We start from the raw sequence: 71,677 nt of genomic DNA on the forward strand, positions 1-71,677 counted from the left end.
TAAATGCTGTTAAAATTTATTTTAATTCAAAGTGAAAGTTATATTATCAATAAAAGCAATTTAAATTAATTCCTATAATTTTTAAAGATTTTTTGGAAATTTACTGTGCAAAGAACGACTACTCCCTTCGAAAACTGGTTCCCGGCCCCGTAATCTAGACGCTAATGGACGAGTTTACCATGTTAAATCCCCGTAGACTTTGAATTTGCCGCCGTGTGTGTACACTGGTTGACCTCGAAGGTTCGGATAAATGGAGGAAGGTTGGAAAAAAAATGATCTACCGATCGGAACTGGGTTGAAGGCTAAGGTATTTATATATTTTGAGATATTATGCGAAAAGTGCTTACAGTAACATGGTGGGACAGAGTATAGTAGGTAGAATAAGCTACTTAAAATACAAATAGGTTTGAATACCTAGGTAGCTATCAAAAGCTACATCATTATATAACATGGTTAGAAATAGTTAATGGACTAGACATCGTCACAAACCACGGCTAAAATGTACGATCCTCTCCCATTTCGGCTGTGGTTGAATAAGAAGAGACTATTTTGTTCTTCATTAAAATATTGACCAATGCGAGTAAAGCATAGTCGGAAAATGAACTTTGTCGCGACCTTTCAATACCCAATTGCAGTTTACGAAATGTTTTTCTGTACTGATCATGCTGATGATGTAAATGTTGATTTCAATTGAGACGGAAACAAATATTGTCATTTGCTTAACATGACGTCACAGAACAGAAGCGTAAATACAGTTTATGTGATCAAGCAGCCAAGGGTAGGGGAGAGCAATATGTGGACTCCGAACTGTGGCTTGAGACAATGTGGACTAGATTGCCATAGATTATGTCTTAGCAAAGAAAAATTGAAAAATACAAGGCTGAACATTAAAAATTATCTTGTTTTTTGTAGATAAAACTTAGTTGTAAACATGGCAATGAGAAATCTGGTTGAAGGGGAGTGTGGTGGGACCAATTCCCTGATGAAACTGACATCTCACTACACCCAAGACAAAGCAAGGAGACAGGTAGAACAGCAGCCTTTTTAGGCATTCAAGATTTATGTTGTTAATACTTAAAAAGAATAGATAGATAAACAATTATGCTATCGTCATAATTTGTAAAACACCAACTCTTGTTTTTGCAGATGAACCAGGCCCACAAAATTAATTGACTTTTAAAAGATTTTACTCATAATATGATAGGCCATGGTAGATATCCATAAATAAAGAATTTAACAAATGTGTATTTTCACCAAAACAATGAAATTTGCTTCCCGTTTAATTGAATGAAACCATAGTATAATTATTACATGTATCTGATACATGTGTAATGATGAATGATATGTTAATTTAAAAATGTGAATTCCTCACCGAGAACAAAGGTAACTTAAACAGTTCTTCTAATTTTGTGTCTAAAACTACTTCATGCAGCCTTGTGTGTTTCTGATGTTGAGCACTTAAATCACTCTATATTGCGTTAGCCGTTTCCATCTAACACTACAGTGGTCTAATGCCTTCTTTTTGTAGGAAGGATTTCTTCATGGACAAAGACAGAATCAAGGTCTTGTGGTAAGATTTAGGATCACTTTGGATTCAAGAAATAAACTGAAAATTTTATTACAATTGTTCATTTTTACAGTTTTAAGATCAATTAAAAAAAAAATTAAACTGATATTCTTGTATAAAAGTTATCTCATTGAATTCAGATAGTGTGTAAACTTACATTGACCGAATTAATACACATTGTTTTTAATGATTGTTTTAGCATGGGCGACCAATTCAAGAGGCTACTGAACGAGAGGTGTGTATTTCTTTATGAAGGGTACAACAGAAAAGTTCAATTTTTCTGGAATGATTTCTTAAAAGGCAATGAAAATGTACATTTACAAATAATTTAATGTAATATTTTTCTAAGAAATTAAAAATAAGGTTTAAAAGAAACAAAGCACAATCTTGACTCTGATTGAAATATATTAGTTAATTATTGGTTAAGAAAAGAAAACATACACATTTGTGCTCAATGGGCTTTATGTAATGAGATGTCAAGTCATACCAGGCATCATCTTAAATCATTTTAAAATGAATCCAATAAATGCTGTTACAGTTAGTGGATGAGTTTCTGACAGGACAGAGGATAAACATGGCACCACAGACGTTCCACATGGGGAGCCTGTTACAGGAGATGAGAGAGATAGAGGAACAGGAATACAGGCACGCTCCACAGAGAGGTGAATGCTGTGTTAATAAAGACACAGATTTAGAATTTTATATTTAACATTAAATACAGGCATGTTCCATTCAGGTTTATTTTAATGACAGTATTGGTTTATAGTTAAAACAGACAAGAAATGAGGAAATTTACCTGATAAGTGCACATGGTTAGATGGACGAAAAGTTAAAAATTAAAATTGAATCAAAACAAATATACTCAAAATATACTTGCTGTCCAATAGTATCTGTGGTATTCTAAAATCTCATATGTACTGAAAGTTATGATATACGAATGGTATGCAAAGTTGGCCATTTCCCCCATACCTTTATACTGTTTTTATACTGTTTTTAGCTCACCTTTTGTCCGGCGTCTGTCTGTCTGTCCGTCTGTCTGTAAACTTTTCACATTTTCGACTTCTTCTCAAGAACCGCAGGGCCAATTTCAACCAAACTTGCCACAAGGCCTCCTTAGGTGAAGGGGATTCAAGTTTGTTCAAATGAAGGGCCACGTCCTTTTCCAAGGGGAGATAATTGGGAATTAATGAAAATTTGGTGGTATATTTTCAAAATCTTCTTCTCAAGAACCACTGTGCCAGGAAAGATGAAACTTATGGAGAAACATCCTCAGGTAGTGTAGATTTAAGTTTGTTCAAATCATGACCCCTGGGGGTAGGGCGGGGCCACAATGGCCGACCAAAATTTTACATAGAAATATATAGGAAAATTCTTTAAAAATCTTCTTCTCAAGAATAACAAAGCCATAATTGATCATATTTATATGGAAGCATCCTCAGGTAGTGTAGATTCAAGTTTGTTCAAATCATGAACCCCGTGGGTAGGGCCGACCAAAGTTTTACATAGAAATATATACAGGGTTGCAAATAACCACTCGCCCACTCGCAAATGCGAGTAAATTTTCCTGTGGGCGACCAGCTTTTGAGAATGTTATCACCCACATGGCGAGTAAGAATTTACAGGACCTTTTCCAGAATCAGATCGTAGTTTGGTTCTACTATTCAATGTACTTTCGTTTTCATATCCTAGACGGATTTTTCTGTGTTTGATCATTCAGCTGATTCCATTTTTCAACAAATATTAATTGTAGCTTTATTTGAGATATAAAATAATAACCTAGTCAACATTTACCTTAAATTTAAAGAGTATTAATTATTGTAACAAGAATTCCCCCAACAACTTTTTGAAGTTCGTTTTCTGCTGCTGGACAGCCATTTTTGGTGTCCACTGTAAATACAACACCTGCTCAATTCAGTCCAGGGATGTTTGGCCGTATCATTTATAAACTAAAAAAACCTGACATACCGACCCTTGGTTTTTATGGAATCAAACATTTTTTTAAGCCTAATTCAAAATACATGCCCCGAAACAACTGAAATCAAAAGAAGTAAATTTGAATTGAATGATAACATGGAATTTCATACATTTAGTAGTGTCAAAGTCTGCAGGAAAAATTTGAAAATAAATAATGAAATACTATGGACAATAAAGTTTTTTTCTAATATTTTAATATGAAAAGATTTTTTTAAAAAGTGAAAAAAAAAAAATTGTGGGCCCCATAATATCAATGTGGGCTAGTAAAATTTGTGAAGTTGGGGGCCCACATGGCCCCTAAGGTTTAAATGTTATTTGCAACCCTGATATAGGAAAATTCTTTAAAAATCTTCTTCTCAAGAATAACAAAGCCATCATTGATCATATTTATATGGAAGCATCCTCAGGTAGTGTAGATTCAAATTTGTTCAAATCATGACCCCTGGGGTTAGGGTGGGGCCACAATGGCGGACCAAAGCTTTACGTAGAAATATATAGGATAATTCTTTAAAAATCTTCTTCTCAAGAATAACAAAGCCACAATTGATCATATTTATATGGAAGCATCCTCAGGTAGTTGTGATTCAAGTTTGTTCAAATCATGACCCCCAGGGGTAGGGTGGGGCCACAATGGCCGACCAAAGTTTTACATAGAAATATATAGGAAAATTCTTTAAAAATCATCTTCTCAAGAATAGCAAAACCATAACAGTTCAAAGGTTTACTTTTGGATTTAAACTTTTCAATAATAAACCAATTTCAACTTTTTCCTAGCCACAGTGCTCAGGTGAGTGATGTGGCCCATGGGCCTCTTGTTTTGTATGAGGTGAGGTTCAATCTAAATTGCATATTCCCTATGTCCCTTTATTGTAAGTATAGCAGACACTTCTCTGATATATGTGAATTTTACTTATTGCCTGTATTCTTTTTGAAGGAAAATTGAAAAAAAAAATTCAACATGTATCATATTTACAATTTTAATAAATTTGTCTATTTTCAACAGCTCCAGGAATTCTAGAACTGGCATCCAATGAAAAATGGGCTGACGAGTTCTTATCGAGTAACAAAGAGCCCATGGGGCCAGATTGGTCGGGGGAATTCCTAGACCAGAAATCACAGCAGGTGCTCCCCCACCCAGCCGGGGATCTAAAGTGGGCCGAGGAGTACCTCGATCACACAGAACACAGACCCTGGTCAGTTCTCAGTGTCATACAAAAGATGCAATATATGTGTTGTGTATTCTTTGCTCCTCTTAATTGAAATTGGAAAATTTAAGCTAATTCCCAAAGTATGATAAAGATGTGCAAATTTTAAGTGTCCAATTGGTGTAAAAGTGTAATTTTTATACAATAATGTATGTGTAAGTTATCATTTTAATTGTTCACAGGACAGAAGAATATGAGAAAGAGGTGTTAGATGATACTAAATGGATAGATGAATATTCTGCTCAAGATGATGATCTGGCAAAAACTGCTAAAGATCTCCTGAATAATGTGTCAGACCCTAAACTGGCCAACTCTGAGGTAACTATACACTGATAGTTACATATTGTAATATACATGTAGATGTCCCTCTGTGTCTTTCTCCCATCAGCTTTCTGTATCACAACTACTTTATGCTTGCATGAAACATGTCATATACCTGGTACAAGTATAATGAATGGTTCATTGCACATTTTGGAGTCCTCCATTAACATGTAGATTAAACTATAAGATCTTTTATATGAGAAACTGGTGTACCATACAGGGGTTAAAATTTGCAGATGTATAATTTCTAAAAGATATTTTTCTTTGGCAACTTATTATGAGTGTTAGAACTTATTCAAATATACTGTACATGTACATACGGTAAATTAGATTATTCAAAATTTAGAATAATCACAGGGTATGGATTAGTTGGTGTAATCAAGAATTAGCTCAACACACATCTGTGTCATGTATGATTTATTAATGGTATTCATGCATTTAGTGCATTGTAGTATGTATCAAAGTCGCTAAATATAAAGGTTACATGTAATGGTCAGACTTCTCAAACACAGTAATTGAACTGAAGCTTTATTTTGTCAGTTCCTGAAGTTTGTGAAGAAAATTGGGGATGGGGAGATAGTAATCCGGGATAATGAAGTGATAGAGAAAAGTCCTGAGGATAGGGCCGAGGACTGGGCTCAGGAATTCTCCGCTAACCCCCAGGTATCACACCCCTCAATCCTCCTGTGGCTAGAAGTGTAGCACTGTATAGTGGATTAGCATAGCACCATGCACTAAATAGCATAGCACCAATTGTTGATCTGTTAGGAACCAGATAACATGAGTTAATCATCTTTTGAAGTAGTTCTAGAGAGAATACATGTAAATGTTTGTTATGTGATAAATTTTGAATATTTAGTACAATTGTATATGAAAAGCAAACTTAAAGCTATACATTGAAACTGAGATATAGCTATCTAATGCAGAATTAACATGGGGATTGTAAGTACAAGTTATTTTAAAAATTCAGTTGAGTTTTACTGTAAAGGATACTCTTTTGTATTGAATTTTACCCACTGGTTTTATATTTGATTTTTGTTTGGTATAAAATTGAAATTGTGAACCAGAGGTGTGATTTCTTCAGAGTGTGTGTTTAGCAAACAAGTTTTTCCACTGTTGAGCATTCAGGGCAATTTAAGTCGGGTGATATATTTCAGCACATCATATGAATTTTTTCGGATTTTTAGCTCTACTGGTCAGAGACCAGAAGAGCTTATGCGATAGTAATGCGTCTGTTGTCCGTCCGTCCGTCTGTCTGTCTGTCTGTAAACAATTTTTCAAAATGCTGCTACTCCTACAGTTTTGGTCCGATTTCAATATAACTTGGCACACAAGTAAACTACACTAAGATACATAATTCTGTGCATCGGTTTTTGATTTAGATGAACGGTGTTGCCGTGGTTACTAAAAATAGAAATTTCTGTGAAATTCTTTCAAAATGCTACTCCTCCTACAGTTTTGGTCCGATTTCAATATAACTTGGCACACAAGTAAACTATACTAAGATACATAATTCTGTGCATCGGTTTTTGATTTCGATGAACGGTGTTGCCGTGGTTACTAAAAATAGAAATTTGCTGTGAAATTCTTTCAAAATGCTACTCCTCCTACAGTTTTGGTCTGATTTCAGTATAACTTGGCACACAAGTAAACTACACTAAGATACATAATTCTGTGCATCAGTTTTTGAATTCGATGAACGGTGTTGCCATGGTTACTAAAAATATAAATTTCTGTGAAATTCTTTCAAAATGCTACTCCTCCTACAGTTTTGGTCCGATTTCAATATAACGGGGCACACAAGTAGACTACACTAAGATACATAATCCTGTGCATGGGTTTTTGATTTCGATGAACAGTGTTGCCATGGTTACTGAAAATAGAAATTTCTGTGAAATTCTTTCAAAATGCTACAGTTTTGTTCCGATTTCAATATAACTTAACACACAAGTAGAGTACACTAAGATACATAATTCTGTGCATCGGTTTTTGATTTTGATGAACGTTGTTGCCATGGTTACGAAGAATAGAAATTTGTGTGAAATTCTTTCAAAACGCTACTCCTCCTTCAGTTTTGTTCCGATTTCAATATAACTTGGCACACAAGTAGACTATACTAAGATACATAATACTGTGCATCGTTTTTTTTATTTTGATAAGCGGCAAGGATCATTTTTCTTTTTATTGCTGTTTTAAATTTTCAAGTCCCAACTGCTACATTTCTATTTCTTTGTATGAAGTATAAACCAGTAGAGCTACAGTCTCGACAGAGACTTCTGGTTTGTGCTTAATATTGAATTCCCTCTGCACTTTTTAACAAATTTTGATATGCTTGCTTTTTATTTGCTAAATTGTGATGAATATATTGATGGTGAACTAAATTTTATCATGTAAAAAATTTTAATGATAAAAGAATTGATACATATGATATATATGAAGAAGAAATTGGTCATCATATTGACCAGGGTTACATATATATTTTTAATTATGATTGACAGTTGGAGCCTGGACACTCATTGGTTGATCAGTGGGAGGAGGAGTTTGCAGAGATGACAGGAAACAGAGAAACATCTGATGAGGACTTCTGGGAAAAATTACAGAAACACTGGGAGGAAGTTGACAAGTGAGTTATGAATTGATAAAACCAGTGATCGTTGCATAATACTTCAGTATGCACAAATAGTACTCTTTGAGACATTTAAGTCTTTAATTGAAATTTAAAACATATTTTGGTTGAAGCTTGCATATACTAGTACATATTTTTTTAGAACCACAGATGATGGGCATCCTTGGTTGACAGAATTTGAGGAATCAGATCCTTATAAGGTACCAAAGTCTCTTTTCAGATATACATATGTACAAAGATCTTATCAAAATAACAGAGTAATATTTTCACAGTGTTATTGTACATGCCAACTTTCTTGATTTAGGTGTGATCTTTCTAATTTTATCCTTTGACTCTTCTATCCTACTCAGGAAAGCAAAATGGCCATAAAATACATTTTGAAAAACCCAACTTTTCAATTTTCAGAGTTTCTTGACAAACATTTTTTGTCTATCAGGATAAGAAAATCAGATTTGTTTATTCAGAACACACAGATAAGGTGTGTTTAAATTTGATTTGCTACTAGGTTGTACGAGTTTAACTTTTTACTATGGTTTACAAGTTTAACTTGTTTCTAAGATTTACAAGTTTAACTTGTTACAAAGGTTTACAAGTTTGTTACTAAGGTTTATTTGTAACTGCAGTTTTTGATGGAATATTGTACTTGTGGTTAGGATTTAAATTTGTTACTAAGGTGTATGAGTTTTAATCTTTGAGTAAAACTTACAAATTTAATTTTGAAGTAAGGATTATAATTTTTTTTTCTTTACCATGATTTATGAGTTTTATTTGTTACTATTAGATTTACAAGTTTTATTCTTTACTAAGGTTTATTAGTTTTATTCTTTACTAAGGTTTATGAGTTTATTCATTACTATGGTTTACAAGTTTTATTCTTTACTAAGGTTTATGAGTTTTATTTTTTACTAAGGTTTACAAGTTTTATTCTTTACCAAGGTTCACGAATTTAATTCTTTACTAAGGTTTACTTGTACATGTATTATTCTCTACTAAGGTTTACAAGTTTTATTCTTTACTAAGGTTTATGAGTTTGAAGACGAGAATCCATTAATTGATCATCCTGACCCATTCCAAGCTGGTCTGGAGAAGTTAAAAGAAGGAGACATTCCAAATGCTGTCTTACTGTTTGAAGCCGCTGTACAGAAAGACAACCAGAATGCTCTGGTATTTTATGATACATGCATTAAAATTGTCAAAAGACATAACTTGTGAAATTATACACATGATAAAATATTTGATCCTTTTAGAGAGATTTTTTTTCTTGTTGAAGGCTTGGCAGTATTTAGGGACAACACAGGCAGAAAATGAGCAGGAACCAGCTGCCATTGCTGCACTTAAAAAGTAAGACATACCCCAGTATATCTTGTATAGAGCACACCTCTGAATCCTTACTAAATGTAAAACATACATAGCAGAATTAACTTCAAAAAAGAATATATTTATGTTACAGGTAATATATTGCATATTTACTGGCAAATTATCAGCCTTGTAAATAATGAAGACATTGTTTGAATCTTCATGTACATGTATATAAATTGTGTACATAAATATTTAAAACAGGTGCTTGGAACTGGATGGTAACAATTTGACTGCTCTTATGGCTCTGGCCACCAGCTATACCAACGAATCCCTAGCTGCACATGCCTGTCACTCCCTGAAAACCTGGCTCAAGAAAAATCCAGCCTACTCCCACCTAGTCCCAGGAGAAGTGGACACAGCCCCCAAAATTACCTCATATATTTCAAGGTATGGGACATTTGTCACTGTAAATTTGGCAAGTTGTGGGGAAAAATGATTTAGTCTCTAGGTTTTAGGGACATGAATGAAGATGACAACATTTGAGCTCAAGTGTGAATTTATTGGTTTGTCTTCTTCACTCCTGTACATTAAGCAGTCAAAATATTGGCATGATTTGATCATTATTCCAAAATTTTGAAATTCAAAGCCCTAGGATCAGAGGTTCTGCAGTTAAGTCAAGGCTGTATTGATTATACATGTATAGTGAAAACATAAATTCTTTTAAATTTTTTTCTCTCCCCTATATATTTAGCAGACATACTAAGTGCATAGTTTTAAAGAGTAAGGATGCTTCTTCCAAGTTGTCAGATTCATGCCAAAGCACTATTGTATTGATTGGGAGGGGTTGGTGGGAATATAGATATATGTAATGTTTACATGTACAGATAATGAAATCTACTCTCCGTGTTGTTGTAGATCACCAATTACTATTTTGTAGATCCATGATCAACCTATTTATCATGTTTCTGAGTTACATATCTGTTCTATCAGTTTATTAAATAATTGTTCAATTGTCACTTGGACCTCTTCAATCTTGTTAATGAATAAATACATCATATTTTAATTTGTATACTGATTTTTAAAATGCATATGACTTGATGTTTCTTTATACTTCACATGTCTGTAGTAACACTTGTGCTTTGATAATTTTCAGTACTGAGCACAATGAAGTTAAAGATTTATTTATTGAGGCAGCCCGTCTGATGAAAAATGGAGAAATTGATGCAGATGTACAGGTACTGTATCAAATGTTTTGTCTAAAATGAAAATCAAAAGTTATTATCAGTATACTTGTCTATCCCAGTGTCTTTGTTTAACCTAAAGATAAAAAGAAGTAATTTTTGGTTAAGTCTCAATTCTTTGATTTTAGAGTGGCCTGGGAGTGTTGTTTAACCTTAGTGGGGAGTATGACAAAGCAGTGGACTGTTTCTCCGCAGCCCTGCAGGTCAGACCTGAGGTATGTACTAAACTTCTCTCTAGAGACCCACCGGAATTACTTTAAAGTTCTTCTTCTTTACATTTGCAATGCATTTTGAAATTCATGTTCAGTTGTACATGCATTTAATCATTTATCATTTGTCCATGATATGTACACTTTCACATCAATTGTATAGTGTCTTGCATGCTGAAATAATAAAGATTAAACTCTTGAGGAAAAAAATTATTTCAGGATGCCTTGCTTTGGAACAAGCTTGGTGCTACCCTGGCTAATGGTAATCGCAGTGAAGAGGCGGTGGAGGCCTATCACCATGCCTTACAGATCTCCCCAGGGTATATCCGATCACGCTATAACCTAGGCATTGCCTGTATTAACCTGGGGGTCCATACGTAAGTATAGATACATGTATATTGTGATCCTTACTTCAAATTGTAATGTTTATGTATTTTAAAAATAGACATCAAATAATGTGTAAATGTATTTAACATTTACTCTGTAGATTTTCTTTTTTTTGTTAAATGAAGTGTTGTATAATTTTCCTGTTTACAGTGAGGCAGTGGAGCATTTTTTAACAGCGCTTAACATGCAGAAGAAAAGTCAACATGGAATGAAGGACCCACAGGTCGTCATGTCTAAGAACATCTGGAGTACACTAAGAATGGCAGTCTCTCTGTTAGGGAGACCAGACCTATATGACGCTTGTGATAATCATGATTTAGACAGACTTAACTCCGAGTTTGGCATGAATTCTTGATATAGGGTAGCCTCATGGAGGAAGGAACACTTTCTGGAATCAGGAGGACATATTCCTCCTGTGTCTGTCAATCATTCCCTCACTGGCTGCAAGCCTAGCCCCCCTTTACCAACACCCTGTGATTTTGATGATGCTCTGCCTGGATGCCTGAGAATGATGTTGTTCAATTAGTGATTCATTATAAATGTTTACCTGATATTAACCAAACTGGGGTAGTTTGTTTATTTTTAAAAAGAAAGGAATTTTGAGATCAAAGTGTATTTTATAAAAATCCATTTTGAATATTGTATGCCTTTTATATTATCATGTTTGAAGGAAGAGTATATTAAGTAATATATACTGTGATATTATTTTTCATTTAAAAAAAAATCATGATTAAAAGAATGCAATTTTTATGTATTTTTCTTTTCTTTTTCTCAAAAGGAAGTTAATTGCAACACTGAGCAAAATTTGTTTTAACAATAGGTTTAATCCCTCACAGTGTCAGGGGTTCCAGAACTGACATTTTTTTAAATAATAAAAACATTCATGTAAAATAATACACTGTATTTATGTAGTGGTTTATAAGCTTGAAAACAATTTCTCAGACCCAATCTTACTCCTGTGTAAGACTAAGCATAAGCAAATGTGTTTGTGAATCAGTTTGCTCAATTTTAAGTGAACTTGTTTATCTCCATAGAATACATAGGAAACTAGAAGTACAGTAAGCATTGAGCTCAATGAATGATACCCCCTCCCCATATGGTTATAATGGCAAAGTCCAACGTTTTGTTCTGGGAGATCTGAAATAGGTGTCAGATCAAAAAGTAAAATAGGTCACAATGGCATGATGTAATAAAGAATCTGTGGAAGTACACTCAAATTTTATTCATTGATATGGAAGGAGTTGTAGATAAGAGATGGGTACCCTTCAATATTATAACAGAATGGTGTGTCCATGCTTTGCTTTGGGAATCTCAAAATACAAGTCCGATCAAAAAGTAAAATACAAGGTGCACAATGGCACTATATAACAAAGAGTCTTTGAAAGTCACATTAAATTTCATTAAGTGGTATAGGAAAAGTTGCCGATGAGAGATGGGTACCCCAAAGCGTAACATACAAAATATCATTGGGCACCTCCTAATTTACTTTTTGATCTGACACTTATTTCGGGTCTCCCACTGCAAAACATGGACTTTGCCATTATAACTATATGGGAGGCAGGGAATGTCTTTAGTGAGCTCATTTCTCACCGTACCTGTAGTTCAAAATATCTTAGTTTAATTTTCTACTTTGCTTTTTTAAAGTATAATTTTCAATTTTTTCAATAATACAAAACAATATTTCTACATTTAAAAGTATCAAGCGTAAAGTTTACTTGATGAAAGTGCAAGGATACGTGTCAAGGGGAGTCAAATACAGACAAAAAATTCATAAAAAGTTTTTATTAGAACCACTGCAGATCTATGGAAGCTCTCTGGTCTGAAAAAAATCATTGGATGGGCGGGGCCACAATGGGGAAGCAAAGTTTTATATAGAAATATATAGGAAAAATTTTGAAAATCTTCTTCTCAAGAAAAAAAAAGCTGAAACTTATGTGGAAGCATCCTGGTATAGTGTAGATTCTAAATTGTTCAAAACATGACCCCCGGGGGAAGGGCGGGGCCACAATGGGGAATCAAAGTTTTACATAGAAATATATGAAAAAATCTTTGAAAATGTTTTCAAGAACCACTGGGCCAGTAAAGCTGAAAAATATATGAAAGCATCCTGGGGTAGTCAAAAATTGTTAAAATAGGAGGGGCCACAATGGCAAAATTTTATATAAAATATATAGGAAAGTTTGAAAAATTTCAAAAACCAGTGGTATGAGAGGAGTTGGAAGCATCCTGGTATAGTGTAGATTCTAAATTTTTCAAATAATGACCCCCAGGGGAACGGGGCCACAATGGGGAATCAAAGTTTTATATAGAAATATATAGGAAAAATCTTTGAAAATCTTCTTATATACCACTGAAGCTTTTGGAAGCATTCTGGGGTAGTGTAAATTACCTAATTATAAGGTACGGGGGAAGTGGGTATAATTTTTTACATAGAAATATATAGGAAAAAAGAAAATCACGTCCAGAGCCAAAAAAAACTGAAACAGTATTATGGGGTAGTGTAGATTTCAAAAAAATTATATTTATTGCATTATGTATAACAAAAAGTAAAGAACTGTTTTCTCAGGTGAAGAGACTTGTTTAAAGTTTAATTTTCAATTTTTTCAATAATACAAAACAATATTTCTACATTTAAAAGTATCAAGCGTAAAGTTTACTTGATGAAAGTGCAAGGATACGTGTCAGTCAAATACATCCCAAAATTCATAGTTATACCCCCCGCTTAAAAAGCGGGAGGGTATATAGTAATCGGTATTTCCGTCCGTCTGTACGTCTGTCCGTCCGTCCGTCTGTCCGTCCGTCCGTCCTTCCGTCTGTCCGTCCGTCCGTCTGTTACGATTTTGGGTACCCATCTCTTATCCGCAACTCCTCTCATACCACTGAAGGAAATTTAATGAAACTTTCACAGAATCTTTATTACATATTGCCATTGTGCACCTCCTATTTTACTTTTTGATCTGACATATATTTTGGATTTTCAAAACAGAGCAATATACATATGGGACGGGGGGTATCATTTAGTGAGCTCATTGCTCACAATACCTCTAGTTTTTATTATATCCTGAAAAAAATTTGGATGGACGGCCAGAGCACAGGCACCTGACGTGACTTATTTTTCTTTTTAAGAAAAAACTAGAGGTACTGTGAGCAATGAGCTCACTAAATGACATATATTTTGGATTTTCCAGAGCAAAACATGGACACTGCCATTATATCCATATCTCTTTAGTGAGCTCATTGCTCACAGTACCTCTAGTTTCTCTTTTTATTTACGTCCCATTGGTTTTCTCGATTTATTTCTCTATTTATTTACGCCCCCATCTCAAAATTTTACCGTGTGATACTTGCATATTTTTATACCTCCCGCTTGAAAAAAGCGGGAGGCCGGAGGGTATACATGTCTAGTAATCGAGATGTCCGTCCGTCTGTTGCGCTTTGGGGTACCCATCTCTTATCCGTAACTCCTCTTATACCACTGAGTGAAATTAGATGAGACTGTCAGAGAATCTTTATTACATAATGCCATTGTGACCTCATATTTTACTCTTTGAAGCGACACATATTTTGGGTTTCCCATAGCAAAACATGACACTGCCATTATATATTCATATGAGAGACCATTATATTCATATGGCCGCCTTCCGTGGCCATATGAATATAATGGCAGTGGGTACCCCATGTAGTTCTTAAGGTCATACGCAACATACTAGTAGTTTGAACTTTATTGGGTTCTTCCATGGAGTTGAAGAGTTCCACTAATTGAAGGACCTGTGTGCAATACTTTTTATGTCTATATATGGATTTGTACACCTCTTCTCAAACAAATTTTGATGGAAAAATATCTGGAATTTATGTATTGTAATTTTTATAAATTTTTCTTTGAATAATGCTAAAATATTCATTATTTGATATCTTTTCAAAACCTCTGGTAACGCATGCAGATTTTTCGTCTAAGAACATGTAATGTTATTATAAGTTTAAATTTAAAATATCTTGAAAAATTATCAGTAGGTAAGGTACCTTGCGTATGTCCTTAATTATATGCTAAGTACTTATTAATTGAAATTACTATTTCTGATAATACTTAAACAATTTTTTTTGAATGACCATCTTCAATACTTAGGGTACAGGTTTGCCAGTCTGGCTGCGTAGAGGTATCATCCCCTGGTGCCCTTTGTATTCAAGATGCACTAGTTATATATCAGAGTACTGCCATTACTACAAAAAATTTTTTTTAATTACCTTATATCTATCATTTCTATTTAATTGTGTTTTCTTTTTATCATCCTATGGTTTTCTATGCTTTTGATCAAGTGTGATGATGCACTTCTCAATGTCAAACCTAATCACTAGTCATGTTACATTATACATCTACGAGGGTTGATCCAAAAGTTCGTGGAATTTTTTCATATTTTATATACCAGTGGAAGAAAATTACAAATGAAAATATAGACACTTGATGAAAATTTTAAATTGAAAAACAGTTAAAATATCTTTGATAGGAACTCTATGGCAGTTGCCATAGAAACGGTTATTTGGAAACCATGTGATTATTTTCATTTTAATTCTTAATACGTGAAATGAGGATTAAACCGCCTTATGTTGTATATAAAACGAAAATTGTGTCATTATTATGATTGCTTGATCTTTTATAAACCTTTGTGTGAAAGTTTCACTGATTTTACAGGATATTTAGTTTATTAATTGATTATTTATTGTTCATCTTTATTAGTTGTTGAAATGTCAAAGGTCAAATACGTTTTGTGATCACTCTATCTTAAACGCGTATATTATTGACAAAGGCTTGGGAAACATACATTAAATTACTGGTTTTTCGATGGCATAAGAAATTTAAGAAAATAGAACTGCCATGGACGTCGATTAAAGGTGTGGTCGCTTTTTGGAGGCTCTGTTTTAAGTATTTATCCCCCTACACAAGTTAAAAGCGTTAATGGACGTTGTCGGCTGCCGTACAGTTTTTGACATTGCTGCTGAAATTGGAACATCATTGGAACATCATATAGAAAGATGGGTAGTAATTTGAAATATGAGTGAAAAATGATAGTAGTTGGTGCAAGAGATACCCAGGCTTTTTTGAGGAAAAAAAAAATAGAGAAAAAGACAACATTTTGTAGAATTACGAATTCAAATTGGACATTAGGGCGAGTTGCATCTATAAGGTGACGTGACATATCTAACTTGACATTACAAGTCTCCGGGTTTCACAACTATTCATTTTCAAAAAGCTTGTGTGACCTCATTGGTAATTGGAAAATAGTGAAATTTTCCAATATTAATGCATTATGACTCTTTATTATGAATATGCCTGTTGTTTGCTTTCATCAAATCACGATAAAATTTTAGAAAGAAATTCCACGAACTTTTGGATCAACCCTCGTATAATATAGAATTGTAATCAATATTGTCATATTGTAATAATCTGTTCATGCCCCCCGTGGGCCCTTGATTGGTGAATAAACATATATATGTAGCCAAAACGTAACAGACGGACGTGCAGACAGACGGAAGGACATACAGCTAGACGGACGGAGGGACATCTCAATCACTATATATACCCTCCCACTTTTCAAGCGTTCTATAATAAATCGTCATTGCCAAACACTGGCGACCAAAACCACATTCCCTCCGGTGTCGAATTGTTCTACTTTTTAACCTTTTAAATGACCTTCAAGTTATAGCTGTAAATTTGACCGTCTAAGGAATGACAACATGCACCTGTCACATCACCTGAGAATCTTTGGGGGTACACTAGGAGTGGGAGTGGCCTTGTGGTTGACACAGAAAGAAAATGTTGTGTATGCAGCCTGGACGACGAACTTTGAACCAAGTGTGAAATGGGATCATAATTGGGACAGGTACATGTACATGTATATAAATGTATACAACAATTTAAAGAAATTATTGACAAGATTTAGTTACACTAAAGCTAACATCCTCTAGTTAGAACTAAAAAAAAAGGTCGGTTTGACTGTTTTGTTTGTCTGACTGTGATACAAAATAAAGTAATAATTGACAACTACATACATTAAAATTCTTTAAGAATTGTTTTCAAATTGCTGACTTTGGATTAAAAATTCAAAGTTCTATTATGAAGTTTAAAAGGACTTCTATATGCCCGTATTCAATATTTTGTAGGAGAGGGGTAGAAAACTTCTCTTCTCTTTCGCTGACTTCGGACTTCGTTGCTGACTTGGACACCTCGGGATACAGGAAACCTACAGCTACCCGCCACCTCCTCCTAATCCGACACGGGCAGACGACAATAGAAAAAGACGATACCAAGAGAGTGTTAACAAAGCTTGGTATATAATACATGTAATATTGATAAGATAATTGTAGTGAGCCTTTGCTTAAATAATCCAACTAATTCTAAAGATGACAAAGGTTCTCATGCTTGCTGCATGTACCAATTCCATTAGCTATCTACAGTGATCTATCTACGTTAAAAAAAAAGGGGGGGGGGGGGTCAACACTTAAAGCGCAATCCATCGGTAATGTTTAATGTATAGGCGATTCGAATAAGCTCGTTAGTGTGCCTTTTCCCGGTCCAATATTGGGCCCTCAGTTTTTCATTTTTGAGTTATGCTGCAGAGATGTTAGTTTCAAAAAGAGTACAGGAAATGTTTATTTAAATCGTTTGAAAAAAAAACAGTTTTTTTTTCTTTATAAGTAATTGTATCGATACAAGGAGCAGCTGGTTTTTAGTCAATGGCAAACATAAATATATATTAATTTTTTACTTTTTGAAATTTAAAAATAAATGAAAATATATAATAGGTCAAACTCAGGCTGAATTCTGTGGAAGGAGACTGAAGGCTCTAAACTTTCCAGTCACGACACTGACATCCTCTACACTGACCAGGGCGGTGAGGACGGCGGATATAATTCACCGGTACCTCCCGGGGGTACCGCGGCAGGAGGACCCGTTATTGTGTGAGGGACTTCCAATCCCACCAGAGCCGGCGATAGGGAAGTGGAGGCCGGAAAAGAAGGTGATTCAATATGTCCGACATAATTTATATTCGAATGCATTGATTCAGGATTGGGGGGGGGTGCTTATACATTTCATTTATATTTGTATATAACGGCAAAAACTATTCTTGAGCTAAAAAATATATATCTGTCAGTTGACGTAAACATTTTTTTTTGTTTTTTTAAAAGTTTTATGATGAAGGAATTCGCTTGGAGGCTGCGTTCAGGAAATATTTTTACCGAGCTGATCCCACACAAATGTCAGACAGTTACGAAATCCTCGTCTGTCACGCTAATATTATTCGTTACTTCGTCTGCAGGTAAGCAAAATCATTTTTGGTCAAATTTCCTATCAATATATTTTTTAATCTATACAACTTTTTGGACAAAAAAGTCTTTATAAATACGTGTTGAATTTTACAATTCTCTGAATTTTTTTCCAGAGCTGTACAGCTACCTCCGGAGGCGTGGCTTCGTTTGGGTCTGAATCACGCCAGCATCACGTGGGTCAGAATCCGACCCTCGGGACGGGTCACATTATTACAGTACGGAGACTCCGGGTTTATTCCCGCTGAACAAGTATCGTACATCTAAAAACAATCCACTCATTTATATAGAATACACAGGAAAAAACCTTGTGAATTTAGCGAAAACATATACAATGAAAAAGACGGGCCGGGGCGTATTTGGAGTGTAAACAAGGAAATGGTGTGTTCAAACGACACTGAAGCAGCGCATTTATGTTTATGAACCAAAACACATACAGCATCGAAAAATTTTTATTTCCAATAATACTGGAACTTAATATATCAACAGAAGGCTGGAATGTCAAGTTTTGGACCAACAGAATTTTCATTTTTCCTGCGCACTCAATTAGATTTTTCGCAATATACTAGCTATTGTTTTTGTTCTTCTTTGCTCATGTATATTATTGTAAATTGTAAACCTTTGTAAATAATTAAATATTGCATGGCTATTGAGATTTTATGTATGGGAGAGGACTATCCAAGTTTTTGGAACTTGTGTCCAATCCTTTTGATATATTGTCAATAAAATATGTTCAAAACATCCGCAGAATCCAAATCAAATGTAACCCCATTCTTTGTTTTTTTCCCGCAAAAATAAGAGTGCTATTCGAGTGGTAGGATATTCTAGCAGGAGTTAAGGACGTCACCAGGAAAACAAATAATGGTTTGATGAAAACTCTACGAAAAAGATTAATCAAAACTTCAGTAATAACAGAACACACTGCTATTTTAGATGAACTATTTCCTCCTTTTATATACTTTGTGTTTCTCAGATAAGTACTTATATTAACAGTAAGAAAACCCATTGGGCTCATTTTCGTAGATTAAAAAAAATAAATTTTTCGCGTTATAACGCGAACCTTTCGCGATACAACGCGTAACTTTCGCGAATAAACGCGAAACTTTGGCTGTTTAAAACGAAGACATTTGCATAAGTCTTAATTTTCTTTTGATTTTGTGATCTATTTATTCATTACAATGAAAAGCAAAAGGCTATTTTGATCCTGGACCATCACAAGCTATAATTTTAAGTTTTCTAGCTATTGAATCCATATTACTTCACATTTTGTCTGCTTGAGAAAAGTGTCAAGTGGAGATTTTCCTTAAATAAAATACTCAGTCTAAAGAATTTCTTGAATGTAACAACTGAAAAACATTTACAAGAAAGTAAAATTCATTTTCTTATAATTGGTAGGGTTTTGAAATAAAAAAAAATATCTAATGACTAATCCATCCTATTCTCGCATCATTTCTCCAGTACATCTTCTGAGGAAATGATATTTTATAAATAAATTCATGAGAGTTCCCGTCAGCGTTCATGTTCTTATCTGTCAGTGAAGATCAAGGTTCCTGAATAACATTACTATATAATTTTGCGAAAAAACGCGAAACTTTCGCGTTATAACGCGTAAGTTTCGCGTTTATTCGCTAAAGTTACGCGCTATAACGCAGAAGTTTCACGTTTATTCGCGAAAGTAACGAGTTATAGCGAAAGTTTCGCATTTATTCGCAAAAGTAACGCGTTATAACGTGAAAGTTACGCGCTGTTACTGAAAGTTTCGCGTTTATTCAGGAAAGTTACGCGTTATAACGCGAAAGTTTCCCATTATATCGCAAAAGTTATGCATTACAACGCCAAAGTTTCGCATTTACTCGCGAAATTCATGCGTTATAAGTTATAACGCGAAAGTTTTGCATTATAACGCGAAAGTTACGCGTTATATCGCGAAAGTTTTGCGTTATAAGGCGAAAATTATATTTTTTTCACCTACGAAAATGAGTCCAATGGGCTTTCATAGAACAGAGTTGCAATATGTAGAAAAAAAATACCAATAATGAATTTTATTCACTTATACACTGTATATTTTGTCAGTTTCCTCCAAAATCCCATCTCTCACCCTTCTCTTGGAAAAAAAGTAAAGGTTATGTTCATAGACCTATTGTTGAGAGAGTGTAACTATAACATAGTCATTATTTGCTATGATTCTCACAACCACATTTAACACTACACTGAAGTATGTTGTTATCCACATAAAACACTAGTATGCTGTTATCCATCAAATCCGCTGTCCCAGTCAGGTCCATCTTCAGGGTCTACCATATCCTACAATTAATCATAAAATGATAAAAATATTAAAACTAGGCATCAAACCAACGGCACAAATCATCAATACAGTCATTTTAATGATTATCTGACAATCCAATAACTGATCAACTGACAGTCCTATAACTATTAATCTAACTATTCATCTAACAAAGATCATCTGACAGACCAATGCATGTAACTGATCATCTGACAGTTCAATAACTGATCATCTGACAGTCCAATAACTGATCATCTAACAGTACAGTAACTGACCATCTGACAGTCCAATAACTGATTATCTAACAGTCCAATAACTGATCATCTGACAGTCCATCTGATGTAGGACATCCAAAAGTATGCCTGTGTTTTAAATTTCGTAGCTTTTCTTCAAAAAACAGAAAAGATACTGCGATTTTTGTTTCAGCCAATCAGAGCGGAGCACACGTGCATGCATGTTCATGACGACCATATCATCTTGTAGGAGTTCATTATGTCTGTCTTTGTTTTAAATCCCATCCTGTTTGGTTGAAAAACAAGGAAGTTATAGCCATTTAAAGTTTAAGCCAATCAGATTGCAGCGCACGTGCATGCGCATGTTTTCACGACAGTTGTTATATATCATATTGTAGGACATCCTAGTGCATGACTATGTTTAAAATTTCAAAGCATTTCGTCAAAAATTAAAAAAAAGGTTTTGCGATTTTTGTTTCAGCCAATCACAGCAAAGCACACGCGCACGCACGTGCATGCATGTGCATGACGACCATACCTCCTTGTAGGAGTCCATTATGTGTGTCTATGTTCTAAATCCCATACTGTTTGGTTGAAAAACAAGGGAGTTATAGCCATTTAAATTTTAAGCCAATCAGATTGCAGCGCACGTGCATGTGCATGTTTACATGACAATTGTTATATATCATATTGTAGGACATACTAAAGTATACATATATTTTAAATTTCATAGCATTTTGTCAAAAAACAGAAAAGATATTGAGATTTTTGTTTCAGCCAATCAGAGCGAAGCGCACGTGCATGCGCGTGAGTTCGTGCTAATTTGACAGTGTCATATTATCTACAGTATTAATATATCATTATATAATGAGTTTCAAATCATTTCATCAAAAAATGTAAAAGTAATAGCTATATTAAGTATATAAGTCAATTCACTCATCACGCGCACGCACGTGCATGCGTATGCGCGCAAAATGACCTTCGTTCCGCACACCTACACTACACACCTATTAACCCTAAAAAGGTTTTAGCTCAGTTGGGTGAACAGTTTCTGAGAACACTCGCGGACAAAAAAGTCCGGAGAAGAAATAAGAAGAAAAAAGAACTAGTGCTAATTGTAACGGGGACCGTTACAGATCTTCCCCAAACGCTCCCCAACTCCCTTTTGGCTTCATTAAATAAGACAAACTCTATGCATTTGAGACTTTAACAACGTTTACCCAGAAGTGTACCAATTTCATTCAAATTTTAGCATTGCACGCATGCGCTTGTGAATGCATGTGCGTAATGACCATATAATCTTGTCTTTACAATCTATAGATTTTAATATACTAAATATCAAAGTATTTAATCCAAACGTATTAAAAAATACGCTAATTCAAGTGTATTTTTGATTTTACTCATTTCACGTGCACGCACATGCTCACATGAGCATGGCAACCATACTTTCTTGTAGAAGTCTATTACATCTATCTATGTTCTAAATCCCACCCCGTTTGGTTGAAAACCAAGGGAGTTATAGCTGTTCAAAGTTTCAGCCAATCAGATTGCAGCACACGTACATGCACGTGTATGCATGTGCATGGTGACCATGTCTTTTTGTAGAAGTCCATTATATCTATCCATGTTCCAAATCCCATCCTGTTTGGTTGAAAACCAAGGGAGATATAGCTATTTAAAGCATAAGCCAATCAGATTGCAGCGCACGTGCATGCACGCGTTTTCAAAATAATTGCTTTATATCTTATTGTAGGATATCCTAATGCATGCCTATATTTAAAATTTTAAAGGATTTCGTCAAAAAACAAGAAAGATATTGAGACTTTAGTTTCAGCCAATCAGAGCGAAGCGCACGTGCATGCGCGTGAGATCTTGCTTTTTTGACCATGTCATCTTGTCTATGCTTCTAATATATACTTCTAATATGAGTTTTAAAGCATATCATCAATAATTTAAATAGTTACGTCTGTATCAATTATATTGGACATTTCTTGTGTTGCACGTGCGAGCTCTTGCAAGCACACGTGCATGCACATGCTTTCACGATATTTCTTTTATTACGGGCTGTAGATCTCCCTATTAAATGTATGACTATGTTCAAAATTTCAAATGATTTTATCAAAAAACAAGAAAGATATTGAGACTTTAGTTTCAGCCAATCAGAGCGAAGCGCACGTGCTTGCACGTGCGATCTTGCTATTTTGACCATTTCATCTTGTGCATACTACTCATATATCCTTACATTATGAGTTTCAAAACATTTCGTCTAAAAATAGAAAAGTTACGGTTATATCCATTATATATTGGTCATTTCAAATTTTGCACGTGCGCTCTTGCAAGCACGTGCGCGCAAAATGACCTTGATTCCACAAATCTACATAACATGCCTACTTACCCTAAAAAGGTTTCCCCTTAATCGGATGTGTACTTTACAAGATCATTCGCGGACAAAATTTTCCCGAGAAGAAAAATAATAATAACTAGAGCCGAGCTCGTTGCAAAGCAACGAGTAGGTCTTCCGTCCTGTTTGACCGGAAGTAACTTTCTTTTAAGAAAAAAAGACAAATGAAGTCCAAAAATGGTTTAATCCTCCAAATTTATGTTAATTATTGCAAAATTAAGCCATTTTTGGCAACTTCCGGTTGGACCGGAAGTACCGTCGACGGACGGAAAATTAAAATTTAAGCTTCCAGTGACATATGATATCCAAAAACCTGTCAAGAACAGCAAAATTATGCAATTTTTGACTACTTCCGGTTTGACCGGAAGTGACGTCGCCGGACGTATTTCGACGACCAAATTAGATAAAGCTTGACATTTTGTACAACTTTGCTTCTTTGACGTATTACAAATTCTCAATACTTTTTGAGATATAAAGGAAATACTTTCGGCCCCTCTAGGCCTTTCATTTTAGGGGCCAGCCCTTTTTTCGAGATATCATTTGAAAGATCGTGTAATTCTACACTTCTTTTGTTCTACATGTCTTAACAAAATATTTCTAGGTAAAAAGTTATCTTTGAAAAGGTGTCAAAAATTTTGAAATTCTTGATAGGACTATTTTCGCGCCATATCGAGCGTCGGCGCTTCGTACTTCCAGTAAAAATGATATACTGAATTCACTTCTCCAAAGGTTGCTCTATCATCACTGAAAATTTCATACTTCTATCTTCAACGGTTTTTGAGAACATTGCCGGACAAAGTGACCCTCTAAAAATGACAAAATTGCGAAAATCTCCGAACCGGAAGTGACGTCATCAAAATAAAAAATGTCATTTCTAGATTTTTTGATGTTCTATCAGACCTGAAAGTTTCATGAACATCCATTGAGCCGTTTCCGAGAACTCGCGTGCACAAAATCGGTAAGAAAAAAAATAATAACTAGAGCCGAGCTCGTTGCAAAGCAACGAGTAGGTCTTCCGTCCTGCTTGACCGGAAGTGCATGTGTAACTTTCATTTAAAAAAAAAAGAGTAATAAAGTTCAAAAATGGTTTAATCCTCCAAATCTAAATTAATAAATGCAATATTAAGCCATTTTTGGCTACTTCCGGTTTGACCGGAAGTGACGTCGACGGACGGTAAATTAAGATTTAAGCTTCCAATGACATATTTAACCCAAAAACCTGTCAAGAACGGCAAAAATATGCAATTTTTGACTACTTCCGGTTTGACCGGAAGTGACGTCGCCGGACGAATTTTGACGAGCCCATTAGATAGAGCTTAACATTTTTAACAACTTTGCTTCTTTGACGTATTACAAATTCTCAATACTTTTTGAGATATCAAAGAAAAACTTTTGGCCCTTTTTGGCCCTTTATTATAAGGGCCAGCCCCTTATCGTTGATATCTTTCGAAAGATTGTGACATTCTCAACAAGTTTGGTTCTATATGTCTTTACAAAATGTTTACATGTAAAAAGATATTGCAGAAAAGGTGTCAAAAATTTCTAAGTCCCTGATAGAACTTTTTACGAGCCGTAGCGAGCGCCACCGTGCGGCACTTCCGGAGAAAAAGAGTGGTGTGTGACAAAAGAGCACACATTGCTCTATCATCGCTGAAAATCTCATGTTTCTGTCTTAAGGCATTTTCGAGAAAAATGATGGACAATGAGACCCCCTGAAAATCACTAAATCGCTGAAATCTCAAAACCGGAAGTGACGTCATCAAAACAAAAAATTATATATCAGGATTGTTTGATGTTCTATCAGTCCTGAAAGTTTTATCAAAATCGAACCAGCCGTTTCCGAGAAATCGTGCACACAAAATCGGTAAGAAAAAAAACAATAATTAATAATAACTAGAGCAAAGCTCGTTGCAAAGCAACGAGTAGGTCTTCCGTCCTGTTTGACCGGAAGTAGCTTTCATATTTAACAAAAATGAGAAATAACGCACCAAAATGGTTTGAATCCTCTAAAGCTATGTTAATTAATGCAAAAATAATCAATTTTTTGGTACTTCCGGTTTGATCGAAAGTGACGACGACGGACGGAAAATTAATTTTTATGCTCCCAGAGTCATATGTACTAAAAAACTTGTCAAGAACGGCAAAAATACGCATTTTCCGACTACTTCCGGTTTGGCCGGAAGTGACGACGCCGGACGTTTTTTGATGACCCAATACATTAATCTTGACATTTTGAACAACTTTGCTTCTTTGACGTATTACAAATTCTCAATACGTTTTGAGATATAAGGAAAAAACTTTCGGCCCCTCTAGGCCCTTAATTTTAGGGGCCAACCCCTTATTGTTGATATCCGTTCAAAGATCGTGACATTCTTAACAACTTATGTTCTATATGTTTTGATAAAATATTTACAGGTAAAAAGATACTGTTGAAAAAGTGTTTAAATTTTTCAAATTCATGATAGACCATTTTTTGGACGATAGCGACCGCCGACGTACGGCGTTTCCGGAAAAAGCCAAATACGAAAGGCACATCTACAGACATAGGTCTATCATGCCTGAAAGTTTCATGTTTCTATCTCAACTCATTTTTCAGAAAAACTCTGGACAACACAACCCTTTAAAATTCATAAAATCGGCAATATCTCAGACCGGAAGTGACGTCATCAAAAAAGAAAAAAAACGCATAAGGTTCAAGTGATGATACATGGGTCCTGAAAGTTTCATGAAAATCCATCAAGCCGTTTTTGAGAAATCGCGTGCACAAAATCGGTAAGAAAAAAAACAATTATAAAAGTGAAAAAGAAACCTAAGAATAACAGAAAGGTCTTCCGCTGAAGACGGAAGACCTTAATAATAAAAATAGTGGAAAAGAAACCTAAGAATAACAAGAAGGTCTTCCGCTGAAGACGGAAGACCTTAATAAGAAAAATAGTGGAAAAGAAACCTAAGAAAAACAATAAGGTCTTCCGCTGAAGACGGAAGACCTTAACTAGAGCAAAGCTCGTTGCAAAGCAACGAGTAGGTCTTCCGTCCTGTTTTGACCGGAAGTGACATCAACAAAAGAAAGAAATGAGCTAGGCCGTCTCCTTTGTCTTTTTAATATCAACTTTGCGTCAAAACCTTCAAAAATAAGCTATTTTTGGCTACTTCCGGTTTGACCGGAAGTGCCACCGACGGATGGAAATTAGGTTTTAGGCTTCCAATGACATATGTTACCAAAAAACTTGTCAAGAATGGCAAAAATACGCGTTTTCCGACTACTTCCGGTTTGGCCGGAAGTGACGTCACCGGACCTATTTTGATGACCCCAGTAGATTGAACTTGACATTTTGAACAAGTTTGCTTCTTTGACGTATTACAAATTCTCAATACTTTTTGAGATATAAAAAAAAAACTTACGGCCCCTCTAAGCCCTTAATTTTAGGGGCCAGCCCTTTTTTCGAGATATCATTTGAAAGATCTTGGAATTCTACACTTTTGTTGTTTAATATGTTTTCTCAAAATATTTCCAGGTAAAAAGATCTCGTAGAAAAGGTGTTAAAAATTTTGAAATTCGTGATATGACAATTTTCGAGCCCTAGCGAGCGCCAACGTGCGGCACTTCCGATAAAAATAAAATACATTTTGCACATCTATAGACTTAGGACTATCATACCTGAAATTTTGACGTTTCTATCTATAGCCATTTCTTAGAACGTTCGCGGACAACCTGACTCTTCAAAAATAATAAAATCGCCAATATTTCCGGACCGGAAGTGACGTCATCAAAACGAAAAAAAATGAATCAAGTTCAAGTAATGTTACATGAGTCCTGAAAGTTTCATTAAAATCCATCGAGCCGTTTTCGAGAAATCGCGTGCACAAAATCGGTAAGAAAAAAAAGAATAATAATAGGTAAGAAAAAAAGTGAAAAAGAAACCGAAGAATAACAAGAAGGTCTTCCGCTGAAGACGGAAGACCTTAACTAAATGAGATCTCGTTGCGAGCAACGAGTAGGTCTTCCGTTGAATTTATCTATAAGATGAGATATGAATTTGACTGAGATATTTGTTAAAATAGAATGAAATTAAGTTTTCCTCCATTAATTTTAAAGTTTCTGTTTTTATCACGATATTCTGAACATCTTTTGTTCAATATGGCTTTTAAAAATACTCCCTCTTTTCAAAACGTAAAGCATAAAAAATATATCATTTTGGCATTGCAACCACCTACATGTATAACTTAGGATATGATCAAAATTTTATAATATATTGTTGCAAATCGTTAAGATAAATATCTTTGCTTCTCATAATGGATACTTATCAAAAGATATTTATCATGAAAGAGTTGAAGATGAAAGACTTTTCACCCCTCTAAGCCCCTAATTTAAGGAGTCAGCCCCATATTTTCTCGATATCAAATGAAAGGTCTTGTGATTTTAAAGACTTTTTGTTCAACACCTATTCAGAGATTTCTTTTCCTTGTGGAGATATGCTTCATATACATATTTAGGGGTCACCCTTACAAGTCCTTAATTGGACAGTTTTACAAATATTCAAAGTATGTATATTGTTCAAAACATTTTTCTGACAATCTTTTGTTCAATATTGCTTATCAAAATATCCCCCCTTTTCGAGATATAAAGTGTCAAAGATTTGATATTCTGGCCCCCTGTGACTCCTAATTACGTAACACACGATCAAAATTGTATCATATATTGTTGCAAATCGTTAAGATAAATACTTTTGCTTCAGTAATGTATAACAAAATATTGATCATTTGAGAGTTATAGATAAAAGACTTTTGGCCCCTCTGAGCCCCTATTTTGAGGGGTCAGCCCTATTTTCTTGATATCATTTGAAAAGTCTTGTGATTTTGAAGATTTTTTGTTCAACACTTATTCAGAGATTTCTATGCGTTGTGGAGATATGCTAAATGGAAATGTTTAGGGGCCGCTCCTACAAGTCCTTAATGGGGCCGTTTTACAAAAATTCGAAGTATGCATATTGTTTAGAATATTATTCTGACCATCTTTTGTTCAATATTGCTTATCAAAATATCCCCCCTTTTCGAGATATAAAGCGTCTAAGATTTGACATTCTGGCCCCTTGTGACCCCTAATTACGGAACATATGATCAAAATTGTATCATATATTGTTGCAAATCGTTAAGATAAATACTTTTGCTTCAGTAATGTATAACAAAATATTGATCATTAGAGAGTTATAGATAAAAGACTTTTGGCCCCTCTGAGCCCCTAATTTGAGGGGTCAGCCCCATTTTATTGACATCAAATGAAAGGTCTTGTGATTTTGAAGTTTTTTTGTTCAACACTTATTCAGAGATTTCTATGCGTTGTGGAGATATGCTAAATGGAAATATTTAGGGGCCACTCCTACAAGTCCTTAATGGGGCCATTTTACAAAAATTCGAAGTATGCATATTGTTTAGAACATTATTCTGATCATCTTTTGTTCAATATTGCTTATCAAAATATCCCCCCTTTTCGAGATATAAAGCGTCTAAGATTTGACATCCTGGCCCCCTGTGACTCCTAATTACGTAACATTATGATCAAAATTGTATCATATATTGTTGCAAATCGTTAAGGTAAATACTTTTGCTGCAGTAATGTATAACAAAATATTGATCATTAGAGAGTTATAGATAAAAGACTTTTGGCCCCTCTGAGCCCCTAATTTGAAGGGTCAGCCCTATTTTTTTGATATCAAATGAAAGGTCTTGCGATGTTGCACATTTTGTCTTCAATATGCTTTAACAAATTATGAACAGGTGTGAAGATACGAGACAAAATGCGTCAAATTTTGTGAGATATTTCTGAGATATTTTTTCGGCCCTACCGAACTCCGGTGCCTTTTGAGCTAGAAAGATTTGGAGACCCAATTACAACTCAACAGACCTTTCTCTATATTTCCTGAAAATCTTAAGTCCATATCTTCAGTCGTTTTGGAGGAGTTTCCCGGACAAGCCGACCCTCTGAAAATCAGAAAATCGTCCATATCTCACGACCGGAAGTGGGATAATCAAAAAGGAAAAAAACCTATCAAGATCAATTGAATATCTTTCAGATCTGAAAGTTTGATAGAAATCGGACGAGCCATCTCTGAGAAATCGCTTGCACAAAATCGGTTGGAAGAATAATAATAATAAATAGAGCAAAGCTCGTTGCAAAGCAACGAGAAGGTCTTCCGTCCGGTTTTGACCGGAAGTGACGTCAACATAAGAATGCAATGAGATAAGTAATCTCTAGCGACTTTATAATTTCAATTTTGCATCAAAACCTTCAAAATAAGCTATTTTTGGCTACTTCCGGTTTGACCGGAAGTGACGTCGACGGACGGAAAATTAAGATTTAAGCCTCCAGTGACATATGTTACCCCAAAACCTTTCAAGAAAGGCAAAAATATGCAATTTTTTACTACTTCCGGTTTGAGCGGAAGTGACGTCGCCGGACTTATTTTGACGACGCCATTAGATGAAGCTTGATTTTTTAAACAACTTTGCTTCTTTGACATGTTACAAATTCTCGATACTTTTTGAGATATTAAGGAAAAACTTTCGGCCCCTTTTGGCCCTTTATTATAGGGGCCAGTCCCTTTCTGTTGATATTTTTAGAAAGATCGTTACATTCTCTACAACTTTTGTTCTATATGTTTTAACAAAATATTTGTAGGTGAAAAGATATCGAAGAAAAAGTGTTAGAAATTTTAAAATTCTCCACATGCCCTTTTTCGGAACGTAGCAAGCGTCGGCCTGCAACACTTCCGATGAAAATGAAATACGTGTGTCACATCTACATATATTGCTCTATCATTGCCGAAAAATTCAAGTTTCTATCCTAAGCTGTTTTTGAGAAAACTCGCGGACAAAATGACCCCTTGAAAATCACTAAATCGCAAAAATCTCAAAACCGGAAGTGACGTCATCAAAACAAAAAATTATATATCAGGTTTGTTTGATGTTCTATCAGTCCTGAAAGTTTCATGAAAATCGAGCGAGCCGTTTCCGAGAACTCGCGTGCACAAAATCGGTAAGAAAAAAAAACAATAATAATAATAAAACTAGAGCAAAGCTCGTTGCAAAGCAACGAGTAGGTCTTCCATCCTGTTTGACCGGAAGTAACTTTTATTTATTACAAAAATGTGTAATAAAACCCAAAAATGGTTTTAATACTCTAAATGTATGCTTATTAGTTCAAAAATAAGCCTTTTTTGCTACTTCCGGTTTGACCGGAAGTGACGACGACGGACAGAAAATTTGTTTTTATGCTCCCAGTGACAGATGTTACCCAAAACTTATTAAGAACGGCAAAAATATGCATTTTCCGACTACTTCCGGTTTGGCCGGAAGTGACGTCGCCGGACATTTTTTGATGATGCCATTAGATTAAGCTTGACATTTTGAACAACTTTGCTTCTTTGACGTATTACAAATTCCCAATACTTTTTGAGATATAAAGAAAAACTTTTGGCCCCTCTAAGCCCTTAATTTTAGGGGCCAGCCCCTTTTTCGAGATATCATTTGAAAGGTCTTGAAATTCTACACTTCTTTTGCTCTATATGTTTTAACAAAATATTTCCAGGTAAAAAGATATCGTAGAAAAAGTGGTAAAAATTTTGAAATTCGCGATAGGACAATTTTCGGGCCATAGCGAGCGCCGACGGGCGGCACTTCCGATAAAAATGAAATACATTTTGCACATCTACAGACTTAGGACTATCATCCCTGAAATTTTCACCTTTCTATTTTTTAGCCATTTTTTAGAACATTCGCGGACAACACAACCCTTCAAAAATCATAAAATTGACAATATTTCCGGACCGGAAGTGACGTCATCAAAACGGAAAAAAATGAATCAAGTTCAAGTAATGTTACATGAGTCCTGAAAGTTTCATTAAAATCCATCGAGCCGTTTTCGAGAAATCGCGTGCACAAAATCGGTAAGAAAAAAAAGAATAATAATAGGTAAGAAAAAAAGTGAAAAAGAAACCGAAGAATAACAAGAAGGTCTTCCGCTGAAGACGGAAGACCTTAAATAGTGGAAAAGAAACCTAAGAATAACAAGAAGGTCTTCCGCTGAAGACGGAAGACCTTAACTAGATGATATCTCGTTGCGAGCAACGAGTAGGTCTTCCGTTGAATTTCTAGATAAGATGAGATGTGATTTTGACTGAGATATTTGTTTAAGAGAATGACATTGAGCTTTCCCTAGTTAAAGTTTCTCATTTTTATCACGATATTCTGAACATCTTTTGTTTGATAAGGCTTATGAACATACTCCCCCTTTTTCAGTCATAAAGCAAAAAAATTATAACATTTTGGTCCCTTCCGACCCCTAATTACGTAACATATGATAAAAATATATTATTGTATGTTGCTGCAAATCGTTAAGATGAATACTTTGGCCTCAGTAATGTATAACAAAATATTGATCATTAGAGAGTTATAGGTAAAAGACTTTTGGCCCCTCTGAGCCCCTAATTTGAGGGGTCAGCCCCTTTTTCTTGATATTAAATGAAAGGTCTTGTGATTTTGAAGTTTTTTGTTCAACAATTTTTCAGAGATTTCTTTTCGTTGTGGAGATATGTTAAGTGGAAATATTTAGGGGCCACTCCTACAAGTCCTTAATGGGGCCCTTTTACAAAAATTCAAAGTATGAATATTGTTTAGAACATTATTCTGACCATCTTTTGTTCAATATTGCTTATCAAAATATTCCCCCTTTTTGAGATATAAAACGTCAAAGATGTGACATTCTGGCCCCTTGTGACCCCTAATTACGTAATATATTATTAAAATATCATAAAATATTGTTGAAAATCGTTAAGATGAACACTTTTGCTTCAGTAATGTATAACAAAATATTGATCGTTAGAGTGTTATAGATATAAGACTTTTGGCCCCTCTGAGCCCCTAATTTGAGGGGTCAGCCCCATTTTCTTGACATCAAATGAAAGGTCTTGTGATTTTGAAGATTTTTTGTTCAACACTTATTCAGAGATTTCTATTCGTTGTGGAGATATGCTACATAGAAATATTTAGGGGCCACTCCTACAAGTCCCTAATGGGACCGTTTTACAAAAATTCAAAGTATGCATATTGTTTAAAACATTATTCTGAACATCTTTTATTCAATATTGCTTATCAAAATATTCCACCTTTTCGAGATATAAAGTGTCAAAGATTTGAGATTCTGGCCCCTTGTGACCCCTAATTACGTAAGATATGCCTAAAAGTTTATAAAATATTGTTCCAAATGGTCTAAAATTAAAAAATATTGAAAAATCGAGCAGAAAAAACGATAAAATTTTTTGGTCATACGGGGGATCGAACCCGGGTCGCCCGCGTGACAATCCAACGCGCTAACCATTCGGCCATTCGGATCGCCGCTTCGCGTTTTCAAATGCTAATATCTCGAGATTGGCTTTTTCGATTTTCAAACAAATTACATATTTCGCTTCTGCAAAAGGGTCTCTATTCAAATCAGAACAAACATATTAAAAAAAGAAAAGTTGAAAAATTGCGTTTTTTAAATTCGCTTGCGGTGTCGACCGGAAGTACTGACGACGCACGAAAAGGCGATTCTGCAACGCTATAAATCATGATCTATCGTCTCCAAGTAATCTTCAGTTCATATCTTAAGCAGTTTTCGCTACTAAATCAAGACAAAATTGCATTTTAAAATCAGAAAATTCTCATTATCTCACGACCGGAAGTGACGTCATAAAAACGCTTAAAAACCTATCAAGATCTTTTAATGATCTATTACGTGTAAAAATTTCATGTAAATCGACCAAGCCGTTTCTGAGAAATTGCGTGCACAAAATCGGTTGGAAAAATTATAATAATAATGATAGGGAAAAAGAAACCGAACGAAAACAATAAGGTCTTCCGTTGGAAACGGAAGACCTTAACTAGATATGAAACTCGTTGCGAGCAACGAGAGGTCTTCCGTCCGATTCCGGAAAGAAAACGTAAAATGGAGCTGAAAATGTAAAAAGAGAAAAAAACAAAACAAAACAAAATATTTGCACACAAGGGGGATTGAACGCAAGTCGCCAGCATGAAATTCCAACGCTCAAAATATTACGCTATTGTGACCTCTACTCTAAATCTACTTGTATATATGTGATTCACGAAACAGTGCTTCTCTCTTAAAATTTTTAAAGGCGGGTCACTATTCAAAATTTAGCGCCAAATGCCACGAGTTAATCTTCGCACCTTTTCTTTGGAATGTTCTATTAAACAGGTGTGGTAGCTTCAATGAAATAAAAAAAAAACGTTTTTATAGCCTACGTTTCGAAGTTTAGAAAGTATATTTACATGTAACACATTTTATAAATTCCATATTGTACGTATATATGCATGTAACACTAAAGCGATGAAACAGTTATAAATTTTTAATTTTTTTTTCAATTTCCTGTTTATCCCCAAAGTGAACTATCCCGATTAGTTAATCGAAAAAGGTTGAAACGTTTCGCCGAAAAACATGGCTCTCCCTACATTTACGACGGTCAAGGAATCAGATATCATTTATGCAATAACTTGAATCAGGTCTTGGAGACAAGAATGCTAAAATAAAGTCCATGAAGCGATCTTTAAAAAAAATTGTTTTCTTATTTTTGTCTTATTGTTAGTTTAATATGACACAATTGTGCATAGAAAAAACAGTGGTTGAGATTTATATTTGATATTGATATTGACATAATTGATATTATTTTTTGAAAAAGTAAAATTTATAGGTATGATTTAAGATCTGTTTTTCCGTGGAGCACAAAAGATATTAGGTATCGAATTTCATTTGCACATTTAGTTTTTTCTTTTTCTACTTCGAGAACCAGCCAAAACCAATTATAGAAGATGTTAGTTTGACACAGAGCTGCAACGTAACTACGACGTGACAATCCAAGTATTCATTTACATTTCATTTATCTTTATGTTACTTTCGTTCAAGCAAACGCTCAGCTGCCTCCGTAAACCCCTATTGCGAAATGTCGGCGTTGACATACACAGCCGCCATTTTGGACCCGCTTCAGATTTTTAATATCTGGAGTTTAGATTTATCAGCATTCAAACAAATTATATAGTAGGCATTATTAGAAGGGTTTCTATTTACATACAAAAAATAAATGAAAAATACTGAAAAACAAAAAAGTTAGAAAATACGATTTTTTTCAATTTGCATCTCGTAACGACCGGAAGTACTGACGACGCACGAAAAGGTAATTCTGCAAACCAGAAAGTCATGATCTATCATCTCCAATAAGTCTCCAGTTCATATCATCAGCCATTTTCGATAAAAGTGCGCGACAAAATCGCATTTTAAAATCAGGAAATTGTCCATAACTTGGCACCAGAAGCGAATTTTCCAAATTTTTCTTCGGATGTAACAACTTCATATAATAACACATATTTTGTGAAAGTTTTATGAAAAACCGCTGAATAGTTTTCAAGAAATCGCCTGCACAAAATTTTGTCAAAAAAAAGAATAATAAGAATAATAAGAAACAATACAATCACTATAAGGTCTTCCTTGAAGACGGAAGACCTTAATAATAATAATAGGGAAAAAGAAACCGAAGAATAACAAGAAGGTCTTCCGTTGGAGACGGAAGACCTTAATAATAATAAGAAGAAACAGAGTAAAAACAATATGTTCCCCAACTTCGTTTGGGGAACATAATAATAGTAAGAAACAGAGTAAAAACAATAATAATATGTTCCCAAACTCCGTTTGGGGAACATAATAAGTACATGTACTACATCAAAGCGTATTTCTCATTCAATAGTCATCAGTCCAATATCACTAGTAATCAAATCTATTTTTACTAGTCCTATATTATTTATCACTGGTGCATCAGTATAAAACACAGTCATATTGCTAGTGATCGGTCCAATATCACCACTTATCAGTTATAGCAATTAGACAGTGCAATATCACTCCTTATCAGTACTAGTTAGCTATATTAGTATCAACACTCATCAGTTCAATATTCACTAGTCATTGACCCTAATATCCACTGCTCTTTATTATTGGCCATTGATTTTATGGAAAATGAAAGCTGCCGATTTCATGTCCTTTACATGCAGCATATTAGACTTTAAGGTTGAAGGGTCTAAAGCAGCCAATATAATTAGTTTACTTCATAACAAGACAGCTCAAATACTCACAGGTATTTCCTTAGGTTCAAAATCTTCTCCATACTGAATGGCTGTGTCTATTTGAATCAGAATATCATTAATGGTATCTTCTTCACTGATGTCCATTGGCAGGAATTTCACCAAACTGTAGTCATCTATCTAGATAAAAGAAAGTTAGGGCTGTCAGAGCTGGGTCAGGATTAAAAAATTGTGAAAAAAATAAGCTTCCTAAATAAGATCTGTAATGCAATAAATTGTAAAGGTCACCAGTTAAATTTTGAAAATAATTACCATTTTGGCAATGGAGCTGTTCAGTTTCTTGAATTTTTTACTTAGTCTGCTGTCGTCAAATTCCTCTGCAAGCAATACAGGTAATTCTGGCTCTAAATACCTGTGCATTAAAATGGAATGCAAATGAATTTGATAATCACACTTGTTCATGAATGGACAATTGCATTTTATAATTTGGGAAATTTAAATTTTCAGCTATAAAGAAAAAAATCATTTAAACTTGTTCATTGGAAATTGTGAATTTAATGGCCAGAATTTTCCTTTAAGCTAACATAAGACTTTGCAAAAATAGTTATCTACTGCATACTAAATTCTAGTTTTATATGTTCATGCCTTACCTCTCTAATTCTTTTTTGGCCTTTTTGCTGAGAAGATCTATCTTTGTCATAACATTGACATGTGGTATCTCTAGATTCACCATGGTAGATAATGCAGTTAAAATTCCTGAAATAAACTTGGATGGCTCAATCATAAACTGAGAGTCCACTAAAAACACACCACAGATCCGAAAGTCCCATTTCTGGAGAGTCTCTACTAGCTGTCGCATCACAGGGATATGTGTATAGAGCTCTATTTGACCTACAATTCAGTAAACACAAAAATTATCAAAACTGGGAAATTTACTATTTATGGTGCAGATTACAACAATAACATTTATGTCTCTCACTATTTCCTAGATACATGCAGCTCACTGCAGCTTTGTTTTGCTCAGAATTCTATTTCAAATACGACAGGACAAATATATATGAGAATGAAAATGTCATTTATTCAATAGTAAATGACAAAAAAATAAGTTTTACAAACAAGGGGGGAAATCAGCAAAAAACAAAACAAACATTTTGCACGCACATATAAATATATACATTTTACAAGAAATGATATTTATCAAGCACCAGTTTAAAAATAGGGACTAGTGAAATGACTAAGCACTAGTCTACAGGACATGTGAAATGTATGTTCTTTTCTTTAAGACCAGGTAAGTTTCTAAATGATTAATGAATTGTCTGAAGCACTAGTTTAAATTATTAGATAATTGCCTGAAGTACTAGATAAAAGTATTAGTTAAATATACAAGGCATCAGTGATCAGTCAAGGCTATAGGTCAGGTCTAGGCTATAGTTCAGTAGTCTGATTGCTTAGACACTGCTTAGTTCTTCGTACAGGTTGGATATTTTGGAGTTAAATTTGGTTCAATACTTTATGTATGGCTTGTGAGCAAGTCCTAAATACATTGGTAAAAGTCTGGATGCAAAATGTAATTTTTCCCTTCATAAAATTATTTTATTCACAAATTATTTTGCATTGTTAACTTGCATTGTAAATAAAATAATTTTTTTTTAAATTGGTTAATTTGTTGTGCTGTAAGCAATTTGATATTATTGTTTACATTTGTATATCATAAGATCTGCAATGTCTCTACATGTAAATCTCACCAGGGCAGTCAAATAAAATATAGTCATCTTCTACTTCTTCTAGTTGTTCTTGTAGCCAGTCAAAGTTCTGCGATAAATACCTTGGAAGAGATAGTCAATATTATTGTTTGTAATTAGTGAAAATAAAGCTTATCAAGTTATTCAAAACAAAATTATGTTAACATCTTTGTAAAACACATAAACCCTGCTCTTACTAGATCAGTTTATTACTATCATGTATGTCTATTTTTTATTTTCAAATAAAAATAAAATAGATTTTAAAATTTTTACTTTAATTTAAAAAAAATTATACCCACTCCATACAAAATACAAGGCCTCCATTTGGACCAAATCTCAATGATTCATCTTCCATGGCATCATCTAGGTGTATGAGTTCTCTGATATCTAAGGACAGTTTAACAATATGATACATCACTGGTACATCAAATAAATACAAAGAAACAATTTAACTGAGAATGATACTTGCAACCATAAAATGCAGATGTTTTAGAAAAATAATGTACTGCATTAGGGACTGACAAATCCCATTGCCCGACGCCCAGAGCTAGTGAATTTTAGAGGTGTGCAAGTGAATTTTTAATAGGCACATGCCCGTGGGCAAGTGACTTTAAAAAAAAATCTATCAATAAATATTTATAAAAATGTCATAGTTTTCCACGAAATTGAAATTATTTTGTTGTAAGAGTTATCTCCCTTTGTTTGTTACACTTCGTATGCGAACCAGTTTAATTGTGTCATCATTATGCAATTCATTACAAGTTTTACCAAAAGTTTTAAGTACATGTATTTGTACTTAATTGAAAGTGACAAATTGGCATTGGAGATATAAGAAAGTTTTGACAGTTATAAGGCAGAAAACGATCGAAAGCCGATGATAAGTACATCGTCCATAACAATGTTAGTGAAAAACTCAGTACAAAACCGTCTAAGCATACCAGGTATGAGAAAAGAAAAAACAAAGGTCCAAAACCATTATTTTAAACAAATAGCAGATATCATGACTATAGCTGAAATATGATAGCAATTTTACGTCTCTATATGAGTGGAAAATTCTCGAACGGGACGTAAAACAGCATACAATCAATCAACAGATTGTATGGTACTTAGTACTTAATGGCAGGTGGTTTTAAATGTCGCCAATATTCAAAACAACAATCCTAGGCTGCAAATTTTTTTGATTTAGAGACAAATTAATTCATTATGATGAATATAAAGTGCTGGTTGGGCAAGTAAAAATTGAAGTAGGGCAAGTGGAATTTGACCATGCACTTGCCCATGGGCAAGTGCTTGAAAAATCTATTTGTCAGCCCCTGGTCCTTCATCAGTAAACATTAATGTATAATAAATCAATTATTGTACCTGCAAGTACAGGGTAATCAAAATGTTCAGCTGCAGGGTCCAGATTCACCACATGAATTGTTCTCCTCAGCATTTCAGCATGCTTCACCATATTGCTGCAGTAAGTAGACTGAAAGAAAACGTTCTTGAGATTAGTTATTCTGAAATGGTCAGTCCAACAAGATTATCACTGAAAGAGAGAAACAAAAATTAGCCTATTAGGTAGTTGTTTTTCCTTTCATCATGTTCATAATTTCTGAACTTTGACAGATGTAGGGTATCTCCTACGATAAAAAATATGTTACCTTTCCACTACCTGCTGGACCCATGACAAGCTGTCCGTATCGAGGCATTTTTTTGTTTTGTTTTTTTTTAGTAAAAAGAAATTAAATGATTTTCTGTTTTAGTGTTTACATTCCATTTGCCAATGCTGTCTTGAATCAAAGTCATTTTTAAGCTTCTGTTTATAAATGTAATGGGGTATCAAAATCGGAAACGCAGAAATGATTATGAATCTGAGGATATCGCTTATGCTTGTAAAAATAAATTTTGAAATTAAATATTAGCTTTGATTTCTTTCATGTAACTTTGTGTATAAAGTATTTGTATAAATTCGAAATGGTTATAAGAAATATGTATGATATTATGAACGTTTACTCTTTAAAATTATTGTCTCTTATTGTTATTGATAGTTGCGGCCCTATGCGGAAGAAGGGTGGAATTCAGACGGAAAAATAATTTGCTTTGGACAAAGTTAAACCAGTTGCTAATATAATCATGCCGGTAAAAGGACGTTTTGTAACATAAATTATCATAGTTATGTCGTTAAAAGCACATTTTCTCCCTAAAATTTACTTAACTTTGAACATTGAATTAAAAATCTTAATATTTTCTACTTGATAGGCGTATCATTCCAAATTCACCGATCCCCCAAAACTGATTGGAAACATGGCTCTTATGCCTCTAAGGACAACATACAAGGGTCCCGCCCCTAAAGATTGTAAGTGTTGTTATTTATGAATTAGAATTGGAGGAATTTTCATTAACCATGTTTACTGACTAAATTTACTGTAAAACTTTATTTTGATTTATTTCCCTCTTCAGCTTCAGATTTTGACATCATTGATGAGGCAATTTACTACTTCAAAGCTAACATATTCTTCAGAAATTATGAAATAAAGGTAAGAGTAAGCTGAGTTTATATATTGGTGATTCTATTAGAAATTTATTTTTTCTGTTTTACTTCTTATGTACCGTACAAATAAGTTTTGATAATTCTGAAGATATGAAGACTTGAAAGACGGCTATTTTATACAAGTATAATGTAAAATAATAATGTATGCAGGGTTGTCCCTACTACCTGCACCAGGAATATTTCTCCACCTATAATGACATAATCCATTGGTTGTTCTGGTATTCCCAGTCAATTTCCAGTAAGTTTGGGGGAAAACTCAAATCTCCTTCTACCTTTGAAATGTCCCCTGCTATTTCAATCCTAGGGATAACTCTGTATATGTTTATGTGTGCGTTTGTGTTTTGAAAGATAACTATAAATATTAAACATATTTTAAATTGTGATTTCAGAGTGAAGCTGACAGGACTTTAATATATATTACATTATATATAAGTGAATGTCTGAAGAAGCTACAAAAGGTATAACATCATTTATAATTGCAGTATTTTGATATAAATTTATCTTAAATTTACAAGATATTGTTGCAGTATGATAAAGTTCCCACTTATGATTTATTTACACAAGGGTATTTTACTGCATATATTTTCTCAAGCTTTCCCTAGCATATTTTAGTTGTACTGTGTGATAAACAACAATGCTGACCATTTGGCATTTACAGAGCACTTATCTAGGGAAAATGCTGTTAACATAAAAATAAATACTATACTACCCATGTGCATACATGTAAAGTGTAATGAAGTAGTGGAAAGGACTGCAAAATTTAAATATTGTTTAATGTCATTGTTCTTTTCAGTGTTCATCAAAGTCAGCTGCCACCAAAGAAATGTACACATTAGGTTTAATTAACTTCCCAATCCCAGGAGAACCCAAATTTCCTCTTAATGCAATGTTTTCAAAGCCGAATGGCAGAGCTGAAGAAGGTACAACATTAAAGTTATTTATAATACTATATAGTCATTTCAAGAAATAAATTAAATTCACCAAGAAATTCAAACATTCTTTTAAGTTTTGTCATCACCACTATTTCTTTGTTATTCAACTGTACAGTCAATTCTCGAATTATTGCCATTCGATTCATCGCCATTTTCGCAATACCGCCATGATTTCAAAACGTTTTTCCTGCTTATAAAATTCTCTTTATAACGCCAAATTTTATCCGCCACCCTGTTTTCACAACTAACGTCCATTTTGAAAATTTTTTACCGCCACAGGTGCGTGTGGTCAGTAAAGCTAATTGACACTATCCCTGTTGTAAGAGAGCAAAGCCAGTCAAGGTACATGTAAGTACAAATTAAATAAACAATAATATCAACATGAACTGTTATAATAATTTTGTTTTCTGTTTAATAGGAATCATTTAGTCACGGCTTTGCCACGAAAGCGATTGTTGTTAAAGTACGCCGATAACTATATTATTTAGATGATCTCTGCTTTAAACAATGCAAAATTTGCTGAAAAAAATAATTTTAAGCATAAATTGTGAATGTTTAATTAACAATGTTGCCATAAACAATAAATTTATTAAAGAATTCATTTTACTTACTATTGGCAATATATCACGATGATCGACCTAGCATGTTTCTTTTTTCAATAACAGAACTTTAGATTTAAATTCACACCCATGTACTTGTCTTTATTTCGTAACTGCACATTTTGTTTTATCGAATTTGTACTTTAAAAAAATTACTTGAAGTATTTTCAATCAGAAATACGTTTTTACATACATGTACATGTAATAATAATAGAAACGCTAAATGGTATTTCTACTCTACATCTTGTTTTCCAGAAGATGGGAAATTCAATTCATCGCCAAATTCGTTATACCGCCATGATTTCTAAATTACAAAAGGTGGCGATTTATCGAGAATTAACTGTACTTAATTTTACATTAAATCTGAATGTATATTTGAGCACTGTGCATCAAAATATTTTTTTTTTTTGCTTTAGTCAGCTTGGATAAAATAGTTTGAAATTTTTTTAAATCATTCAAGATTGAAAAAGAGAGCAAAGTGGTTTGTGTACAAATGGCTAATCAGAATAACAAAGTTAATAAGATGGGTAGTGCATGTTTTCAGCTAATCAATATGATGATACTGCTGCACTTGAAATGCACATGTGTTTATAGATGTTGAAATATAAAACATAATGCTATGTTAGCTACTTTGACTTTGCTTTTTGTTTTTAGATACAATGAGAAACTACCTACTGCAGATAAGACAAGAGACGGGACTGAGGATGATAGAAAAAGTCTTTGAACAGGATGACAAACCAAGCAAGGTACCACATAACATTGTATAATGTAATTCTATATAGCCACTGTTTTATAAGAACCAAATTGCTGAAAACTATTCACATGTACTTAAAATTACTGAGCAAAATTCAGCAAAGTGATGTGATTCTATAGGTCTCTGATTCATTAAAATTAAATTGCAAACAATTGTATAAACATGTAAAGCGATTGAAAACACAACATGATGTAGATTTATTGCAATGATGTTTTACAAGTACTTATAAACAAAGTCAGGAAAACTATGTGTGCATGTACGTAAGAAGGTGGCACATCATGTCACACAATTTGTGGGATGTGGTTCTATAGGTATCTACTCCATATGATGTGTCTAAATAAACCTTGATCTTTTTCAGTGGTGGCTGTGTTTTGCCAAGAGAAAGTTTATGGAGAAGAGTTTGTCTTCCCCAGGAATGTGAGGTGAATGAACAATCTGTATTGACATGGATTGGCAGAGTATTGTAATCCAGGATCTGGAAGTGTTAAAAAGAAACCTTCACTATAATTTGTAACCTTATTATCATGATTATATTTATGTATAAATGTGTGTATGAATCCCTTCAGAGCTAGCAAACACTGTACATTTCATCTTAATCTTTTAAGTGTTTCATCATTCATACAGACTGTGGTAAATGAAGATTTCATATTTCTTTTTTTTTAATGAATAAAGATATACATATTCCAAGAATCATGAATGTGAACTTGTAAAACTTTTATTTAAGTCATAAAATCTACATGTACATCAGAGTATATGTAAATGATTTTGTCACAAAATAAAATTTTATGAAAAACCTTTTTGTTTTATGTATTGTATTATTTGCAGACATTCAAGTGAAAATTATTTTTATCCATATTTTCAAGAAATCTCATGACCAGACATATTGATATTATCCCTATCTATCATTTCTGTCATTTTCTTCACAACCATTTTGAAATGAAATTTTTACAGATATATCACATAAATATTTTTCTATTTTGCATATTTCTGGTTATGTATTTTAGACAAATTTCAATTATTTCAGTTTCCGTTCATTTTGTTTGCAACTGTTGCACATACTGAAATGAAATTTGGTATACAAATATATCACATGAATATCTAGGCCAAGTTCTGTTTTTAGATTACCATTTTTGACAGAGTTATGCCCCACGTAGAAAAATTTCAATTATTTGCAGTTTCTGTTCATTTTCTTTACCGTTGCACATACTTTTTGGTAAAAATATATATGAAAATCTACATTTTGTTTATCCATGTCAGAGTTATGTCCCATAGAAAAATTCCAATTATTTGCAGTTTCCGTTCATTTTATCGCAGAGGTTGCACATACATGAAATTTTTACAGATTTATCAGATAAATATCTTGGTCAAGTTTCATTTTGGGTACAATTGCACCATTTTTGACTGAGTTAGCCCTTTTGGACTTGGAAAAATTCCAATTTGGGGGGAGGGGGGCACAAGTGTTTTACAAACATCTCTTGTTATCCATATTTTCAAGAAATCTCATGACCAGACATATTGATATTATCCCTATCTATCATTTCTGTCATTGGTTCCTCCTACGTTTTTAATTTATAGAAATAGCATAATTTTTCTATTTTGCATATGGTCATGTATTTTAATTTTATCATAGGGTTCAACATGTTTAATGGAGCTAAATAGGTATGCTTGTTACTACAACACTATACTCTTAGATTAATGAGTGTTGTGGCCCATGGGCACACTTTTTTTAGGCATGCCTTATGATGGGATTACTTTTTTAAAAATCTTATGTAAACATTTTGTTTATCCATGTGTCTGTCCATATAAACTTCTATCACAGTTTTCAAAGCAATAACTCATCACAGGTGCTTATAACTTTAGAACACTCTTTTATCATGCAAGTCATACGGTGGGATTCATTTTTGTATGAATTCCATGTCTCCATGAGATGGTATATCCACATTAGAACAAGGGTATTTACAGTATTTCAGCTTTTGAATGCTTTTTTGATTGATGCTTCGCGGTGAAAAAAATGGCCTTCAAATAACAGAAAAGTTTTCATTTCTGTGCCTACACATTGCGCCAGGACTCCTTACATTGTGAGGATGCATTTCTGAGTCCTCTGGCCAGAGGATCTTTTCTGACAGTCCTTTTGGCAGAATTTATAAAGAATACATTGTATTCACATTTCATAAAACTTTATTTGAAAGGTATGCTAATGAGTACAATGAATACCATTATAAATATGCAATAGTATTATGGTTTGCTAAATAATATTGCTTAAGTTACAACATACACAGATAAATCTAGTATGATCTACACATGTAGGTGGGTATCTATACAATGGACAAATAATTGCCTGATAACAAATAAAATGTAATGGTTTTGGATCATAAAAAGATTTTATTTTAAAAATACCCCCTGAAAAGGTTTTTGTTCAGTGGATATTAAGAAGGAATCTGTTAAAACAAAATGTCCAGAATCCATAATTTTCAAGCTATTGATTTAACATAATTTCGATTTTTAAGTGATAAATCCAGGTATCACAGTGTATGGAAACAAATACATCTATCTATAGGACTGTGCTGAATATATTATCATTGTGTTGGATATGTTAAATTCATAGTTTTCAAATTGACAAAAAAGTGCTTATTTCATATGAACTGTTACTCTTAAAAACCAAGTAATGCTCAAACAGTACATCAAAAATACAAGTGTTTAAAATACAAGTACAGTAATGTACTAAGACAAAGTAAAAAACAACAAAGAATTAGTTAAAATAGGACAATAGCTGCCAGTACTGATTTACATCTCATACCAAAGCCCTGGTTAGCAGCTTGTATGGAACGATTTCACTGGAGTATAAGCAGCATTATGCTTAGTATACATTAACATGTACATTCCTCTCTACCTACATGAACATGTATTTAGTTCTTCCGTTATTTCACTAACCCTTCGTAAAATAAATCAAAAATTTACCACCACACTAAAAAACAATTGAGCACACCCCGATTCATAAGGCAGATGTTTTGAAGTCATTTCTTTAAGAAATTAATCCCATAAATTAATAAAAAAAACTTTTAATGACTAGTATAGAATTAATGGAAATATAATTTTAACACAAGTTTACTAAAGCCCTTATGATGAATATGTGTAGTTATGCAGACAATATGACTGTTTAAATATGCTGCTAGCGGTTAATCGATGGACTGTCAGTGTGTGTAAAAAAGAAATCTACACAGTAACACGATGTCCACAATGGGTCTTTGTTAATTGCCCCATTGTCATGCATGCAGGGATTCAGAAACACACAACTTCTATGATGTGGCACCTGGGATTTTACCCACAACCTGCAAAAACAAAATGTAAGCAAATGCTAAAATAGGTAAAATAAGTTAGAGTTAAACTACCGGGGTATATCATAGTTGCATCAAGATCATTTATCACCTATATGAATGAACAAAATTTATGTAATTTTAATGTGTATCTATTAAATTTAATGGTATACTATTATTTTATTGACTGATCCTATAAAATGACTTTGTCATACACATTAAAATGTAGTGAATACAGTCATGGGTTTAAATTCTTGAACAGAGTTTGAAATAACTGTGCATCCCACCAACCAAGACGCATAAATTTTCACTGTGGTTGAAAACATTTGATTGAATCTACACTTGCTGGACATGTTAAGTTGCCACTACGTAAAAATCTTTACTTGTCCTCACGTACAGACATTAACTAAATGTTAAGGACTTTACATTATGATATTGGTGTATTCTGACCTTAGAGAGATCCACTCCTGTGAGGGCTTGTACAGCAGGAGGTAGCTGGCTCACCAGTCGACTCACTTCACTGGTAGTTCTGTCGTCTCCAACCATCACTATCTCATCTGTCTTAGCAAGAGGGGCCGACACCTCAGCAGCAATCTGCGTGAAGGAATTTATTTTTTTAGGTTATCACAGAATTATGTGGCTCAAGTTGACTAACTTCATAAAAAACACAAAATATTTCCATTGTGGTGCTGTATCTTACCTTTGGCAGAGTCTGCAGAACCAGGGATAACATGGCGGCTTCTCCATATTGTTTGTAGGCCGAGGCCTTCAGTCTCATCTTCTCTGCCTCTGCTTTACCCACACACTCAATAGCACCTGCCTCCGATCCACCAATCAGACGGATTCTCTCAGCCTCGGCGTGTGCCACCTCCACTGTCTGTCTCCTACAGAGTGATACAGTCTCATGTAAAGTCACACATTTTACATACACTCCCATAATAAGCTTTCAAGACAGTCTTGTTCAGTAGCAAGATTGATGCCAAACTTAAAGTTCCCTCAAAAAGTTAAATACTTTGTGTATAACAAATTACCAGCATACACAGAATATTTTAAAGAAATATACATATTATTATAATAAGCATTTTTTATAACACATGCATCTTACACCACTTCCTCTTCATTTGAAATGAATAAAGTAAAAGTCTCTATTCAAAACAAACTTCTTCCCTTAAATGTTTCAAAAAAAGAAAGGTTGTACATTAAATCCTCATTAAACTTCTGAAGGAATAATTGCAAAACCTAATGTTATTACAAGGTACAATGCTTATATTTTCCAGTATACTTTTTCATCAATCATGTGTGCATCTAATCAAGTAAATCAACAATAGTAAAGGACTTTAAGAGTTACCTCCCTTATAAAACATCTTCATCTTATGAATACATGAATACACACAAATACATGAACTAGTTATAACACAGATACATGTATTACAAACCTTTGTAACAATTAATACTAACCTTTGACCTTCGGCCAGCTGTTCCACCTTGTAGGCCTGGGCCTCTGCTGGTCGTTTGACGGTGGCGATCAGTTCCTTCTCCTTCCTGAGGATTTCCTTCTCCTCCACGTCGATCAGCTTCCTCCTCTCCACCACCTCTATCTCAATCTCCTCCTGGCGGATCCTCTGTCTCTCACGCGCTCCCTGCAGCTGATAAGCCAACTCCGCCTCAGCTTTCTGTAATACGCAGGTTATCATTTTGTCAAAACATTAACACAATGCCAAAAAACCCTAATGGATGATAGATGTGTCTTTAATAGTCTTAAACAATCAGACTCTTTCTGACTCAAAATTTAGTTACATGTATGATGATCTGTTGATTGACAGAAATTGTTTTTAACTAAAATATTTTCACCAACCTTTGCGTTGACCTCCATATCAAACGAGGCCTTCATCATCTGGTACTGTCTAGAAGAGTCGGCAATCTTTGTGTCTGCCTGGAACTTGGTGTCCATCAGCTGTTTGTCACACTCTGCCTCCTGTTTTAAAAACAACAGTCACACACATGTAACCTGATTATTGAGAAGAAGAAAATTTCTTTGACATATTTTGGTTAAGAAATGTATATTTTTTATATCATATCATTGCCATAATTACATTCAAAAGGGACTTCACAATTTCATGGTCACTTTATACCTACTATATAGCCTACAATTGTACATCGATAAGAATCTAAGAAACACTAAATAACTATGAGTTAAGCTTGATTTTAACAAAACCATCTTTGTCCTAAAACTAGGGCTGTCACGGTTCCAAAATTTTTCGGGTCGGGTCGGTTCTGATTTTCTTAGGTTTTCGGTTTCGGGTTTCTCGGGTCGGGTAGGTAATGGAAGAAAAGCTCATGATTTGTATTATTTTCAACAATAAAAAGAATATTTTCATTTAATCTTAGAAATTGCAACATTATAACCAGTTTAAACTAGCCTCCTGACTAGACAACAATTGTACCAAATTATTTAAATCACCTTATAATGACAATGTACTAACCAATCTCTCGTTTTTGACACCATTTTTATAGTAGAATCTACTCTATTATACAAATCGGAACCGAACCGAATTCCGGAAAAACGGAACCGTACCCAACCCGAATTAATTGTTCCGCGGTTCCGGGTCATTTCGGGTACCCGTGACAGCCCTACCTAAAACATATTTTACTGAAGTTTTAAGGCCTAAAAATTTCAAAAATATTACCTAAACACACACATTTATGAATAAAAACAAACAAAACCATGATGTACTACCAAATAAAATGGTTTGAACTTGTATTGAAGTAAGGAAACATTCAATGACACTGTGATTTAGTTTAGAAAAGTTTCAGGAATAAATGTATATTACCCTAATTCCAGCATCCCTGTTAGCCTCTGCTACACCAATATCAGCGTCTCTCTTAACATTGGCAGTCTGGGCTCGTCCAAGTGACGTCAGGTACTCCACTCTATCACTGATGTCTTTGATGGTAAAGCTCAGAATTTCAATCCCCATCTTACCCACATCAGGGGAAGCAACCTCTCTCACCAGCTGAGCAAACTGATCTCTGTCCTGGTAAATTGCCTCCACAGTCAAAGTACCTGGACAATATTACACACATATTTTAGAGATCAGTCATTAAATTTATTAAAACAAGAGTCCCATGGGCCACATCGCTCACCTGAGTACCTTAGGTGATGCAAATCTTTACCAGATTCTCCCTCTTGCTATACCTATCATGCCCAACAACCCCCTTCCCTTTTTTATTTTAAAACTTTAGAATCTACACTACCCAAGGATGCTTCCACGTAAGTTGCAGCTTTCCTGGCCCTGTGGTTCTTGAGAAGAAGGTTTTTAAAGATTTGTTCTATATTTTCCTATGTAAAACTTGGAATTCCCTATTGTGGCCCCGCCCTACCCCCAGGGGTCATGATTTTTACAATTTAATATCTACACTACCAAAGGATGCTTCCATATAAGTATCAGCTTTCCTGGCCCAGTGGTTCTTGAGAAGAAGATTTTTAAAGATTTGTTCTATATATATTTCTATGTAAAACTTGGATTCCCTATCGTGGCCCGCCCTACCCCTGGGGGGTCACTATTTTAACAATTTAATATCTACACTACCCAAGGATGCTCCCACATAAGTTTCAGCTTTCCTGGCCCAGTGGTTCTAGAGAAGAAGATTTTTAAAGATTTGTTCTATATATTTCTATGTAAAACTTGGATTCCCTATTGTGGCCCCGCCCTTCCCCGGGGGGTCATGATTTTAAAAATTCAATATCTACACTACCAAAGGATGCTTCACATAAGTTTCAGCATTCCTGGCTCAGTGGTTCTTGAGAGGAAGATTTTTCAAGATTTGTTCTATATAATTCTATGTAAAACTTGGATTCCCTATTGTGGCCCCACCCTACCCCTGGGGGTCATGATTTTAATAATTTAATATCTACACTACCCAAGGATGCTTCCACATAAGTTTCAGCTTCCCTGGCCCAGTGGTTTATAAGAAGAAGATTTTTAAAGCTTTGTTCTATATATTTCTGTGGAAAACTTGGATTCCCTATTGTGGCCCGCCCTACCCCGGGGGTCATGATTTTAACAATTCAATATCTACACTACCCAAGGATGCTTCCAAATAAGTTTCAGCTTTCCTGGCCCACTGGTTCTTGAGAAGAAGAGTTTAAAAGATTTTTCTATATATATTTCTATGTAAAACTTGGATTCCCTATTGTGGCCCCGCCCTACCCCCGGGGGTCATGATTTTAACAATTTAATATCTACACTACCCAAGGATGCTTCCACATAAGTTTCAGCTTCCCTGGCCCAGTGGTTTATAAGAAGAAGATTTTTAAAGCTTTGTTCTATATATTTCTATGTAAAACTTGGATTCCCTATTGTGGCCCCGCCCTACCTCCGGGGGTCATGATTTTAACAATTTAATATCTACACTTCCCAAGGATGCTTCCACACAAGTTTCAGCTTTCCTGGCACAGTGGTTCTTGAGAAGAAGATTTTTAAAGATTTGTTCTATATATTTCTATGTAAAACTTGGATTCCCTATTGTGGCCCCGCCCTACCCCCGGGGGTCATGATTTTAACAATTTAATATCTACACTACCCAAGGATGCTTCCACATAAGTTTCAGCTTTCCTGGCCCAGTGGTTCTTGAGAAGAAGATTTTTTAATGACCCCACCCTATTTTTGTCTTTTCTTGATTATCTCCCCTTGTAAGTGGAATTGGCCCTTCATCTTAAGAATTTATACTTCCCTTAACCCAAGGATGCTTTGTACCAAGTTTGGTCAAAATTGGCCCAGTGGTTCTTGAGAAGAAGTCAAAAATGTGAAAAGTTTACAGACGGACGGACGGACAGACAGACAGACAGACGGACAGACGGACGGACGGACGACGGACAAAATGTGATCAGAAAAGCTCACTTGAGCCTTCGGCTCAGGTGAGCTAAAAAGATTAATTTATACTGGGCAATCTTTAAAATAATGTTTGTTTGCCCTCTCCTGACTAAGGGCATAAAAATTGGGTCAGTTCGGAAGTCAGTTGTGAAGGAAAAAATTATTCTGGAATAATTTCAACATTCTTGTTGATTGAGACAGTTTGAAAATTCATAGAAGAAACTATCATTTTCACAGGTTAAAAAAAAGTTTTGGGTCATTTTTAGCTAGTTGGTTGGGAGAGGGCAAACATGCAGTCATACTGTGATACATACCAAGAATTGACCTGAGATGACCCTCTAATGTCTGCAGAATGACTGATTCAACATGATGGACACTTTTCCCCAGGAACTGTTCACAGGCAGTCTTCAGAAGCTCGGGTTCCTTCATGATCTTGACCTGGGCGACCCCTGTCACAGTAACTGGCACACCCTCAGAGGTCTCTACACTCTCACACACAGGGTTCAAGGTCATGACCTCTAAGGATATCCTGAAATAATTTTAAGATTTGTATAATTTGAGAGTCTACTTTTTAACTTAATTCTGATGAAATGATTTAATCTGACTTTAACAATTGTATTTTACCATTATCCAGACTGGTATGTGATCATGGTGATGGAGAAAATTTTTTGTACATACAAATATATATACTAAGATCATGGTCTAATAAAAGATTTAAACTACAACATATTTATAGCCGGGCTTATTGCTCAAAGAGCAATTGCCGGCTACTGTCAGCCTGTTCAAGGCAGGATGTTGACCCAATAGTTGCCAAGTTAAAGATACATGTAATTTAACATTCTTGTCCCAGTAACAGAAATCTATCCTTCATTTTAGGTTAGAGATATCACATTACCAGTAGTAACTGTTGTTTTGTTAAATTACATGTTAGTGATATCACATTATCAGTAGTTGTTATGTTAACTCTTTACCCCTTAATGCCACGATTTGACGCACTGGCCATATCCTTAGAGTGTTTGCCTGGCTGCCCCTTAGAGCGTTTTAGATGACTTGGAGTGCAGTTTAAAACTGAACTATTAAGGGTCAAAATATTTCATTTATATCATTTATTATATATCATTGGATTCGTAATAAATTAAATTTTTCAAATCTTTTTACATAATTTCGATCGGAAATTTCTGTTAAAAAATAATTCAGGTGAAAGCAGGTGTAAATAGAAAATTAGATATTTTCAACAAGTAAAACGGCTTTAATAAGCCAAATTGTCTGTATAAATAATAAAAAACATGTGTGATGATATAATTGATGGTTAAATTATTATTTATTATCAGTTTTATAAGTTTAATTACTCAGAAATTAATAAATTGTAGTGCTTCTTCAATGTCAATCTCGCCGACAAATTTTCAGACTTGCGTCCTAAAACTTGATTTCTGAACGTTTTTGGATACTCTAATGATCCAATTCTATTAAAATAATTATTTTCTACACCTTTACATTAATAAATATGTGTAAAATGGAAGGTATCTTCTGAATTTGTGAGAAACAGGTGACGAAATCGGCACTGCGCGGTCCCGAACTTCACGAAATTTTCGTAACTTATGTTGGAGTATATTACACATATAGATCGTTATAATTTTCAAACCTTTCAAGAAATAGGTAGTTTATAGCCTTAATTTCATGAAATGCTTTACTGGATGAAAAAATATTGCGTATTTACTGAGTTATATGCTCAAAAAACATCGTATGTAACAGTCCGGCAATTTTGAATTTTGGTGGGACTTTCCAAGATTCTATTGTTTGTTTACACAGGTAAATCACATGATTTCTAACTGTAGTATGATGCAATCATCTATTGTTAACCTGCAGGTGGCCACCTGTGCTCTGATAATTTGTAAACAAGCGGTAATTTCAAGTCAAATCAACAACGAAATACACGTGCGTCAAAACTCGTCATTAAGGGGTAAAGGAGGGAAAGGTCTAAGGGGAAAAGAGTTAATATCACATTTATCAGTAGTTGTTATGTTAATATCACATTATCAGTGGTTATGTTAAATGTCTTACCTCTGAACATCGGTCACTAAACACCATGACCAGCCCCATCCTCCAACAATGGTTTTCCTCCCCTGGGAGCCACAGCATCCTCCTGTTTTATAATAATTATAGGATTTCAGTGTTTTGAAGTTTAATCTTAAATTTACTTCACAATTAAGTGATACAGGATTCACAAGTGTTAGGAATGAGTGAATATATAAGAAAAATCTGTCTTACTTAATTGTACATTGAATTTTCTGATTATTACAGTAATACTCTTTGTGAAGGGAAGAAAAATCTGGAGTTTTGAAACATTTCAAGTATTTTTTCACTCTGTCACAGAATCATGAGAATATTCAAGTTTGATATTCTTTCCCACTGTGACAAAATAACAATTTTGTCAATAAATAAATTAGAGTATTTCAGTTTTTAAACTGTATCCAAGCTTAACATTTGTCATGGACATTTTTTTAAAATAACCATGACAATATACATGTAGTACATGGAAATGTTTAATTTTGATAATTCCTGAAGGGATTTCAAAGTTAATAATTTTCAAAGGTTTAATTTAAAAATATTTAAGTATAAGAACTTGTGAGTTGTATCAAAGTACCCCATTCACACATGTATGATCATCATACTATGATGCTTCAGTTAAAAATTTGCCTATTTTCGATCTGCCGCACCATGTGAACAGGTGAATGATAATGCTGCACCGACTCTGACCGAGTTACTACGACGTAAAACTAAAAGTGGTCACGTTATCAGGTTGCTAATTAGTTGTAAATAGTGAGAATAATAAGTCATAAACAAAGACATTGAGAATAGCAATTTATGCTTGGGTTTAAGACCAACGAAATGCAGCTGCTGAATGGGCTGGGTCATTGTAACACAATACCGGAACTGCATTCATCATGGCTATCTCACTGAGTATGTCGACAATGTAGCATTCAAAATTTGCAAATTTGAGAAGCCTAAAAATAAATTTACCTGAAATAATTAGTGCTTCATTTGGTCCAACAGTGTTTATGTTCCCCATCTTCGACAATCTTCGAGGTATTGCTCAAGATGAGACTATTAAGCAATGTAACTGACAATATTTTGGTTATTGTGAAATCGGGTCGCGCAAAGTAAATGTCGAACCGAAATGGATAAGATCCGGATAAAAGCAAGACTTCAGGGTACGTGTCGAGTGGTTACATGCATGGGCGTAATTAAACACACGCAAGTACCAGCCACAGAGCATCGTTTATGAAAGGGGGGGGCAGCCAGAATTTTTTTTTCTTATCTGAGAAAGTTGACAAGCAAAAAAAAAAAAAAGGGGGGGGGGGGGGGAGAGAAAAGTTTCCCGATGTCGAAAATCCTATTTCGGGGGGGTTGGGGGGGGTGCCAAATTTTCTTCTATGCCAATTTTCTTCCAGTAACATTTTTTAATACTCTCTCTTACATTATAAAAAGTTGAGGGGCCAACAAACATTTTTAATAAACCTTTCGTATATAGTATGTGATGTTGGGAAAAAAAGTGAGGGACCAGGCCCCCCCCCCCCTGTTGCTACGTGCCTGAGTAGCAGCTGCTTGAAGAATTTTTACATAAAAAATGTTAATTTGCAACTTCAGAACATTGAATTCTCCAAATGTGGTAAATTATTATTTTTCAGTCAAATTAGAAAGAATTATGAATTACAAGACTACTTAAATTATTCAATAAATAAAGCTATATGTTCTAAATTAACAAAACTGAGAATTTCTGCACATCCTTTAGAAATTGAAGTTGGCAGCTATACAAAGCCTTGTATCCCAAAAGAATCTCGCTTTTGTCACTATTGTAAAACTGTTGTAGAAAGTGAAATACATTTCATATATGACTGTTCCTTATCTATAGATTTGCGAAAAAAGTACTGTCCTTTGAACATCTGTAATTTAAATGATAACATATTGAAAGAAAATCATTGTAAAGTATTTTGTAATCCTGACAATGCAGTTGATTCTAGAAAGCTATATGAATTTTTATATGAATGTTTTGAATTGCGTTCCAAAATTAAAGCGCAATTATAATATATATATTTAATACATTTTTTCAGCTCATCACTGTCCATACTATACTGCTTGCATAATGATTATTTTTAATCTTCAAGTTATAATACACATCACAGTTGACTTCACTGATCCATACACTTGCATGTATGTATTTTGTTATTTGTCTTTTGTATATAACATGGTTGTATGCCAACATGTTTGGTGAATCAATAAAGAAATTGAATTGAATTGAGTACATCTACACCCACGCCCCCTCGAAAGACAACAAGTAATAAAACATCCACACTAAACTTTAATAATATTTTGTGCTAATAAATAAGGCCATATAAAATTAATCTTTAGATTCTCATCCCCGCCCGCCCCTCTCAAAATGTCCCGCCCCGATGTATTTTATTTTGATTTTTTGAGTATTTTCATGTATTTTTATTCAGTAAGAATTTGGGTCAAAGTTTAAGAGTTATCTCCCGTCTGTATTAAAAGTCGCGTGTCGCTATTTATAGCAAAAACGCCAATTGAAGAATGGAGAAAAATCGGCAATAAAAGCAGTTTAAATGTGTAAGGAAAAGATAATTTGTCAGTATAGAGAAGGCAGAGAAGAAAAAATAGCATAAACACATATAGATACCATCACTGGCAGGAGCAAGTATGTAGAGAGATTGTTACTAAGTAAAAATAGACGAGGAAAATGACACCTGGTCAAGTTATATATAACGATCTCCAGCTGTGTGACTTAGCTTTGAAATAAAAAAAAATCTACAACATCGTAGACAGACTTAAGAGAAGGCCTAGATTTTTCAGTAGAATAATTATTAGAACATTTATATAGATTTTGCAAAATAAGAAGTCACGCATACACAATTTATTGGTATCCCCACCTCATTTTGTTCAGGGTGTGCCGTATAATGTGTACTTGATAATTTGTTAATTAACAATAAATATTTAACTTTTAAAGCAAAAATTTTCTTTAAATATTTAAAAGAATATGAAAAGAATTAAATATATTCATATTTGCATTAAGGTAATGAAAAAATGTGTACGGGGCGTCCATTGTTTTGTTGATACTTAGGCCTATATATAAATTAACAATTATAAAAAATAAAAAATAAAATCCGCCCACCCGCCCCAATTTTTTTGCAAATTAGGATGAGAATCTAAAGATTAATTTTACCTGGCCTAAATAGTTGAATTTTTTTCTATTCATTTCACAAATAAGATAAGACCTGTCCTCCTTCCTTGAAGCAGTCTGACAGTAATGGAGAGATCAAATTTTGCCAGTATTAAGGAAGTTATAAAACGAGAATCAGGATGTGTAAATATGAAGATAACAATTAACACATCGCTCACCTGAGCAATTGGCTAGAAAAAAGCACATATCAGATCAGAACTGAAAGTTTACTGAGGGCGGGGAGGGGGGGGGGGGAGGGGGCTTGAATTTTAACCCCCCAGGGGGTCATGATTTGAACAAACTAGAATCTACACTACCTGAGGATGATTCCTTATAAATATCACTAAGCATGGCTTTGAAGTACTTGAAAAGAAGATTTTAAAAGGTTTCCCTATATATTCCTATTTAAAACTTTTATCGGCCATTTGGTCCCACCCTACCCCCGGGGGTCATGATTTGAACAAATTTGAACAAATTTGAATCTACACTACCTGGGGATGATTCCACAAGAGTTTCATCTTTCCTGTCTCAATGGTTCTTGAGAAGAAGATTTTTCCTATATATTCCTATGTAAAACTTTGATCGGCCATTTTGGCCCCACCCTACCCCCGGGGGTCATGATTTGAACAAACTTGAATCTACACTACCTGAGGATGATTCCATATGAGTTTCATCTTTCCTGGCCAAGTGGTTCTTGAGGAGAAGATTTTTAAAGATTTTTCCTATATATTCCTATGTAAAACTTTGATCGGCCATTTTGGCCCCACCCTACCCCAGGGGGTCATGATTTGAACAAACTTGAATTTACACTACCTGAGGATGATTCCACATGAGTTTCATCTTTCCTGGCCAAGTGGTTTTTGAGTAAAAGATTTTTCCTATATATTCCTATGTAAAACCTTGATCGGCCATTTTGGCCCTACCCTACCCCCGGGGGGTCATGATTTGAACAAATTTGAATCTACACTACCTGAGGATGATTCCACATGAGTTTCATCTTTCCTGCCCCAGTGGTTCTTGAGAAGAAGATTTTTTAAAAATGCCATTATTTTTTTCTCTAATTCATAATTATCTCCCCTTGGAAAAGGGTGTGGCCCTTCATTTGAACAAACTTGAATCCCCTTTACCCAAAGATACTTTGTAGCAAGTTTGGTTGAAATTGGCCCAGTGGTTCTTGAGAAGAAGATGAAAATGTGAAAAGTTTACAACAACGACAACGACGACGACGACGACAACGACAGACAACGGACAAATTTTGATCAGAAAAGCTCACTTGAGCCTTTGGCTCAGGTGAGCTAAAAACCAAATTATACTTTTTTTTCTTTTAATTTTTCATGTTTTTATCAAAGATTTTTGATTATTTGCTGTTGATGGTATTTTTAAAAATGCTAGGATGTCGTGCTTTAGTCAGACTGCCGTGCTTGGGCAAATCATACAATCATACATGTATATTTTCGTTTCGCACTGGGTTGATGTGGATGGGGCAGATGGGGTATAGCTGAGTATTGAAGGACAGATCCATCTCCCAACTGGGCAAGTCAACATGGTTAAGGGTTTTTGATCCGCTCCACATAAGGTCAGATATTATTCAGCATGTATTTATTATAAATTTTCTATTCAGACAAAAATGTTGGTATATACAAAATAAAAATACACATATGTATGTAATCTGGGCAGAATAATTACAAAATAGGGATGGACACAAATAAATTTATATTACTATTATAGTATTATATGTATATATAGCAGGCACGTAGCAACAGGGGGGGGGGGGGGGCAGAGGGAGCGTTCCCCCCCCCCCCCACTTTTTTCAAGACATTTTACCATTGAAAATCGTTATTGGAAGTCCGGTTGCCCCCCCCCCCCCCCCCACACACTTTTTGTAAGAGCAAGGCTCAAATAAGGGTTATGTTGTATATTGGGAAGGAAATTTTATACGTGGTACTGAAAAGAAGTTGATTTTTTTTACTGGTCCCCCCCCTTCAAAAACGAGCACTACGTCACTGTATAGTATGCATATTAGGAATTAGTATTTACTGTAAAAAAAAAAAGTTGCTTGCAAAATATAAATTTTTCTATTCAACAAAATTTTGATCTCATCATTTGAATAAGTTTTGAACAATTACTTTATCACTGAAAAATGTATGCAATGGTGAATTTGTTAAAATATGTCTCTTTTCATTTTAATCTGTAACACCATCTTTCACGTAGCCAAGGGTTTCAAGCGTCTATGGTTTGGTAGAAAGCGGGCTTCTTTTACAAGAATCGTCATCCCTTATCATGATACGGGAAGAAATACCTGGAATGCACATATAACATGGTTTTAAAAACATGATAGAAACGCATGAACACCCCCCCCCCCCCCTTCCCCGCATGTCAGACGTTGTCGTAATGGTCCAATACCTATGATTGTAAAGAGTTTGATTACAAGTGATGAATAATTTGAATTAAGTTTGCTTTTAACTGATTTCAACACACACTGACACACACAATGTTGAAAAATGAAAACGCTTTATACTTTTTCGGAAAGTTCCGAGTTGTTCGTTAACGGTTTTCTCAATTTACCAAAAAAATATATAATGATAAAAGAAATAATGATGATGATAGTTTTTTCATTGAAACAACAAGATAATCTGATCCTAATTAGGAAATTTCATATAAGACCAAAAAATAATATTGATCTCGTTTACCGAGACTTCATCGAGATCGGAGTTGTGACGTCAGAGAAAAAGGTTTGGGAACATCGAGACTGGACTGGTTAGTAATTTTGTTATCTCTCCGCTTTAGTGATTCATACATTTCTGTGTTTAAGTATGAGGTCATGAATTGAAAAGTATTTAAAATTGTTGCATCGATCACCTTTTCATATATTTATTTTCCAACGAGATTATCCCAAACTAGCGTTGCCCAAACACGTAACTTGTAAGCCTAACTAAGAAACCTCTTTGAAATGAAAATATATTTCTTGATTCATTGCATAATTTTTATATATTTTAATAGTTCGTTAATTAAACAGTACTTTGACTAGGATTAAATAATTACATATTCACTATTTCATCCTTACAATGAAGGAAAATGAACCACCTATTTGTATATAAACCATGTGTCGTGATGTGATGAAAAAATAGACATTATGAACACCCTGAAGTGTAACAAAGGACTTTAAGAGAGAGGAAATTAAGAGTATGAACTTTTTCCTCTTTTGTTACAGGTTCATCAATTCCAGCAGAAAAAAATGACCAGTGATTTAGACAGGTAAATTTTATCGGATCTTAAACAAACTTATATTCAATTAACATGATTAAATATTATTTAGAGAACAAGACAGATTCTGTATCGTCGATACAAATTGGGGGATGGACGAGTGCCTAGCACGAGTCTCCACCCCCCAATTTGTATCTACGTTACAGAACCTGTCGAGTTCTCCAAATGATTTGTGACACGATCAGTCGAAAATAGTCCCGCCCACTTTATAACTGTGCAGCATCCAAACTTCCGCCAGAGTTCTGTAGATGAGGCCCCGACGGGGAGTACGCACCCGCAGCATATATATTTCCACGGAAAAAGCAAGATTCGGTCAGATCAGTTTTGACAATTTAATGGGGTAGACGTAATCAAGTGATGATCAGTCTTTATGGATAAGGTGGAGGATTTAACCTTTAACTAATTGTTGTGGTCTGTTGTAGATGGAGATTTATCGTTATATATTTCAGGGGACTTAAAATCCCAGTTTAACTGCATGGATTTACAAAATCAGGATACTAGTATATTATTCAGAAAACTCTTCGATGGACTTTGATTTCACGTATTTTTATTTTCTAATTGCTTTGCGACATTAAAAATGAACTGAGATGTGCGGCTGTCATAAGCGATAAGGATTTAAGGCCAGCATTTTTTTATTTTTAGGTTTACAAAAGTTTTTGAATTTTCAGAAAAAAAATAAAATTGAGAAAAACAGATTTTTTTCAATGTCAAATTTGAGTCGGGATCGAGATTTCAAATTTACTCGTACTTCCGGTTTCAAAAATGGATGGCGGATAACGAAGGTAGATTTGTCAAGTCCATAGCAGCACTAAACCTTGATTTAATGTAAATACTTATCGATAGGAGTGCCATTGTCTCACTCATTCAGGGAACAAATTTGACAACTTTGTTGCACAATGACATGTTGGTGAGATAATGTTATCTGTATATTAATTTCCTCCCACAGGTTTAAAACTGCCCATGGTTTTTCTTGTCAGAGACATTGTTTAAGTTTCTGTTATAGCTTTCAGTCTTAGCATAACGAAAGGGGTTGCTTATGGATGTACTAATGAATAAAACTATGGGAGAGATTAGTCCATTTGATGAAGAAATAAACAATTATAATTTTGCCAAGAAACAAAATATTTCAGATATTTAAAAACAAGTATATACAAAATTACAAATATATACAGGCAGGTAGTATCTTTTGTGGCAGCCAGAAAAATTATTTTACACTTAATTGAAAAAAATTCCATCCTTTACTCCCTTTCTGTTTTAAGAAAGGAATTTACGGTATTTAGAACAATTTCAACACATTATTTCATATTAAAAAATTATATTTAATATGAAGATTTATATATATGTGTATATTGAAAGAGTTTTAAAAATCTGGGTTTTTTTTAAATCCGTATTTTGTCCAACATCAGAAGATTTATCATTTAAATCACTGGCCCCAACTGGTAAACAATTAAGGGTTATATTTTCCCCTTTGTAACCCTTATGTGATGGCAAGGAGCCTGTTGTCATAGAAAAAGTCGGTAATGTATCCAAAAAAAATAAGGATTTATGTTCGTAAACCTAAAAATAAAAAAATGCTGGCCTAAGCTGAAATTTTTAAAAATAAAAGCGCGAAAAATGGACTTGAACAGCTGTTGTCTTGATCAAATTTGCATGAGGAGAGTGGATGTTTTCTATTATTGCGAATTTTCCTTTTCGTTTGGATCGAAAGTATGTGCAGATTCTATGTGGAATAAGTTTTTAAAAGTGATTGAGAAATTTTGATATTTTACATTCACGGAGAAATATTTCTTTAAAATTTATAATGGGAAAACATGAGCAATTACTATTTGTACATGCTTTTGATAAATTGAATCATATTTATTTTTAGACCGTGCTGTATTTTAGATACAGAATAGTTGCCTAATACAAGAGAAGTACCGTAAATCTGGAAATTTTTACATTGATTTTTGCAAATTCGGGTCAAAATTCTGTTGATTAATTTTTACTTTTCAATTGCGAATGACCACTGCTTTGTTTACATTTTCTTATTGGTAATTTATTTTGAAGAAAAATATTTTTGCGAATGCAATGAACTTGCAAATTTGCTAAAATTTATCTACATCAAAAATTTCCAGATTTACGGTATACAGGGCTAATACAGAACGGAAAGTAGCTCCGCCCACCATAGTGCCGTTCTGTATTGCTAATACAGAACAGTAAACTTCAAAGAAAAACACCGCTATCGTGTCACAAGTTCAATTTATTCATTGATTCACCAAACATGTTATATTTAAAGACGTTATAGGTTTATATTAAGGAACTCAATGCATGACAACAACACATCAGTCTTATCACACCTGATCCCATCTCTGGTAATTACAGGAGTCTGTGTATTTGAACTAGTATAGATTTACATTGTTTCAGGAATTAGGATTAATAAAATCTATCACTGTTCCTTAATATATTAATATCTTAATTCTTCACCATATACCATCATTTGATGGTTTGATGTTCTTGTACAAGCAATTGTATTTATCTCTGAATACGATAAAGAGCACTTAGATACACTTTAAACATACCTCTAAGTCTCTTCAAGCAACTTGTTGTAGACTGTCACATTGTCGATCATTAGTTAGTTCATTTCCAATTTTGAGCTGTATGATTTGTCCTCCACTATGAAACATATGGAGATAACGAACAGTATTCAAGATCAAAAGTCCATTAAATTATGATTTGTCCTCCACTATGAAACATATGGAGATAACGAACAGTATTCAAGATCAAAAGTCCATTAAATTATACAAAATAGTAGCAGAGCAAACACAGGCCTTCAAAACATCAGAGGTGGGGTCAGGTGCCATCAGAACGTGAATTCAAATTGTTAAAAACTGACAGCCATATATAAAAGGTTCTTTTTAAACTAGCTTCAGTATCGATTTTATGTATTTATGTATTGAATAGATTCAAGTTTTAATCTTTTTGAATTTTTGATTAACTTTTGATGTTGCATGGCATCATGGATGTGCTCTTATTGAAATTGTGGTAAGCAGAAAATTCTTGCTATTTGGGCACAAAAATGTGCTTCCCAATTTGCAGATTATATCTTGTATTTACACAGTGTTTAATATTTGCAGACAAATTGAACAGTTGAGAAGATGTGAAGTGATAAAAGAGAGTGAGGTAAAGGCATTATGTGCCAGAGCTCGGGAAATTCTGGTGGAGGAGAGCAATGTACAAAGAGTCGACTCGCCAGTAACGGTATGTATCCAAAGTTATTCTGTTTTAGGTATGTTTTGGTTAATTAGATACTGCAATTAAATGAATAAATCTGACAGTTTTAGATTGTACATCCACTCAAATTGTTAAAAAATGACAGCCATAAAGGTTCTTTTTTAAACTAGCTTCAGTATCGATTTTATGTATTTATGTATTGATTAGATTCAAGTTTTAATCTTTTTGAATTTTTGATTAACTTTTGATGTTGCATGGCATCATGGATGTGCTCTTATTGAACAAATATTTATTGAAATTGAATTTCTTGTATGCTTCATTTTACAGGTATGCGGGGACATTCACGGCCAGTTTTATGATCTTAAGGAGCTTTTTAAAGTTGGAGGTGATGTTCCAAACACAAATTATTTATTTATGGGAGACTTTGTGGATCGGGGCTTTTACAGTGTAGAAACATTTCTGTTGTTATTAGCCCTTAAGGTTTGTATAATTTTTCACATTCAATATGCAGTATGAAATATTGACATTGCATCTTCATTAATAATGGAAAAAAAAAATAAATGTCAGTGTCTTATTTCACTACAAAATAATTGGATTTTTTATCTTCAGATGAAAGTATTTAATTTAAGTCTTTATTGTTTATAGCAATTTATATCAGGACAAACAATTTCTGCATGTATTTAATTCTAAGGACTTGCATATGAAATACATATGTAGTTACAATGACTTTATAGTAGTTTAAAATCAATAGACTGATGTTTTTTGTATGACAGGTACGATATCCAGACAGAATCACATTAATCCGAGGGAACCATGAGAGCAGGCAGATTACCCAGGTGTATGGATTTTATGATGAGTGTCTGAGGAAGTATGGCTCCATCACTGTCTGGAGATACTGCACAGAAATATTCGACTATCTCAGCCTCTCAGCAATTATAGATGGAAAGGTAAGGTCTTGGTTTTCTTTGGTTTTAAGAAATCAGTAAATGTAGACTCAGCTTAAGGAGATCAGTGATTGTTAGGGTATTTTTTATTACATTTTTGTGCTTGTTGTTTTAGAACCTTTTCTGTTGTTTTGTATATATTTAACATTAAATTTCTGTTTAATTGGATATTTTTTGGACATTGAAAAATTTACATTTTTATATAGGAATTAAAAAATGAGATTAAATAACAAGATAGGATTGGGCAGCAGGCTCTGCTTATAAGACCTCTCCATGGTTCAAAGTCATGGTTCAATATTCAAAATGATTGAAGTACCTATGAACAGATATCATTGATGTTTTGTGTAATCTTGAGTAGGGAAAATGCATGCAGTTACTGTTTATTATCTTGTACTCTTAAAACGTTGGAGTGGTTGCATTGATTACAAATCGAGTAATAGACTGGAGTTCAGTTTATTAAATTTTACATTTAAAGAGAGATTAACTCCATAGAAGTATCAGTGCTTTTTATTTTGCAGTGTATAGAGCATTAATAAATGAAAATTGCAAAAAAACTAGTCATGGCAAGACTCTTTAATTTGACATATCATCATCATAGTTGATTAGAATTATTGTCAAATTTTATCCTAAAAAGACAAAGGAATGTTGTCTCTAAAGGGAAATGAAAATAAGTTTGAAAAAATTCCACATATAGGCTGTACATTTGAAGATCAATGGCTTCAAAATTTTTGTGCATATATAATTTGAAGACTAGAGACTAGAGTGGTACAAATATAATCAGAACGTTCAGTTCCTACAGAATTAAACAATTCATGATTATAAACCTTTCCACCAAGGCATATGAAAGACTGAAGTTTCATTTACATTTAATGAATTCATATTTTTGATTTTTATTTATGGTATCTTTTACTTTTTTTACAGATATTTTGTGTTCATGGTGGATTATCTCCCTCTATACAGACACTCGATCAAATTCGTGCAATAGACAGGAAACAGGAAGTGCCACATGACGGTCCAATGTGTGACCTACTCTGGTCTGATCCGGAAGGTTTGTCTCTAATTATAGAATTATTGAGAAAGTATATGCATGATCTTTGTCCACATAAAATTATTGCACGTTCCTAAAGTTTCGGGAAAAAAAGGAATTTAATGAAGATTATGATTTGAATTAAAACCAGGACTATACTTTTGTTTGTAGATATGCAGGGTTGGGGAGTGAGTCCTAGAGGAGCAGGGTACCTCTTTGGACATGATGTGGTGGCACAGTTTAATGCAGCCAACAGTATAGATCTTATATGTCGAGCTCATCAGTTAGTCATGGAGGGATACAAGTGGCACTTCAGTGAGACAGTATTAACTGTGTGGTCAGCTCCTAACTATTGTTACAGGTAATATTATTTTACCATTGTTTTAAACTTTGTAGTGTCACCTGTCTTTAAAATTAGGGGAGATTACCGTATAAACAGAATTTTTAGCGAGGATTTAATTTTGGCATTATTAGCGAGGGTGCCAAGATCGCTAAAATTGAATATCGCTAAAAATTAATTGCGCTTGATTTGTTATAGCTTCTTAAATTGCTAAAATTACATCTTGCTCAAATACCAATTTTTAAGGACAAATCGCTAAATTTGCGTCTCGCTAAAATTACCACTTATACGGTATTCTATTTGTGTTACCATAGTTTCAGTTCCAATTAATATTTTTCTTCCTTTGTTTTTAGTCACAACAGTCTCTTCAGAGACCTCAAATTTCCTACTAAAGATAAACAAGATAAAACATTAATTCTATATTAAAATGCATAAATAACCAGGATGCAAAGCTTACTGTCTTCTATCTTTTTCAGATGTGGAAATGTTGCAGCAATTCTGGAATTAGATGAACACTTGGATAGGGATTTCACAATTTTTGAAGCAGCACCTCAGGTATTTAATCATCACCCTTTGAATTGATTGAAAGCTATCTGGAATGAGCTGAGTAATATTACACAGTATTTCATTTACCATTTATATTTTCTTTGATAAATCATAGCGCATAATGACATGTCAGTTTTGTTTAGAAATAGAATATGGTACATGTAACTTAAGGTATGTCACTCATGAAATTTGTTAAATCAGGGATTTTTTAGAAGTATATTTTGGATAAGTACACATATAGAGTGACTCAAAATCGCAGAGAAAATAGGGGGTCAGTGTTCATCTTACTGATCTACGGTACAATGAAGTTGACCTTTTTGTACTTAAATTCTAACTCTTTGGTTAATTACTTTAACCTTTATCATATTTTATCAGATGTAACCATAGCAATAAATATGATTTTATTTTACGTGAAATATTTTGAACAATATTTATCATTGAACAAATCTTGCAAATCAATGCGTGTAAATTATTGTGTGACCTTTTTGCACTAAAAAGTAACATATTTGGGGTATTGGAAAATTAAAAAGGCAATGAAACATTTTCTTAAATCAAGCTTTTTACGAAGTAAGTGCTGATCAGTTACAAGTACTTTAAAATAATGAAAGAAAAAGTTGAGGTCAGTGATGTAAATTTGGAAATATTGGTCAAAATATGTGATTTTCAGGCGAAAAATGGTGTAAATTTTATCTTGACTTATTTGACGTATCTTCATTTTTTGGAAAAATTTGTTGAATGGAGATGTCAAACCTGTTCTAATAATTTAAATTAAAACCTATATTAAATACATTGTATTCCTAGCAATATCATAATGGAAAATATTATCCGAGTAAAAGTATGTGACGCTAAAGTTCCAAGACATTAAATTTATTAAATGTGTAGATTTACAGAATTTTCTGCTAAATATCCTTCCACCACAAGAAATAGTCCCTCATAAATCTTGTTTCTTTGTAGCTTTTTGAGGTTTTTTTTCGTTGAATGTTGAAACATTAACATTGTTGAAATTCAATATGTTATAAAAATTGAGTTTTAATAAATAGTTTTGAAGAAAGAGGTTCTGCGTGGACTTTTCTAAAAAGCTGACGAGTGACATACCTTAAGTTCAGGCATAAGAAATTAATAGTACTATAATTATTTTTACATTTTAGGAGTCAAGAGGTATTCCATCAAAAAAGCCTCAACCAGACTACTTCTTATAGAACAGAAAAGTCCTGTAGAAAAGAAAATCGCAAAACTTACAAGTGAAAGTGGAACAAAGACATGTGACACTTGTCAGTGCCATGTTTGTGTATTTTATGTGGTCAGAAGTTTGTAATGATCAGTGGTTCCAGTCTGTGATGTTGTTATTTATAGACAGAAGCAATGGTTTTAATTTGTCTTTTATCTTCACATGATCCCCCATCACTTCATTCATGTATGTATATTCCATGGTCCATTATTTTGTCATCATGCCTTTTGATTGATGTGAGCTGTTGATGCTTCCAGAGAAACTCCTTTATATCATGGCATACAGTTTTAGAAATATGTGTGTGCATGATGAAAGCAAAGGTAGTATGTGTGCTGACTGCTGAATTGATCTGAAATTTTCACTCATAAAATGATGTTGTGTTTACTTGTAATTGTTCTGTATTCAGTGAATGAAATATGAAATATTGATTAAAAAAGTTCATTTTTATTATCAAATACATTGTAGTAGACTTCATTGGATCTTTCTTGAAGTGTGTTGTAGGTTTGAAGTTTATCACATATTTCTGAATGAATTATTCCACCACTGGAAGCAACAAAGATATCTTGACTTAATGTAAATAATTCCATTTTAAAAAAGTATCACAAAATTTTATTGCTGCAATTTTTATAAACATTTGTTATTTTGTAAGCATTACTGATTAAAAATTTGAAATATATTTTAACATTTGAATATTTATTTTAAAAGCTGTAAGGAATCAGATTTTTTTTGCTTTGGCAGACAGGGAATTTTTTCTGTACAGCTACTTTTGAAAATAAGTTGAAAATGGTGATGAAAATATTGGTGTTAAAAAATGGATGAAAACAGCAGTATACCACCTGATTTCACTTGGTTGACTTAAAAAGATAATAAACACATATTTTAGCAGATGTTTTGGTGCCCTTTCAGCTACTTCTTCATCACCAATTAATCTACCTCTAATACTGTAGAAGTACTTTTTTCCGCGGGGTATTGATTTACGCTATGTACGCGGTCAGAAATTTTCCGCGGAAATTTGTCCAAGCATATTAAATATAAATGTAAGGATTATAGCAGCAGTCAAGAAATCCGCGTAATTTTCTACCCGCGGATTAAACAGAAATTGAGATTCCGCGGAATTATGACCCCGTGGAAATAAATACGTCTACAGTATGTGATTATTGATTAAACATGCTAAAACATACGTTTTGTAATCTTGTAATCGTTGAAGAGAAAGATGGAACACAATTTCCAGTGTGTTAATTTAAATATTTTTTTCTGCTCCTGACCTTAAGATTAAGCACGTAAACTAAGCATGCAAAGTTTGTCGTTATGATGGAGTAGGGTGCCTCTTCCAAATTAATTTTTGAATTTCGTGGCCTGTAAGGTGGGTAAGGGGCCGCGAAGTAAGGTCGGGAATATTGATTATATAGTGAAACTTCATTTACAGTTCATGGTCATAATGGCCACGCGCATGAATACCTTCTAAAACTGTGGAATTTGTGGCCCTAGGGTCAGTGGATTTATGTTGAAAGGGGGACTCCATCGTCGCAAAATACGGCCAAAATGTACGATCCTCTCATTGTAGGAGAGAGCTATATGCGGACTCCGGACCATAGCTTGAGACGATGGGGGGACTCTTGATTACCGGTATATTCGTAAAAAATGTATGAAATTCGTGTTCTCGGGGTCAAGGCTTTTTTGTGTTATGTTACAGTATTGACTCTGCTGAATACACATGTATTGTAAAAATGCTTTTTTCCCCTGTGAAAATCTTTTCATATGAGTATTCATATGAGTATTTAACAATCATACTGTAGTGTGCATCTTCTAAAATTGTGGTTTCTTATCTCCTTGGTCCAGGGCCTCTGTTGCTTAGGGAGAGACAGACGGACAGCGTGAATTCTATTTATCCCAAACTTCGTATACAGGAGTATAAATATACCTCAGTCACGAAAAAAAAAATGCAAGTAATATTAGCAAAATTGATATCTTAAAAGAGAGAGAGAGAGAAATCATTTGCCCAGCCGTCACCTGAGCGTCAATATGCAATATTTCCGTCTCAACTAACCCCTCCCTTCATATTTATCAATTTGTTTTGTCGCCCGCGTGGCATACACAGTGGCAAGAGCGTCTGTTTAGAGTCGCAGTAATTAGTTGATCCTTACGTCGCGGGTTTGAATCATTTGCAAGACGTGAAGATCGCTCCTTCGAATGAGAAAGCCGTGTCGCAGCAGGCGTTGGCAAGAAAAAGACCCCTCATTGCTCATTGGCCCTGAATGCCAACTAGAGGTATGAATTTGCAGCCCTCCACCTGCAAAATGAATGAAACATATGGAGATAAGGAACAGTATTCAAGATCAAAAGTCCATAAAACAATGCAAAATAGGAGCAGAGCAAACACGGACCCCCAAAACATCAGAGGTGTTTTCCGATCATGTCAAGGAACACATGGCGGGTGTGACCGGTCGGCAGGGGATGCTCGCTCCTCCACGGCACCTGATCCCACCTCTGATGTTTTTGAGGTCCGTGTTTGCTCTGCTCCTATTTTGTATTGTTTATGACCTTTGATATTGAATACTGTTCGTTATCTCCATATCCTTCATTATGGATATTGCAAATCATAGGCCTTTTACCCCCTCCCCCCTCCCTAGTTTTACTGAAGAAAATGCAGCTGAAACAATCCTTCTTTTCCTTAAACTTCGTGTATGCCAATAAAGGTATTGACGCGGTTAATATTATAAGTAAAATTCTTAATCACAAAAGGGTCCAGTCTTTTATTCCACGTTATTTCAAGTTAAAGACTACACCTTGTATTTCCTACAAATATACATCGACTATTGCTTCCATACTTTTCAATTACAAAAATACTTTTTTTATGGCTTGGATATTGAAAATCTGAAACATAATCCTACATCGTGTTCAAGTTCTTCACCCTATACATGTAACTATAGTCCTGCTGGTGACGTAAATACTAGTATAGATAATAATGAGGACCTTACATCACTTATTTTATAAGGTCCTAAATCTAGGGAACCCCAATCCTTCAACTGGCGTCGGAATTTCATAAATATTATGGATTCTGTTGAAGACTACGCCAGGCGATGGGCCAAATATGAAACTTCGAGAGTACTTTGCAACAATATATTCTAGAAGTAGTGTAAATCAGATGTGGATACTGAAACATTCCAAGAAACTTTTGGAGAATTTGTAATCACAAGATTTTACCAAAATCAATAGCTTAAAAACTTACAGCTATTTCAACTTTATACACAACCATACCTCACGATAAATTAAAGCCCAAACTTTTTGATGTCATTGACAGCTGCTTTTTTCAATAAAGATTGAACTCTTCAATTTACTTACCTTGTCAATGGTCATTTGCAGAATTATTTTGTTAATACATTCTGATTGTACACAAAAGCTCTGAAGTTGACATAAAAAATGCTTGAGTTTCTGATTGACAACATCTATGTTGTTTTTGGAGACCAGGTCTTCCAACAATCTATTGGAATTCCCATGGGTACCTATTGCATTCCGTTATTAGCAGACCTATTTTTGTATTCATATGAAGCAGAATTTGTACTAAATCTTATACGTAAAAAAAAAGAAAACACTTGCTGTGGCCTTCAACTCGACATTTAGATATATCGACGACGTATTGTGAATTAACAATGGTAATTTCCATTCTTATGTCGATACGATATATCCTGGTTAGCTTGAGATAAAAGATACCACAGAGTCTGACACATCTGTTTCATATTTGGATATTTTACTTGAAAAAGACATTAATGGTAATCTAACAACCAAGCTCTATGATAAACGTGATGACTTTAACTTTTCTATCGTCAACTTCCCTTACTTACGCAGCAATATACCTTCATCACCTCCATACCGTTCACGGTAGCTCAGTCGGTAGAGCGCTCGCTCCGTGATCGGGAGGTCGTGAGTTCGTATCTCGACCGCGACTGACCCAGTCGATAAAAAATGGGTAGCAACTGTTCCTTCGCCATGCGCTCGGCACTTTGAAGTGAAAGTTGCGGGTCCTTCGGATGAGACCTTAAAAACCGAGGCCCCGTGTCAGCGGCAGGCGTTGGCACGATAAAGATCCCTCACTGCTCAATGGCCCTGAGTGCCGAGTAAAGGTCAAAATTTGAAGCCCTTCACCGGCAAACGGTGACGTCTCCATATGAGTGAAAAATTTTCGAGAGGGACGTTATACAATATATTCAATCAATCAATCATCACCTCCATACGGAGTTAATATATCTCAGTTGATTCGATACGCAAAAGCATGCTCTACGTATGAACAACTTCTAAAACGAGGTAAATTATTGACGAGCAAGTTGATGAAACAAAAATATTAGCAGTCTCGTTTAAAGTCATCATTTCGTTAGGGTCGATACAATAACCTTGTCAGCAAACACAATTTATCATTGAGTCAAATGCTGACCGATGTTTTTCATACTATTTGTTAGCCCATTATTTATACACTGAATTGATGACGAATCTTCCCGTTATTTCCCGATCATCACAAGGAGCACACGGCCGGTATGACCGGTCGGCAGGGGATGCTCACCCCTCCATGGCACCTTGTAACGTGCCCGGCCGAATTTTTATAATTGATCAAATCTCCAATGAAGGAGATACTTTTTCAGTTTAACCTATATATTTGGTATTTCCTTGTTATTGGTTATACTTTATAATCCTTGATGATTTGGTAAGGTAAATCCTTGTGTTGGTCAGTAATATTACATTTCAGAGACAGACAAGATCACAACAGAAGATAATTAAAGTACCATCACCTGCATACGGAATTTATATATCTCAGTTGATTCGATACGCAAGAGCATGCTCTACGTATGAACAATTTCTAAAACGAGGTAAATTAATGATTATCAAGTTGATGAAACAAGAATATCAGCAGTCTCGTTTAAAGTCATCATTTCGTAAGTTTTATGGTCGATACAATGACCTTGTCAGCAAATACAATTTATCATTGAGTCAAATGATGACTGACGTTTTTCATACTAATTGTTAGTCCACTATTTATATATATATTTATGAATTAACGACGGATTTTTCCGTTATTTCCGTTTTTCTGTTCACTCCTCCATGGCACCTGATCCCACCTCCGATGTTTTGGAGGTCCGTGTTTGCTCTGCTCCTTTTTTAATTTTTTATGGACTTTTGGTCTTGGATGCTGTTCCTTATTTCCATATGTTTCAACTAGTTTCATCTTTCCTGGCCCGATGGTTCTTGAGAAGATGAATGTTTAAAAGATACCAATAACTTTTCAACAATTCATAATTATCTCCCCTTGAAAAAGGACATTTGAACAGACGTTAATTCCCTTCATCCAAGGATACTTTGTGGCAAGTTTGGTTAAAATTGGTCCAGTAGAAGAAGATGAAAATGTAAACACTTTACGACAACGCCAACAACGACAACAGACAAATTTTGTTCAGGAAAGCTAACTTAATTGAGTCTTCGGCTCAGGTTAGCTAAAAAGGAAATGAAATTGTTCAAAGCTAGAAAATCTATTTTGAAGGCCTGGGGTTACATTAGGGGTGATTCCAACTTCTTTTTACTAGCACTTCAAAGAGCAATTTCAACAGTAAAAGGTTATGCCTGGAGAAAAGTGGTTTAAATAATTTTATATTTGTACAATTTGTTTTAGATATACTAGTATTCGTGGGAGATCGATATTTGTGGAATTCTTCGGTCAATCTTATTTATATATTTTTTTAATATCCTCAGGATCAATTATTTTGACAAAATGCTTATATATTTATTCAATGAATAGACTGAATATATGAGTTACTCAAGAAATAACGCCCCACGAACCAACAACATTTTCCTTCCCACGAAAATTGACCACCACGAAACATGATATTGATCCCACAAGGCCAACTGTAGAAAAATGTTTGGATGGCCTCTCTCTACTCGGTGTGAAAATATTGGGTCA

General features: G+C 34.4%; 6 protein-coding genes across 7 annotated transcripts; 4 read left to right on the plus strand and 2 right to left on the minus strand.

The window, feature by feature from the left end:
- Positions 1 to 891: 891 nt before the first annotated feature.
- Positions 892 to 11,691, plus strand: LOC134251447 (peroxisomal targeting signal 1 receptor-like). 2 transcript variants are annotated; one of them, XM_062733867.1, is made up of 16 exons: positions 892 to 1,027; positions 1,529 to 1,570; positions 1,767 to 1,802; positions 2,106 to 2,229; positions 4,545 to 4,734; positions 4,929 to 5,064; positions 5,608 to 5,730; positions 7,566 to 7,690; positions 7,836 to 7,893; positions 8,714 to 8,857; positions 8,964 to 9,034; positions 9,254 to 9,439; positions 10,146 to 10,227; positions 10,362 to 10,448; positions 10,662 to 10,819; positions 10,980 to 11,691. In XM_062733867.1, the coding sequence occupies exons 1-16, from the start codon at positions 932 to 934 to the stop codon at positions 11,182 to 11,184; spliced, it is 1,863 nt and encodes a 620-aa protein (XP_062589851.1). In that variant the 5' UTR covers positions 892 to 931; the 3' UTR covers positions 11,185 to 11,691. The 2 variants fall into 2 exon arrangements, with proteins under 2 accessions (XP_062589851.1, XP_062589853.1); XM_062733869.1 differs by lacking the exon at positions 5,608 to 5,730.
- A 4,865-nt stretch (positions 11,692 to 16,556) lies between these two features.
- On the plus strand, positions 16,557 to 18,909 carry LOC134251412 (serine/threonine-protein phosphatase PGAM5, mitochondrial-like). Its single transcript, XM_062733820.1, has 5 exons — positions 16,557 to 16,705; positions 16,986 to 17,152; positions 17,628 to 17,842; positions 18,012 to 18,142; positions 18,266 to 18,909. Exons 1-5 carry the CDS (start codon positions 16,560 to 16,562, stop codon positions 18,414 to 18,416), a joined length of 810 nt encoding a protein of 269 aa, XP_062589804.1. The 5' UTR covers positions 16,557 to 16,559; the 3' UTR covers positions 18,417 to 18,909.
- A 165-nt stretch (positions 18,910 to 19,074) lies between these two features.
- Positions 19,075 to 38,688, minus strand: LOC134251410 (GPN-loop GTPase 3-like). The gene is made up of 8 exons (XM_062733819.1): positions 38,579 to 38,688; positions 38,295 to 38,403; positions 37,232 to 37,319; positions 36,936 to 37,015; positions 35,841 to 36,081; positions 35,503 to 35,602; positions 35,242 to 35,370; positions 19,075 to 20,453 (listed from the first exon to the last, which is right to left on the minus strand). Exons 1-8 carry the CDS (start codon positions 38,624 to 38,626, stop codon positions 20,400 to 20,402), a joined length of 849 nt encoding a protein of 282 aa, XP_062589803.1. The 5' UTR covers positions 38,627 to 38,688; the 3' UTR covers positions 19,075 to 20,399.
- Positions 38,689 to 38,957: 269 nt separating this feature from the next.
- LOC134251445 (actin-related protein 2/3 complex subunit 3-like) lies at positions 38,958 to 42,412 on the plus strand. The gene is made up of 7 exons (XM_062733865.1): positions 38,958 to 39,056; positions 39,177 to 39,273; positions 39,378 to 39,454; positions 39,858 to 39,926; positions 40,262 to 40,388; positions 41,654 to 41,745; positions 42,112 to 42,412. Exons 1-7 carry the CDS (start codon positions 39,051 to 39,053, stop codon positions 42,172 to 42,174), a joined length of 531 nt encoding a protein of 176 aa, XP_062589849.1. The 5' UTR covers positions 38,958 to 39,050; the 3' UTR covers positions 42,175 to 42,412.
- A 1,496-nt stretch (positions 42,413 to 43,908) lies between these two features.
- Positions 43,909 to 53,120, minus strand: LOC134251440 (flotillin-2-like). Its single transcript, XM_062733860.1, has 9 exons — positions 52,963 to 53,120; positions 52,003 to 52,084; positions 50,256 to 50,470; positions 47,899 to 48,131; positions 46,923 to 47,042; positions 46,526 to 46,740; positions 45,768 to 45,951; positions 45,518 to 45,661; positions 43,909 to 45,082 (listed from the first exon to the last, which is right to left on the minus strand). The coding sequence occupies exons 1-9, from the start codon at positions 53,009 to 53,011 to the stop codon at positions 45,050 to 45,052; spliced, it is 1,275 nt and encodes a 424-aa protein (XP_062589844.1). The 5' UTR covers positions 53,012 to 53,120; the 3' UTR covers positions 43,909 to 45,049.
- Positions 53,121 to 57,819: 4,699 nt separating this feature from the next.
- Positions 57,820 to 66,409, plus strand: LOC134251442 (serine/threonine-protein phosphatase 4 catalytic subunit). Its single transcript, XM_062733862.1, has 9 exons — positions 57,820 to 57,931; positions 58,386 to 58,429; positions 61,552 to 61,675; positions 61,976 to 62,128; positions 62,422 to 62,595; positions 63,514 to 63,640; positions 63,791 to 63,980; positions 64,436 to 64,514; positions 65,654 to 66,409. The coding sequence occupies exons 2-9, from the start codon at positions 58,410 to 58,412 to the stop codon at positions 65,702 to 65,704; spliced, it is 918 nt and encodes a 305-aa protein (XP_062589846.1). The 5' UTR covers positions 57,820 to 57,931; positions 58,386 to 58,409; the 3' UTR covers positions 65,705 to 66,409.
- Positions 66,410 to 71,677: the final 5,268 nt, after the last annotated feature.

Source organism: Saccostrea cucullata, unplaced genomic scaffold, assembly GCF_032062105.1.
Source record: "Saccostrea cucullata isolate Sc308-1 unplaced genomic scaffold, CSIRO_AGI_Scuc_v1 ctg65, whole genome shotgun sequence".
Classification (NCBI taxonomy): domain Eukaryota; kingdom Metazoa; phylum Mollusca; class Bivalvia; order Ostreida; family Ostreidae; genus Saccostrea; species Saccostrea cuccullata.

Excerpts from the sequence above, each read along its gene's own strand:
- LOC134251447 (XM_062733867.1), top strand. The coding sequence starts at position 932 with ATGGCAATGAGAAATCTGGTTGAAGGGGAGTGTGGTGGGACCAATTCC. Across the intron at positions 9,035-9,253 it reads GCCATTGCTGCACTTAAAAA|GTGCTTGGAACTGGATGGTA; the intron begins GTAAGACATACC and ends TATTTAAAACAG. Across the intron at positions 10,449-10,661 it reads CCCTGCAGGTCAGACCTGAG|GATGCCTTGCTTTGGAACAA; the intron begins GTATGTACTAAA and ends AAATTATTTCAG.
- LOC134251412 (XM_062733820.1), top strand. The coding sequence starts at position 16,560 with ATGCACCTGTCACATCACCTGAGAATCTTTGGGGGTACACTAGGAGTG. Across the intron at positions 16,706-16,985 it reads TGGGATCATAATTGGGACAG|GAGAGGGGTAGAAAACTTCT; the intron begins GTACATGTACAT and ends AATATTTTGTAG. Across the intron at positions 17,843-18,011 it reads AGTGGAGGCCGGAAAAGAAG|TTTTATGATGAAGGAATTCG; the intron begins GTGATTCAATAT and ends TTTTTTTAAAAG.
- LOC134251410 (XM_062733819.1), bottom strand. The coding sequence starts at position 38,626 with ATGCCTCGATACGGACAGCTTGTCATGGGTCCAGCAGGTAGTGGAAAG. Across the intron at positions 36,082-36,935 it reads TATTTTATTTGACTGCCCTG|GTCAAATAGAGCTCTATACA; the intron begins GTGAGATTTACA and ends ACTGAATTGTAG. Across the intron at positions 20,454-35,241 it reads TTGAACCTAAGGAAATACCT|GATATGGTAGACCCTGAAGA; the intron begins GTGAGTATTTGA and ends GATTAATTGTAG.
- LOC134251445 (XM_062733865.1), top strand. Across the intron at positions 39,455-39,857 it reads TCAGAAATTATGAAATAAAG|AGTGAAGCTGACAGGACTTT; the intron begins GTAAGAGTAAGC and ends TTGTGATTTCAG. Across the intron at positions 39,927-40,261 it reads GTCTGAAGAAGCTACAAAAG|TGTTCATCAAAGTCAGCTGC; the intron begins GTATAACATCAT and ends TGTTCTTTTCAG.
- LOC134251440 (XM_062733860.1), bottom strand. The coding sequence starts at position 53,011 with ATGGGGAACATAAACACTGTTGGACCAAATGAAGCACTAATTATTTCA. Across the intron at positions 50,471-52,002 it reads TTAGTGACCGATGTTCAGAG|GATATCCTTAGAGGTCATGA; the intron begins GTAAGACATTTA and ends AAATTATTTCAG. Across the intron at positions 45,662-45,767 it reads TTCTGCAGACTCTGCCAAAG|ATTGCTGCTGAGGTGTCGGC; the intron begins GTAAGATACAGC and ends TCCTTCACGCAG.
- LOC134251442 (XM_062733862.1), top strand. The coding sequence starts at position 58,410 with ATGACCAGTGATTTAGACAG. Across the intron at positions 58,430-61,551 it reads ATGACCAGTGATTTAGACAG|ACAAATTGAACAGTTGAGAA; the intron begins GTAAATTTTATC and ends TAATATTTGCAG. Across the intron at positions 62,129-62,421 it reads TGTTGTTATTAGCCCTTAAG|GTACGATATCCAGACAGAAT; the intron begins GTTTGTATAATT and ends TTTGTATGACAG.